The sequence below is a fragment of the Pecten maximus genome, chromosome 11 (genome assembly GCF_902652985.1).
Source record: "Pecten maximus chromosome 11, xPecMax1.1, whole genome shotgun sequence".
Lineage (NCBI taxonomy): Eukaryota > Metazoa > Mollusca > Bivalvia > Pectinida > Pectinidae > Pecten > Pecten maximus.
Window position 1 is genome coordinate 37,768,481 of NC_047025.1, and position 66,435 is coordinate 37,834,915.

The 66,435-nt window shown below is 40.9% G+C and overlaps 2 protein-coding genes across 4 annotated transcripts; both read left to right on the top strand.

Moving 5' to 3' along the window:
* Positions 1–441: 441 nt before the first annotated feature.
* LOC117337355 (hemocyte protein-glutamine gamma-glutamyltransferase-like) lies at positions 442–54,685 on the top strand. 3 transcript variants are annotated; one of them, XM_033898314.1, is made up of 18 exons: positions 442–546; positions 646–717; positions 836–956; positions 14,084–14,273; positions 16,783–16,995; positions 18,913–19,179; positions 20,475–20,593; positions 24,836–24,943; positions 27,196–27,370; positions 29,019–29,157; positions 29,543–29,649; positions 30,265–30,424; positions 33,617–33,738; positions 38,520–38,608; positions 47,954–48,188; positions 48,672–48,832; positions 50,110–50,240; positions 52,783–54,685. In XM_033898314.1, the coding sequence occupies exons 3-18, from the start codon at positions 951–953 to the stop codon at positions 52,946–52,948; spliced, it is 2,388 nt and encodes a 795-aa protein (XP_033754205.1). In that variant the 5' UTR covers positions 442–546; positions 646–717; positions 836–950; the 3' UTR covers positions 52,949–54,685. The 3 variants fall into 3 exon arrangements, with proteins under 3 accessions (XP_033754205.1, XP_033754203.1, XP_033754204.1); XM_033898312.1 differs by lacking the exons at positions 442–546; positions 646–717; positions 836–956 and adding an exon at positions 3,628–3,772; XM_033898313.1 differs by lacking the exons at positions 442–546; positions 646–717; positions 836–956 and adding an exon at positions 3,629–3,772 and having other exon boundaries at positions 47,954–48,152.
* A 9,955-nt stretch (positions 54,686–64,640) lies between these two features.
* Positions 64,641–65,963, top strand: LOC117337356. Its single transcript, XM_033898315.1, has 2 exons — positions 64,641–65,040; positions 65,686–65,963. Exons 1-2 carry the CDS (start codon positions 64,947–64,949, stop codon positions 65,946–65,948), a joined length of 357 nt encoding a protein of 118 aa, XP_033754206.1. The 5' UTR covers positions 64,641–64,946; the 3' UTR covers positions 65,949–65,963.
* The last annotated feature ends 472 nt before the right edge of the window (positions 65,964–66,435 follow it).

Consider the following 66,435-nt stretch of genomic DNA (forward strand, 5'->3'; position numbering starts at 1 on the left):
ATGTTTTGAGTAAACTTTGTATATAAGGGGAATGCACATGGAGACTGAAAATTTTGATATATTACAAATTAGTTTAAATTAAATATCGATCTCTGTAATACTGCCTGCAATCATCTCTGTAATATTGCCTGCAATGGCAAGCATTATAGTATCAACAGTAGGGAAGAAGCGGGCATAGAGGATACATAGCCAAGCTCCGATCGAGTATGATGCAAAGACCTAACATCACCTAGAGGAGTGGACACAAGCCACCAGAGAATTACGTCAGCCGGAGGGGGCACTTACAATAACAACAGCAGCATTGTAAGTGTTAAGTTTTACTTGTATACTTATGTGTGTTATTTAATCACTTGTTGATCTTTGTGGAATAATTTAGATTCTTAATTAACTCACAATAAAGAGGACAATAAGCCCCTGTTTAACTTTTTAGTGGTCATCAGAATACTACAGGTCAAGGTGATCTCATACCTTAACCTTTCAATGTAAGACTTAATTGGCAATTATCTGTAAAAGGAAATCTGCAGCTGTGCAGCCTGTGTTGTTAGGGTATGGAACCGGATACTTTACCTCTATAGACCTCAACAAATATATGCTTTGTGGTTTTCAAACATTGCCATTCAGGAGATCGTTTTTGTATTTAAATAGGTGGTAGGGCAATCCAAAGGAGCCTATAAATACAGACAGAACAGACCGCCAAACCTGTAGTTCGGGGTGGGGGTAAGTACAGAGTGGCAGTTTAACCTGTTTAACAAGTATTGAAGCATGCAATTGAATTACTGCATCATGTTGCATGCATTTCAATGGTTTTAACACAAGGTTACATGACTTTTTTCAGACTGCAGTACTGTTGTCTCAATCCTTAGTTTACCAGTCCAGAAGTTTCATCGAAGTAATTGACAAGTCTTGCCTACACTGATCATCGAAGAGAATAGAAGAGTGCAGTAGGAAAAATGGAGGTAATTATTTAAAAACCTTGTTAATCTATGATTAAGGGATTTGGTCAAATTTATTTATTTCTCGAAGATTGACTTATGAAAAGACTTAGTTTTGTTTTAACAATTACAAGTATGGGGTCCAATAAGGGAAAAGAAGTAAATTTCTTGACTGTTCAAAAAAAAGTATTGAGATAGAATTAATAAGTAGATTCATAGATTGCAGAGGGCTACATATATATAAAAGAAGGCTGTAAAGTCTATAGAACCTTATTTAAATGAACATATTGTGTTAGTAGAATCCTCAATAAAGGAGACTAGATGTTTTATTTTATAAAATACTCTACCAAATTTGCTTTGAACCGTCATTGCAATGTTATATATGACAGCAATTACAATGTTAATGGTTTTGTTACTATCTAGTTGATCTTATCAAATATAGACAACTTTTAGGGGTTATGGAGTTGCTATACAATTCTTCTTAATGAGAGAGAGGACAGGTACAGTTCTAGTTAATGAGAGAGAGGACAGGTACAGTTCTAGTTAATGAGAGAGAGGACAGGTACAGTTCTAGTTAATGAGAGAGAGGACAGGTACAGTTCTAGTTAATGAGAGAGAGGACAGGTACATATGTACAGTTCTAGTTAATGAGAGAGGGCATGCAGTATTTACCTGTACAGTTCTAGTTAATGAGAGAGAGGACAGGTACAGTTCTAGTTAATGAGAGGTAAGGGCATGCAGTATTTACCTGTACAGTTCTAGTTAATGAGAGAGAGGACACTGTACAGTTCTAGTTAATGAGAGAGAGGACAGGTACAGTTCTAGTTAATGAGAGAGAGGACAGGTACAGTTCTAGTTAATGAGAGAGAGGACAGGTACAGTTCTAGTTAATGAGAGAGAGGACACTGTACAGTTATAGTTAATGAGAGAGAGGACAGGTACAGTTCTAGTTAATGAGAGAGAGGACAGGTACAGTTCTAGTTAATGAGAGAGAGGACAGGTACAGTTCTAGTTAATGAGAGTGAGGGCATGCAGTATTTACCTGTACAGTTCTAGTTAATGAGAGTGAGGTCATGCAGTATTTACCTATACAGTTCTAGTTAATGAGAGGTAAGGGCATGCAGTATTTACCTGTACAGTTCTAGTTAATGGGAGTGAGGGCATGCAGTATTTACCTATACAGTTCTAGTTAATGAGAGAGGGCATGCAGTATTTACCTGTACAGTTCTAGTTAATGAGAGAGGACATGCAGTATTTACCTGTACAGTTCTAGTTAATGAGAGAGGACATGCAGTATTTACCTGTACAGTTCTAGTTAATGAGAGAGGGCATGCAGTATTTACCTGTACAGTTCTTGTTAATGAGAGAGGACATGCAGTATTTACCTGTACAGTTCTAGTTAATGAGAGTGAGGGCATGCAGTATTTACCTGTACAGTTCTAGTTAATGAGAGTGAGGGCATGCAGTATTTACCTGTACAGTTCTAGTTAATGAGAGAGGGCATGCAGTATTTACCTCTACAGTTCTAGTTAATGAGAGAGGGCATGCAGTATTTACCTCTACAGTTCTAGTTAATGAGAGAGAGTATTCAGTATTTACCTGTACAGTTCTAGTTAATGAGAGGGAGAGAGAGTATTCAGTATTTACCTGTACAGCTCTTGTACTATATAAATGTAGCTATTAATAATGAATACACCTGTAAGGGATCTGAAAAGATTTATGATCTTCAAATTAAGACAAAATTAATTTTGTTTATTTACTTTTAAACTTCAAGGATGAAAGTGTATTGCTGTAATTAGTTCCATCTGTCCGTTTGTTTTTTACACAATATTTATCAAGCTAAAACAAGTATCTCTAGAGTACCATATTATCTGCCAAGGTTAGAGTGTCAAAGGTCATATGTGACTTTGCACCTCTGATTATAAAAGCTTTAATAGAATATATATCATTAACTCCTTCATTATCTTATAACTTCGTTAAGTGCATATTTTACACCATAGTTTGAAAACATCGATAAAAATCTACACCTGATTAGATTTTGGTGGTCATAGACCAAGGTTAAAAGGTAAAGGTCAAACTTTACCAATTTTTAAATGAAAAGTTTGTGTTAACAAATCATCATGAACCCTGATTTATTGATCTGCTTGCTTTTATTTAAGAGGGCCCTGTATACCACTAGTAATACTAGTACTCCTGGGGACCTAGTTGAGGTAGTACAACACAGAACTTAGCTGGACATTGCTTTTCGGAGAATTTCACCAACTTGAGATTTTTCTTGCTTTGTTACCTGGGCAGTGCATTCTGACACTGTAAAATTCATAACATCAAGTTCTATAACTGATTATATTTTGATGGTCACTGATCAAGGTTAAAAGGTCACATTCTGGTTGAGTCAGGCATATACATTATGTGGCCTCTTTCTGACAAGTCTGTTTTAAACTGGATTTACAATTGGTTTTTGTAGTTTTTCACCTTTATGCATTGTTCATTTTCATTGAAGATATCTTTTAACCAGTTATTGTTTGAAAATTGATATTTTGCTGTTGTATTGCTCTATTTCATTGAGCTCCCCTGTATTCTAAAGAGATAAGTATATTGTGTAATGTTAAGCATTTATTTATGTATTTCCTTCCTTCCTTCCTGGAGTAATCAGCCATGCCATAAATGAGCCCAGAGAATATGCAGCACTTGAGATTAGGGTATAGTAGTCATAAATAACTGGCAGGTGGATATTGTAGTATTACACACTGATATCACACAGCTCTCCAGCCTTCCCTACCACAATGTCCTTTACCAGCCGGCTAGAATTCCGTGTTGGACACTATGGTAGCCATTCAGGGGTAAGTCTGTTATTAGGGTACATATAGGCCTAATGGGTCAGACAACTATACATTTCATTGATCCTCTTCAGATTCAAAAACCTAAAATATAATGAAATGCTGATACCTTTTGGATGCTTGGAGATTCGATACATAGATAGTTTATCAATTTGTGAATTTCAGTACTGCATTTTTTAGCAGGAAAGTTCTTATTAAAGTTCTTCTTAAGAAAGGGGTAAAGTTTTCAAAATGACAGTGACATTTTGGGTATATATTTTATTTATTGGTGTTGGGATATATTTGAACTTCCTCAACATATGACGATAATTTGATGATAAGAAAATGTAAACCACAGCCTAGCCATATTTATAGATTTGAATTTCCTGTCGTAGTTGTACCGAGATATATATATATATATATATAACTTAACACTGTCTATTCTTTATAATTTTGATGGCTTGAAATGTTTCAATGTGTATTTGCTGAATTGTGAATTTTCTAACCTGAGGTCCTCTCCACTGTGGAGGAGCTATGATTTACTATAGTAGGTCGATTCTCCATGGTTTGTTTCCGTATTCATTCCAGTCTAATTTAATTTAATTTACTAGCATTTTATAATTGTAACTTTATAATATGGAGATTTGGTAGAGCCTGTTTATATAGGTATTGTAATTTGTAACAGTTTACAGCAATATATATATATCTTGGTCAATTACCATTTGTATTTCAATTCACACAGCCTGCAGAATTTAATTTGTGCAATCTGGCTTTTTTATGATGTTTCTGTTCATGCATACATTAATTATTTCCTTGTCATGTGACAGGAGGTACAGCTATCACTACTCAGCTAACTTTCAAGGCCAGTGAGCCTTTTCTTTATGAAATACATTAGCAGCTACATTTGTACATGACCATTACGGAAAGCATAATGTGTCTAGAATATTTTAACTGACTTGTAGGAATGTATCCTATAACAACAGTGTACTGACTTGTAGGTCTGTATCCTATAACAACAGTGTACTGACTTGTAGGTCCTATAACAACAGTGTACTGACTTGTGGGTCCTATAACAACAGTGTACTGACTTGTGGGTCCTATAACAACAGTGTACTGACTTGTGGGTCCTATAACAACAGTGTACTGACTTGTGGGTCCTATAACAACAGTGTACTGACTTGTAGGTCCTATAACAACAGTGTACTGACTTGTGGGTCCTATAACAACAGTGTACTGACTTGTAGGTCTGTATCCTATAACAACAGTGTACTGACTTGTGGGTCCTATAACAACAGTGTACTGACTTGTAGGAATGTATCCTATAACAACAGTGTACTGACTTGTAGGTCTGTATCCTATAACAAAAGTGTACTGACTTGTAGGTCTGTATCCTATAACAACAGTGTACTGACTTGTAGGTCTGTATCCTATAACAACAGTGTACTGACTTGTAGGTCCTATAACAACAGTGTACTGACTTGTGGGTCCTATAACAACAGTGTACTGACTTGTGGGTCCTATAACAACAGTGTACTGACTTGTAGGAATGTATCCTATAACAACAGTGTACTGACTTGTAGGTCTGTATCCTATAACAAAAGTGTACTGACTTGTAGGTCTGTATCCTATAACAACAGTGTACTGACTTGTAGGTCTGTATCCTATAACAACAGTGTACTGACTTGTAGGTCCTATAACAACAGTGTACTGACTTGTAGGTCTGTATCCTATAACAACAGTGTACTGACTTGTGGGTCCTATAACAACAGTGTACTGACTTGTGGGTCTGTATCCTATAACAACAGTGTACTGACTTGTAGGTCTGTATCCTATAACAACAGTGTACTGACTTGTAGGTCTGTATCCTATAACAACAGTGTACTGACTTGTAGGTCCTATAACAACAGTGTACTGACTTGTAGGTCTGTATCCTATAACAACAGTATACTGACTTGTAGGTCTGTATCCTATAACAACAGTGTACTGACTTGTAGGTCTGTATCCTATAACAACAGTGTACTGACTTGTGGGTCCTATAACAACAGTGTACTGACTTGTGGGTCTGTATCCTATAACAACAGTGTACTGACTTGTAGGTCTGTATCCTATAACAACAGTGTACTGACTTGTAGGTCTGTATCCTATAACAACAGTGTACTGACTTGTGGGTCCTATAACAACAGTGTACTGACTTGTGGGTCCTATAACAACAGTGTACTGACTTGTAGGTCCTATAACAACAGTGTACTGACTTGTAGGTCTGTATCCTATAACAACAGTGTACTGACTTGTAGGTCCTATAACAACAGTGTACTGACTTGTAGGTCTGTATCCTATAACAACAGTGTACTGACTTGTGGGTCTGTATCCTATAACAACAGTGTACTGACTTGTAGGTCTGTTTCCTATAACAACAGTGTACTGACTTGTGGGTCCTATAACAACAGTGTACTGACTTGTAGGTCTGTATCCTATAACAACAGTGTACTGACTTGTAGGTCCTATAACAACAGTGTACTGACTTGTAGGTCTGTATCCTATAACAACAGTGTACTGACTTGTAGGAATGTATCCTATAACAACAGTGTACTGACTTGTGGGTCCTATAACAACAGTGTACTGACTTGTAGGTCCTATAACAACAGTGTACTGACTTGTAGGTCTGTATCCTATAACAACAGTGTACTGAATTGTAGGTCTGTATCCTATAACAACAGTGTACTGACTTGTGGGTCCTATAACAACAGTGTACTGACTTGTAGGTCTGTATCCTATAACAACAGTGTACTGACTTGTAGGTCTGTATCCTATAACAACAGTGTACTGACTTGTAGGTCTGTATCCTATAACAACAGTGTACTGACTTGTAGGTCCTATAACAACAGTGTACTGACTTGTAGGTCCTATAACAACAGTGTACTGACTTGTGGGTCCTATAACAACAGTGTACTGACTTGTAGGTCTGTATCCTATAACAACAGTGTACTGACTTGTAGGTCTGTATCCTATAACAACAGTGTACTGACTTGTGGGTCTGTATCTTATAACAACATTATACTGACTTGTAGTCTCACGAATTGTAGGTTCCCATAACAACAGTGTACTGATTTGGGTCCTATAACAACAGTGTACTGACTTGTAGGTCTGTATCCAAAACAACAGTGTAATGAAATTGTAGGTCTGGATCCTATAACAACAGTGTACTGACTTGTAGGTCTGTATCCTTATAACAACAGTGTTACTGATTGTAGGTCTGTATATCTATAACAACAGTGTACTGACTGGAGGGTCTGTATCCTATACAACAGGTACTGACTTGTAGGTCGGTTTCTATAACAACAGTTGTACTGACTGTAGGTCTGTATCGTATAACAACGATGATACTGACTTGTGGGTCCTCTAACAACAGGACTGACTTGTAGGTCTATAACACCCAGTGTACTGACTTGTGGTCGTATCTATAACCAACAGTGTATGACTTTGTAGGTCTGTATCCTATAACAACAGTGTACTGACTTGTAGGTCTGTATCCTATAACAACAGTGTACTGACTTGTAGGTCTGTATCCTATAACAACAGTGTACTGACTTGTGGGTCCTATAACAACAGTGTACTGACTTGTAGGTCCTATAACAACAGTGTACTGACTTGTAGGTCTGTATCCTATAACAACAGTGTACTGACTTGTAGGTCTGTATCCTATAACAACAGTGCACTGACTTGTAGGTCTGTATCCTATAACAACAGTGTACTGACTTGTAGGTCTGTATCCTATAACAACGGTGTACTGACTTGTGGGTCTGAATCCTATAACAACAGTGTACTGACTTGTAGGTCTGTATCCTATAACAACAGTGTACTGACTTGTAGGTCTGTATCCTATAACAACAGTGTACTGACTTGTAGGTCTGTATCCTATAACAACAGTGTACTGACTTGTAGGTCTGTATCCTATAACAACAGTGTACTGACTTGTAGGTCCTATAACAACAGTGTACTGACTTGTAGGTCTGTATCCTATAACAACAGTGTACTGACTTGTAGGTCTGTATCCTATAACAACAGTGTACTGACTTGTGGGTCCTATAACAACAGTGTACTGACTTGTGGGTCCTATAACAACAGTGTACTGACTTGTAGGTCTGTATCCTATAACAACAGTGTACTGACTTGTAGGTCCTATAACAACAGTGTACTGACTTGTGGGTCCTATAACAACAGTGTACTGACTTGTGGGTCTGTATCCTATAACAACAGTGACTACATTGCTGAACTTTTATTGGAAATTAGAAAGGTATGGGCAGAGGGAATTGAAAGGGATGTTAGGGTGGAAAAGGAATGGATTGGAATTTGGGGTGGGGTGGTGAGTAGAGTGAAGTGATAGTGGGATGGAGTGGTAGTTGGGTGGAGTAGATGTGGGGTTTGAGTGGAATTGGAAGTGGGGTGGAGTGGTAGTGGAGTAGAGTGGATTTTTAGTTGGATGGAGTGGAAGTATAGGGGTCGAGTAGAAGTTCGGTGGAATAGTAGGGGAGTGGAGTTGAAGTGAAAGTGGAGTGGAGAGGTGGTAATGGAGGAGAGGTTGGAGTGGAAGTGGAGTAGAGTGGATTTTTAATTGGGTTGAGTGGAAATGGGATGGAGTGGTAGTTGGGTGGAGTAGAAGTGAGGGTGGAGTAGTACATGTAGTGGGATGGAGTGGAGTTGGGTGGAGTAGTACATGTAGTGGGATGGAGTGGAGTTGGGTGGAGTAGTACATGTAGTGGGGTGGAGTAGTACATGTAGTGGGATGGAGTGGAGTTGGGTGGAGTAGAAGTGAGGGTGGAGTAGTACATGTAGTGGGATGGAGTGGAGTTGGGTGGAGTAGAAGTGAGGGTGGAGTAGTACATGTAGTGGGATGGAGTGGAGTTGGGTGGAGTAGAAGTGAGGGTGGAGTAGTACATGTAGTGGGATGGAGTGGAGTTGGGTGGAGTAGTACATGTAGTGGGATGGAGTAGTACATGTAGTGGGATGGAGTGGAGTTGGGTGGAGTAGAAGTGATGGTGGAGTAGTACATGTAGTGGGATGGAGTGGAGTTGGGTGGAGTAGAAGTGAGGGTGGAGTAGTACATGTAGTGGGATGGAGTGGAGTTGGGTGGAGTAGTACATGTAGTGGGGGTGGAGTAGTACATGTAGTGGGATGGAGTGGAGTTGGGTGGAGTAGTACATGTAGTGGGATGGAGTAGTACATGTAGTGGGATGGAGTGGAGTTGGGTGGAGTAGAAGTGATGGTGGAGTAGGATGGAGTGGAGTTGGGTGAAATAGATGGTGGAATCAGGTGGAGGGCAGTTGTACCTTATCTGTCTGAATGTTCATTCCATTGAACAGACTTTGATTATAACTTGACAAGTGTAATTTGTTTGGTAACTTAAGGTACATGTTGTATTGATTGCTAATTAGAATCATCTACACTCTTTTCAATACCATTGATTATTTTGTTTAACAGATCTTACTGATCGCTTTGTGTGACTAAACTTTTGGATGTAGAATTAGAATGTAACCTTATAAACCTTGTATGTCAGACAGCTAGTACTCCAGGTTGTCCACCAATACACCACTTCCTGTCAGGAAATTAACAAGTGGTCAACAATATTGCTGGATATGGATGGATTTCTCCAACTTAACTCTGTTACCATACCCGACTTTATTTACATACTCTGATATATGTCTTTATTTAATACTCTGATTGTCTGATAATTATTGTTAATTTTTTCTTAGAACATTAAATATTTTGTTAAATACGACAAAGGATGCCTCCTTACTTGAGGAAATAAACCACACGAAAATGAAGAAAAACTAACTGCTGTAAGCACCAGATTGTGTATACAACCTGTACTTCCTTTGATGGTCAATCCAAGATATCATGTACATTGGATTTCCGTCTAGTCATTATGCTGACTTGATTTTGTATTGAAGGTTTTGAGCATCATTTCTGAAAATTGTTTCCAGAAGTCATTGACTATTTTCTTGTGGTAGATTCTTAATTCACTTATCTGTGCTGGGAGTTGGAAAATATTTGACGACTACATTCCATCAGAAGTTGTGAGATTTCTTTGCTATTAGCTGTAAGACTTGAGAGAACATATTAGAATGAGCCACTATGATCCTAATACAGATACTTGGAGTAATGAGGAGCCAAAGAAGAAAATGGCTCCCATTGAGGAGAAGAAAGAACCTCCCCAACCTGTAGTACAGCAGAACAAACCACAACCAGTGAGTGTGAGAGGGTGTACGGATATACCTGTTTGTGTTCGAGTCAATGATATCATTTTGATCTTTTCAGCAGTTTGAGATAAAACATTGTTTGATTGCACTCAAATTGACCATTGAGATACTTATCCTGTTGGTTGTTTTGATAACAGGAAGTTTTTTTTTTTATTTCAGCTATAACCAAAACTAATTTGACATTGAGATACTTATCCTGTTGGTTGTTTTGATAACAGGAAGTTTTTTTTTTTATTTCAGCTATAACCAAAAGGCCCATTCTGGCTAGTTACATCTGTCTGTGAAGTCTCCCTAGGTTCTCGTTCTCCTTGTCTAAGGCTAGTTACATCTGTCTGTGGAGTCTCCCTAGGTTCTCGTTCTCCTTGTCTAAGGCTTGTTACATCTGTCTGTGAAGTCTCCCTCGGTTCTCGTTCTCCTTGTCTCAGGCTAGTTACATCTGTCTGTGAAGTCTCCCTAGGTTCTCGTTCTCCTTGTCTAAGGCTAGTTACATCTGTCTGTGAAGTCTCCCTAGGTTCTCGTTCTCCTTGTCTCAGGCTAGTTACATCTGTCTGTGAAGTCTCCCTAGGTTCTCGTTCTCCTTGTCTAAGGCTAGTTACATCTGTCTGTAAAGTCTCCCTAGGTTCTCGTTCTCCTTGTCTAAGGCTAGTTACATCTGTCTGTGAAGTCTCCCTAGGTTCTCGTTCTCCTTGTCTAAGGCTAGTTACATCTGTCTGTGGAGTCTCCCTAGGTTCTCGTTCTCCTTGTCTAAGACTAGTTACATCTGTCTGTGGAGTCTCCCTAGGTTCTCATTCTCCTTGTCTAAGTTCTAGTTACATCTGTCTGTGAAGTCTCCCTAGGTTCTCGTTCTCCTTGTCTAAGGCTAGTTACATCTGTCTGTGAAGTCTCCCTAGGTTCTCGTTCTCCTTGTCTAAGGCTAGTTACATCTGTCTGTGAAGTCTCCCTCGGTTCTCGTTCTCCTTGTCTAAGGCCTAGTTACCATTTGAGGTTCTCGGTTCTCGTTCCTTGTCTAAGGCTTGTTACATCTGTCTGTGAAGTCTCCCTAGGTTCTCGTTCTCCTTGTCTAAGGCTAGTTACATCTGTCTGTGGAGTCTCCCTAGGTTCTCGTTCTCCTTGTCTAAGACTAGTTACATCTGTCTGTGGAGTCTCCCTAGGTTTTCATTCTCCTTGTCTAAGACTAGTTACATCTGTCTGTGAAGTCTCCCTAGGTTCTCATTCTCCTTGTCTAAGGCTAGTTACATCTGTCTGTGAAGTCTCCCTAGGTTCTCGTTCTCCTTGTCTAAGGCTAGTTACATCTGTCTGTGAAGTCTCCCTCGGTCCTCGTTCTCCTTGTCTAAGGCTAGTTACATCTGTCTGTGAAGTCTCCCTCGGTTCTCATTCTCCTTGTCTAAGGCTAGTTACATGTCTGTGAAGTCTCCCTAGGTTCTCGTTCTCCTTGTCTAAGGCTAGTTACATCTGTCTGTGAAGTCTCCCTAGGTTCTCATTCTCCTTGTCTAAGACTAGTTACATCTGTCTGTGGAGTCTCCCTAGGTTCTCGTTCTCCTTGTCTAAGACTAGTTACATCTGTCTGTAAAGCCTCCCTAGGTTCTCGTTCTCCTTGTCTCAGGCTTGTTACATCTGTCTGTGAAGTCTCCCTCGGTTCTCGTTCTCCTTGTCTAAGGCTTGTTACATCTGTCTGTGAAGTCTCCCTCGGTTCTCGTTCTCCTTGTCTCAGGCTAGTTACATCTGTCTGTGAAGTCTCGCTAGGTTCTCGTTCTCCTTGTCTAAGGCTAGTTACATCTGTCTGTGGAGTCTCCCTAGGTTCTCGTTCTCCTTGTCTAAGGCTAGTTACATCTGTCTGTAAAGTCTCCCTAGGTTCTCGTTCTCCTTGTCTCAGGCTAGTTACATCTGTCTGTGGAGTCTCCCTAGGTTCTCGTTCTCCTTGTCTAAGGCTAGTTACATCTGTCTGTAAAGTCTCCCTCGGTTCACATTCTCCTTGTCTAAGGCTAGTTACATCTGTCTGTGGAGTCTCCCTAGGTTCTCGTTCTCCTTGTCTAAGGCTAGTTACATCTGTCTGTGGAGTCTCCCTAGGTTCTCATTCTCCTTGTCTAAGGCTAGTTACATCTGTCTGTGGAGTCTCCCTAGGTTCTCGTTCTCCTTGTCTAAGACTAGTTACATCTGTCTGTGAAGTCTCCCTAGGTTCTCGTTCTCCTTGTCTAAGGCTAGTTACATCTGTCTGTGGAGTCTCCCTAGGTTCTCGTTCTCCTTGTCTAAGGCTAGTTACATCTGTCTGTGAAGTCTCCCTCGGTTCTCATTCTCCTTGTCTAAGGCTAGTTACATCTGTCTGTGAAGTCTCCCTAGGTTCTCGTTCTCCTTGTCTAAGGCTAGTTACATCTGTCTGTGAAGTCTCCCTAGGTTCTCATTCTCCTTGTCTAAGACTAGTTACATCTGTCTGTGGAGTCTCCCTAGGTTCTCGTTCTCCTTGTCTAAGACTAGTTACATCTGTCTGTAAAGTCTCCCTAGGTTCTCGTTCTCCTTGTTTAAGGCTTGTTACATCTGTCTGTGGAGTCTCCCTAGGTTCTCGTTCTCCTTGTCTCAAGCTAGTTACATCTGTCTGTGAAGTCTCCCTAGGTTCTCGTTCTCCTTGTCTAAGGCTAGTTACATCTGTCTGTGGAGTCTCCCTAGGTTCTCGTTCTCCTTGTCTAAGGCTAGTTACATCTGTCTGTAAAGTCTCCCTAGGTTCTCGTTCTCCTTGTCTCAGGCTAGTTACATCTGTCTGTGGAGTCTCCCTAGGTTCTCGTTCTCCTTGTCTAAGGCTAGTTACATCTGTCTGTAAAGTCTCCCTCGGTTCACATTCTCCTTGTCTAAGGCTAGTTACATCTGTCTGTGGAGTCTCCCTAGGTTCTCGTTCTCCTTGTCTAAGGCTAGTTACATCTGTCTGTGGAGTCTCCCTAGGTTCCCATCTAATTCACTGTTGTCAGAGTATAATGACAAGTAGTCTATATTCAGTCCACAACTCGAATCTGCACCCTCCCATACCGCCACCTAAAGCTCTACAACGGATTTTCCTCATATATAATTCCCTCGTTAAGTTCGCCACCCTCGCATACTGCCACTGGCCATGTTTGTACAAACGTCCTAAATCGCTATATTTCCCTCGACAATATCGCCATTTTGTTCTGTTTTTGGTTATCAGGGAACTCTTTTTTGTTCTATTTATAGGCATAGGACATTTCCTTTTTTCACTTGCTAACTGTTCATGTGATTTTTAGCTTCATGCTTGGATGATTTTCTATCGCTGAGGTAGATCAATATTCGGATGTTTTTATTATGTCACATCCACCGACATTTATGGTTTAGTTTGGAATAAAAGTAGGACTGATTTGTACTCATGTTGTGTTCCTATTGTGTATGGTATAAAAGTTTGGTTTCACCAGTCTAGGTAGAAAAGCCACAGCCGAATACTTTCGCATGAATTGAAGTTTGACAGATAATAACAGTTGCATGCAATAAAAGTAGATCAATGACTATTTTCAGAAATTTGTGAATTAATATATAAAAAAATATATAGCCTATAGAATAATTGACTAATGAATCTACATTATGTACATGTATACTGTAAATCGTATAACGTTATTACGGCCAGATTATCTGGTAAACGTTGGTAATGCCATCTCTTAATTATACCATCTCATGGTTGAAATTTCAATAATTTGATACTATTGTTATACAGTTATAACTGGCATGGACGAAATGTGTCAATATAACAAGGGAAGACTGTGTAGTTGCCCTATATGACATTCATATGATGGTATATAGCATTCCATGTTGTTAGCTAGGACAGACTTGTATACTGTATACTGACCTGGATCGTGTCTATCATGGCTTTTTTTGTGAGTACCAAGGGTTACTGCTTAATTTCATGTTTTTAATTTATTACTAAATAATATGTTTCCAAGGTACTTTAATAATTACAATTTCAAATCTGGTGTGTCATGATTGCGGTTCAATTCTGATGCCTTTAAATCATTTCAGGACACACAATCTAGGGAGGTATTAACAAATGAAAAAAGGATTTACCTGGGTATTTCTTTCTTTACAGTCATTAAAACGCACAGGTAGGTACTGTGAACGTTCAAACAACAGGAGGAAAAGGCCGGGCAATGCCAGACGTAAACGTATTCCAAACTTTTTTGATGAAAGGTTGAAGACATGGCGTATGCTTGTGTACAGTGACAAAGATGACAAACCAGTGGACCCAGAATGTGATGATGGGGATTCCTCTGATGATGGTAACTATAAATAGGTCTGATGAAGTGTTTCCCTAGTTCGATACTCAGCCTCTCAGGTGTTTGAGCTGATGTATTTCAGACAAAAGACCTGTGTAACTATTGTGCTCTATCCATCATTACTTAAAACATTTTGATGATTTTTGTTGTCCTATCACAAACAGTGTTTGTGTAAATACCTTTAAAACAGGGGTACTCTACGCCGTTTCCTGATTCAAGTCAGTAGCGTGTGTATACCACCCCTGGCATCAGTCACTGCTCTTACTCTCCTTAACATTGACCCCGTCAAGGTGTTTTTGCTCAGTGAGGAATATTATTCCACTCCTGAATAAGGGCCTGCGCGAGTTGAGCGACGTTATATGGGTCGTTGACGTGCTTCCTAACCCTCCTGTCTATCACGTCCCACAAATGCTCAATTTTGGACATATCTGGACTGTATTGTGGCAAATCAAGAACTGGAACGTTGTTTTGAGCCAGAAAGTCATGACAAACCCTAGCAACATGGGGCCTGGCGTTGTGCTGCTGCAACGTAAGGTTACATTGATGGATAAGAGGAAGAACGTCTTGTATCAAGACCTGATCCCGATAGCTGCTGTATCTGAGATATTCCTGCTCATACCATAACAGACCCTCCCCCGAACCTGTCGCTTTCTGTCACCACAACCATCTGTCCTGTAAGCGTAAAGCAAGACTCGTCAGTGAACAACACATGTCTCCAATGGGCCAAACAAAACCGATTAGGTGCATGTTGCAAGCAGCCACTGCATTTGACATTGGCGTAAATGGCAGACCAACATAGGGACGTCATGGGTTTGAATAAAACTTTCGCAACCAATTTCTAACTGTTCTTGTACACACTGGCCGACCGTGAGTACCGACAACTTAACTTGTCGTGTCCGTCGCCATCTGGAATCGGTTACAGAGCTGCGAGAGACGTATATGCCTCCATCTCGACGGACATACACTCCTAGGACGGTCACCCAATCTCCCTGTGACTCTGAGATGCTCAACTAAACGGGATATTGTTTTCTCATGTACACCATATTGCTGGGTTACATGACATTGCGAATGCCCCTGCATTATCAGAGTAATGACCCTACTTCTATTGACTTGACTCAAACCAGAATTTCACTTTGCAATCGCTTCAAAAAGAAATGTTGTGTAACTGATCTGTACTGTTCTAATGTTCAATTTGTAAGGATTTATCAGCACATATGGTGCAAGAGTACCCCTGATGCACACTTTCTTTAAAAAAAATCTGCTGAAAGCAAGCAGCATCAAGCGGGGGGGGTCATGCATTAAATGGTCAACTGAATTTTAACTGAAAACATTTTCGCTGTGCACGGAGTTAGCTCAGCGTGAAATTTGACAACATTTCTAAAAGTTATATTAGAAAAACAGAACTTGTATTTCTTATTCCTGCTAGTATATAAATGAGGCTGGTGTAACCAGGTCAAAAAAAGGGGAACTTTGGTGAATTTTTGCTTTAAAACCCTACTCCTTCCTAATCCTTGTGTGGATTACATCAATGGGGGAGGCCAATCACATTCTATATAAATGAGACTGGTGTGACCCCTGGGGCCAGTTGGGTAGGGAACTTTGCTGAAATTTTTCTTTAAAAACTCTACTCCTCCTTAACCCGAGATTTGATTACTACCATGATTGGTTTGCATCATTATAGAGGGAGGGCGATCATATTTGATATAAATGAGGCTGTGGTCTCACCCCCTGTTTGACGACACCTCCAGGCACAGAATCATGGCCCTTGAAACACACATTTTCACCTCAACAAAAACTACTTTCAAATGATATATTCCTCAATAATCAAATTGATTTCTACCAATTTCCTTGAAACATGTCAAAGAGATGGAAATATATTTTTTTATGAAATACAGATTACTTTCGTTGCCTTTCATAAACATGCAAGTCACTGTGGAAACACAATTGTGACTTCATAGATACATGTAAATGACTTATCATGTCACACTAGAGTTCCTTTAGTGAAGTGTGTTTTCCGTCAAACATCTTTGAGAAATTTTAAAAATATATCTATAGCATTATTCCTCAAATTATATGATAAATAGAATCTTACTGAATTTATTTCCCTTGTTTATTAACTTCGTATAAACTCGTCGAAGGTTCATATCACATGGAAACTTGTCCTCTTGCATGATCCTCTATAATGGTTGAATTGTCAGACGACCGTTAAGGGCCATGGCCCTCTTGTTATAGTTTACCTACGTTTGTCGGCTTTGTACCAACAGTATGAATCGCATATATGAATTTTAACAAAAAGTCCCCAGTAAAAATGTTTGGATTTAGTTTATATATTGAATATAAAAAGTTATCTCATCTAAAACGCATTTCGTTGCTCCTTGATTTAGACTTAACCATTCTATGTATAGTCAAGTTTTTAATATATCTCATAATAATCATCACATTTTGAAAAAGAGCATAAAAAAATCGTGTATTATATCTGTACACACCCATGACTGTAGGATTTCTGTTACAGAGGTGGAAGAGGTGGTGCGGAAGCTCATCACTGTGAAGGCCGTCAGGTTTAACATCCAGGACAACACGAGAGCTCATCATACGGATGAGTATGACCTTACTGAGAATGGCGAAAGTCTAGTTGTTCGACGAGGTCAGCCATTCAGTATTGACATCGACTTTGATCGTGAATTTGATGAGAACAAAGAGGACTTGACACTGATATTTGCTATTGGTAAATCACTTTAATTTAATTTCCTTTGTTATTGGTTTTATAAATTAAGCAATATGTGTTTAGTCCATCAGTTCATCTATCACTGATTACTGTTGACAACAACTTCTAAAAATGTTAACACAGATCACCCAGTCTGAAGATCATACAGGTTACACACCAAGTCTGAAGGTCATACAGGTTACACACCAAGTCTGAAGGTCATACTGGTTATACATCTAGTCTGAAGGTCATACTGGTTATACATCTAGTCTGAAGGTCATACTGGTTACACACCAAGTCGGAAGGTCATACTGGTTATACATCTAGTCTGAAGGTCATACATGTTATACATCCAGTCTGAAGGTCATACAGGTTATACATCCAGTCTGGAGATCATACTGGTTACACACCAAGTCTGAAGGTCATACAGGTTATACATCCAGTCTGAAGGTCATACAGGTTATACATCTAGTCTGAAGGTCATACTGGTTATACACCAAGTCTGAAGGTCATACAGGTTATACATCCAGTCTGAAGGTCATACTGGTTATACATCCAGTCTGAAGGTCATACTGGTTATACACCAAGTCTGAAGGTCATACTGGTTATACATCCAGTCTGAAGGTCATACTGGTTATACATCCAGTCTGAAGGTCATACTGGTTATACATCCAGTCTGAAGGTCATACAGGTTATACACCAAGTCTGAAGGTCATACTGGTTATACATCCAGTCTGAAGGTCATACAGGTTATACATCCAGTCTGAAGGTCATACAGGTTATACATCCAGTCTGAAGGTCAAACAGGTTATACATCCAGTCTGAAGGTCATACTGGTTATACATCCAGTCTGAAGGTCATACTGGTTATACATCCAGTCTGAAGGTCATACAGGTTATACATCCAGTCTGAAGGTCATACTGGTTATACATCCAGTCTGAAGGTCATACAGGTTATACACCAAGTCTGAAGGTCATACTGGTTATACATCCAGTCTGAAGGTCATACAGGTTATACATCTAGTCTGAAGATCATACTGGTTATACATCCAGTCTGAAGGTCATACTGGTTATACATCCAGTCTGAAGGTCATACAGGTTATACATCCAGTCTGAAGGTCATACAGGTTACACACCAAGTCTGAAGGTCATACTGGTTATACATCTAGTCTGAAGATCATACTGGTTATACATCCAGTCTGGACATCATACTGGTTATAAAAAGTATCAACACAACATAATTAAGTGGGGTACTTTCTCATTTACAAAAAAATTGTCTGAATATCCTGCTATTAGCTTATACCATATGTTTCAGTGTCTGACCTGTGTCAACTTCTCCTTATGAATGCAACTAGTCATAAAAAAAACTGAATGGATTTTAACCAAATTTGGTTCCTTTGAGGAAGAGAAACAAATTTTGTATAAATCTGGTGGGCCCTAGGGCAAATGAAGTTTAATCCTTTAAATTGCTACTAGTCATGAGCAACTCAATGGATTTTGACCAAATCTTATCAGAAGCATCTTAGGGGATGTAATACACATTTTGTGATTCTGGTCCCCCTGGGGAAGGAGGAATCCCAATAGGGAAAGTAGAGATAAGTTCCTTAATGGCTACTAGTTTTTTCTGATGATCACTGACAAGGTCGACAAGGTAAGTAATGCAGGCCCCTTAAGGGCCTCTTGTTGGAATGCTGCAGTCAAGGAGCATCAACTTTTTCACACTTTTGCATTCCCAGCTCACCTTCAAGCTATAGAATGGGGAACAAAATACTTAGGGAATAACATAGTAATATTCTTTTATTCATCACGTTACAGTAAGCTCCAAAGGCACATCAAAATAAATTTGCTGCTAAATATACCATTTACAATGCCTACCCATGCAGCTGTGTGTCGATATCATCACATCAGTTTAATACTTTCTTACTGTAATATTCATCAGGTAAATTGCCATCAAGCACAAATGGAACCAAAGTGGAGATCATTCTCTCCAAGGAAGACTTGCCTGGTAAATGGGGTGCTGCCATAAAGGAGAAAAAAGGGAACACAGTCAATCTCAATATCTTCACTCCCCCCAACTGTTATGTAGGCAAATGGAGCTTTCAGGTGAGAGCCTTCAGCAAGTCGACCAACCGTGACAAGCCAGGGGTGTGCAAAGTTTACAGTCATTCACAGCTCATCTACATACTGTTCAACCCCTGGTGTAAAGGTGAGTGGTCACACTGTAGAGGGATATTTAAAGTGATTGACAGATGACCATATAAGGTGTTACATTAGACAGATGATCATAGAAGATGTTACATTGGACAGATGACCATATAAGGTGTTACATAGGACAGATGACCATATAAGGTGTTACATAGGACAGATGACCATTTAAGATGTTACATTTGACAGATGACCATATAAGGTGTTAAATAGGACAGATGACCACATAAGGTGTTACATAGGACAGATGACCATATAAGGTGTTACATAGGACAGATGACCATATAAGGTGTTACATTGGACAGATGACCATATAAGGTGGTAAATTAAACAGATAACATCAGATGTTATATTGAACAAATGACCATGTAAGGAGTTGCATTGGACAAATGACCATAAAAAGTGTTGCATTGAAGAGATGATGGTTTATAGTGTTTGTATACCCCCCGTAACAAAGTTAGGGACCATATACTGGAATCAGCCAGTCCGTCTGTCCGTCCGTGGTCCCATAATCTTATCCGGACAACTCCTACTAAAGTACTGTTCCGATTTCAACAAAACTTGGCATGTATAATCAGTACAACATGTAGTTGTGTATCCTGACTTTTTTTTTTACGCCCACGGGGGGTATAAGTTATCCCTTGGGATACAACTCTAGTTAGAAAATATTATATAGAGTGGGATTGTGTTAGGGCAAATGTGAAGGTCACTTACTAAAATAAGTATTTAGCACCATTTTCAGGGCCCCATATCAAAGAGTCAGGAAGCTTAGTTTATTAAGAATAACACCAGTATTCAACTGACCAATGTTCAAGGTCACATTTTACATCTTTTCATGTGACAATGTACATATAACTAGAATGGTCTTTGTCAGATGACCATTAAGGCCCATTGGCCTCTTGTTTGAACAAATGAGCAGTTATGGTGTTTTTTTTAACCAATTACCATATTAGGTGTTCTTTGAACAGATGACTAGTTAGCTGTGTGTTGTGTTTTTTTCGAACAGATGACCATATAAGAAGGTTTTTTGAACAGATGACCATATAAGGTGGTTTTTTGAACAGATGACCATATAAGGTGTTTTTTTTGCACAGAGGCCATATAAGGTGTTTTTTTTTAACAGATGACCATATAAGGTGGTTATTTTAACAGATGACCATATAAGGTGGTTTTTTGAACAGATGACCATATAAGGTATTTTTTTGAACAGATGACCATATAGGGTGGTTATTTTAACAGATGACCATATCAGGTGGTTTTTTGAACAGATGACCACATAAGGTGTTTTTTTAACAGATGACCAGGTGTACCATCATGACAATCAGTTGCTGGAAGAATATGTTTTAAATGAATCTGGCAAGATTTACTGTGGAAGTAAGAGATCTGTCCGTGGCAGAAGCTGGAATTTTGGCCAGGTGAGGAGACAAATCACAACAAAATTTCTCAACTGAAAACATTGCTTCTTCAATGTTACTTTATTAAGCAATATCATTAAAGTGTCAGTACCATATTGTTACTCTGTGAAAATATAACTCAACAACATTACACAATCTTAAAGTACATGTTAATCAAATGAGAAATAATTGTTGGAATGTTAAATTATTCTGATAATAGATAAATATCCTGACCTGTTCTGAGATGTCATTTCACAATTCATCCATGTTTTAGTCTTACATCAAGAGATACAGTGTAACTACAGTTACTGGACAACTATCTGTCTAGTGAAAACAATGTTCTAATCATAGTCTAGATCAAATGCAAACAAGACCAATTAATTAACAACTCACTCCTATTACCTATGCTAGTACGTAATTACTAGGTACCTGTGAGTTCATTCAAATAGAACAATTGGTATGCACAGCATTAAAAAGATGCATTGAAAAACTAAGTGAACTAGAAGAAAGATGACTGAAAGTTATTTTGATGGGTCATTTCAATATGATTCAAAATACCATGCTAATTAGCATGACTATATTAATAAGTTAAATATTAATGTTGTACAGCAGAAAACTCTACCACTGTACAGTACTCTACCACAGTACAATACTCTACCACTGTACAATACTCTACCACAGTACAGTACTCTACCACAATACAGTACTCTACCACTGTACAGTACTCTACCACTGTACAATACTCTACCACTGTACAATACTCTACCACAGTACTCACTCTACCACTGTACAGTAATCTCCCACTGTACAATACTCTACCACTGTACAGTAATCTACCACTGTACAGTACTCTACCACTGTACAGTACTCTACCACTGTACAGTACTCTACCACTGTACAATACTCTACCACTGTACAGTAATCTACCACTGTACAATACTCTACCACAGTACAGTACTCTACCACTGTACAGTACTCTACCACAATACAGTACTCTACCACTGTACAGTACTCTACCACAATACAATACTTTACCACTGTACAGTACCCTACCACAGTACTCACTCTACCACTGTACAGTAATCTACCACTGTACAATACTCTACCACTGTACAGTACTCTACCACTGTACAGTACTCTACCACAATACAGTACTCTATCACTGTACAGTACTCTACCACTGTACAATACTCTACCACTGTACAGTACTCTACCACTATACAGTACTCTACCACTGTACAGTACTCTACCACTATACAGTACTCTACCACTGTACAGTACTCTACCACTATACAATACTCTACCACTGTACAGTACTCTACCACTGTACAGTACTCTACCACAGTACAATACTCTACCACGTGCACTGTACAGTACTCTACCACTGTACAGTACTCTACCACAGTACTCACTCTACCACTGTACAGTACTCTACCACAGTACAATACTCTACCACTGTACAGTACTCTACCACAGTACAGTACTCTACCACTGTACAGTACTCTACCACGATACAGTACTCTACCACAGTACAATACTCTACCACTGTACAGTACTCTACCACAATACAGTACTCTACCACTGTACAGTACTCTACCAACAGTACAGTACTCTACCACAATACAGTACTCTACCACTGTACAGTACTCTACCACCGTACAGTACTCTACCACAAGTACAGTACTCTACCACTGTACAGTACTCTACCACTGTACAGTACTCTACCACAATACAGTACTCTACCACTGTACAGTACTCTACCACAGTACAGTACTCTACCACTGTACAGTAATCTACAACTGTACACTACTCTACCACTGTACAGTACTCTACCACTGTACAGTACTCTACCACTGTACAGTACTCTACCACTGTACAGTACTCTACCACAATACAGTACTCTACCACTGTACAGCACTCTACCAATTTACAGTACTCTACCACAGTACAGTACTCTACCACTGTACAATACTCTACCACAGTACAGTACTCTACCACTGTACAGTAATCTACCACTGTACAGTACTCTACCACAGTACTCTACCACAATACAGTACTCTACCACAGTACAGTACTCTACCACAATACAGTACTCTACCACTGTACAGTACTCTACCACTGTACAGTACTCTACCACTGTATAGTACTCTACCACTGTACAATACTCTACCACTGTACAGTACTCTACCACTGTACAATACTCTACCACAATACAGTGCTCTACCACAGTACAGTACTCTACCACTGTACAGTACTCTACCACAATACAGTACTCTACCTCAGTACTCTACCACTGTACAGTACTCTACCACTGTACAGTACTCTACAACTGTACAGTACTCTACCACTGTACAGTACTCTACCACAGTACTCTACCACAATACAGTACTCTACCACTGTACAGTACTCTACCACTGTACAATACTCTACCACTGTACAGCACTCTACCACAATACAATACTCTACCACTGTACAGTAATCTACCACTGTACATTACTCTACCACTGTACAGTACTCTACAACAGTACAGTACTCTACCACTGTACAGTACTCTACCAGTGTACAGTACTCTTTGGTTGTAAGACTTCAGTGTGATGATCATTTTTTGGTTGTAAGACTTCAGTGTGATGATCATCCTTTGTAAGACTTCAGTGTGACGATCATCCTTTGGTTGTAAGACTTCAGTGTGATGATCATTCTTTGTAAGATTTCAGTGTGATGATCATCCTTTGGTTGTAAGACTTCAGTGTGATGATCATCCTTTGGTTGTAAGACTTCAGTGTGATGATCATCCTTTGGTTGTAAGACTTCAGTGTGATGATCATTCTTTGTAAGATTTCAGTGTGATGATCATCCTTTGTAAGACTTCAGTGTGATGATCATCCTTTGGTTGTAAGACTTAGTGTGATGATCATCCTTTGGTTGTAAGACTTCAGTATGATGATCATCCTTTGGTTGTAAGACTTCAGTGTGATGACCATCCTTTGTAAGACTTCAGTGTGATGATCATCCTTTGGTTGTAAGACTTCAGTGTGATGACCATCCTTTGGTTGTAAGACTTCAGTGTGATGACCATCCTTTGTAAGACTTCAGTGTGATGATCATCCTTTGGTTGTAAGACTTCAGTGTGATGACCATCCTTTGTAAGACTTCAGTGTGATGATCATTCTTTGGTTGTAAGACTTCAGTGTGATGACCATCCTTTGGTTGTAAGACTTCAGTGTGATGATCATTCTTTGGTTGTAAGACTTCAGTGTGATGATCATTCTTTGGTTGTAAGACTTCAGTGTGATGACCATCCTTTGTAAGACTTCAGTGTGATGACCATCCTTTGTAAGACTTCAGTGTGATGACCATCCTTTGTAAGACTTCAGTGTGATGACCATCCTTTGTAAGACTTCAGTGTGATGACCATCCTTTGGTTGTAAGACTTAGTGTGATGATCATCCTTTGGTTTGTAAGACTTCAGTGTGATGATCATCCTTGGTTGTAAGACTTCAGTGTGATGACCATCCTTTGGTTGTAAGACTTCAGTGTGATGATCATCCTTTGGTTGTAAGACTTCAGTGTGGTGATCATCCTTTGGTTGTAAGACTTCAGTGTGATGATCATCCTTTGGTTGTAAGACTTCAGTGTGGTGATCCATCCTTTGGTTGTAAGACTTCAGTATGATGATCATCCTTTGGTTGTAAGACTTCAGTGTGGTGATCATCCTTTGGTTGTAAGACTTCAGTAATTACTATGATGATCATCCTTTGGTTGTAAGACTTCAGTGTGATGACCATCCTTTGTAAGACTTCAGTGTGATGACCATCCTTTGGTTGTAAGACTTCAGTGTGATGATCATCCTTTGTAAGACTTCAGTGTGATGATCATCCTTTGGTTTTAAGACTTCAGTGTGATGATCATCCTTTGGTTGTAAGACTTCAGTGTGATGATCATCCTTTGGTTGTAAGACTTCAGTGTGATGATCATCCTTTGTAAGACTTCAGTGTGATGATCATCCTTTGGTTGTAAGATTTCAGTGTGATGATCATCCTTTGTAAGACTTCAGTGTGATGATCATCCTTTGTAAGACTTCAGTGTGATGATCATCCTTTGGTTGTAAGACTTCAGTGTGATGACCATCCTTTGGTTATAAGACTTCAGTGTGATGACCATCCTTTGTAAGACTTCAGTGTGATGACCATCCTTTGGTTGTAAGACTTAGTGAGAAAAATACAGATTACATGTCACCTTAGACTAATTATAACTTTATTTTAGTTTGACAGCCCAGTACTGGACTGTGTGCTCAGCTTGTTAGACAGAAAGGGCATTGCTTTTAAAGATCGAGGCAACCCTGTGAAAATTGTTCGGAACCTGAGCTCTTTAGTAAGTATAAAAAATTAACATGACATACATCTGATTGACTTGTAAAAGGTCACACCGACGAGATTAATTAAAATATTACATTGTACCGTATGGATCCCTTATAGTGTCATCATCTTTATTATTGGGGTTTGAGTATCGTAATCTCTTTGTCTGATGTGTATGAGACAGTGAGTGGGTATATCAGATAAAAAGCTTGTGTACAAGCATGTTAACCTGGCTCCTCATCACATTTAGTTCATATTTAACCATTATAAGTATTATAGCTTCAGTTTCTAGATCTTATAATAATTAATCAGTAGGTCTGGGCAATATAGGGAAACATTCTAACGATGTAGAAAAGGTGTTTGAATAAAGGCTTTTCTGAAACTCTGATACTAATGTCTGTATCCCGACTGTGGTGGTAATGTCTGTATCCCGACTGTGGTGGTAATGTCTGTATCCTGACTGTGGTGGTAATGTCTGTATCCTGACTGTGGTGGTAATGTCTGTATCCTGACTGTGGTGGTAATGTCTGTATCCCGACTGTGGTGGTAATGTCTGTATCCCGACTGTGGTGGTAATGTCTGTATCCTGATTGTGGTGGTAATGTCTGTATCCCGACTGTGGTGGTAATGTCTGTATCCCGACTGTGGTGGTAATGTCTGTATCCCGACTGTGGTGGTAATGTCTGTATCCCGACTGAGGTGGTAATGTCTGTATCCTGACTGTGGTGGTCATGTCGGTATCCTGACTGTGGTGGTAATGTCTGTATCCTAACTGTGGTGGTAATGTCTGTATCCCGACTGTCGTGGTAATGTCTGTATCCAGACTGTGGTGGTAATGTCTGTATCCCGACTGTGGTGGTAATAATGTCTGTATCCTGACTGTGGTGGTAATGTCTGTATCCTGACTGTGGTGGTAATGTCTGTATCCCGACTGTGGTGGTAATATCTGTATCCTGACTGTGGTGGTAATAATGTCTGTATCCTGACTGTGGTGGTAATGTCTGTATCCCGACTGTGGTGGTAATGTCTGTATCCCGACTGTGGTGGTAATGTCTGTATCCCGACTGTGGTGGTAATGTCTGTATCCCGACTGTGGTGGTAATGTCTGTATCCCGACTGTCGTGGTAATGTCTGTATCCCGACTGTCGTGGTAATGTCTGTATCCCGACTGTCGTGGTAATGTCTGTATCCCGACTGTCGTGGTAATAATGTCTGTATCCTGATTGTGGTGGTAATGTCTGTATCCCGACTGTGGTGGTAATGTCTGTATCCTGACTGTGGTGGTAATGTCTGTATCCTGATTGTGGTGGTAATGTCTGTATCCCGACTGTGGTGGTAATGTCTGTATCCCGACTGTGGTGGTAATGTCTGTATCCTGATTGTGGTGGTAATGTCTGTATCCCGACTGTCGTGGTAATGTCTGTATCCTGACTGTGGTGGTAATGTCTGTATCCTGACTGTGGTGATAATGTCTGTATCCCGACTGTGGTGGTAATGTCTGTATCCCGACTGTGGTGGTAATGTCTGTATCCTGACTGTGGTGGTCATGTCTGTATCCTGACTGTGGTGGTAATGTCTGTATCCTGACTGTGGTGGTAATGTCTGTATCCCGACTGTGGTGGTAATGTCTGTATCCCGACTGTGGTGGTAATGTCTGTATCCTGACTGTGGTGGTCATGTCTGTATCCTGACTGTGGTGGTAATGTCTGTATCCTGACTGTGGTGGTATTATCTGTATCCTGACTGTGGTGGTTATGTCTGTATCCCGACTGTGGTGGTAATGTCTGTATCCCGACTGTGGTGGTAATGTCTGTATCCTGACTGTGGTGGTAATGTCTGTATCCTGACTGTGGTGGTCATGTCTGTATCCTGACTGTGGTGGTAATGTCTGTATCCCGACTGTGGTGGTAATGTCTGTATCCCGACTGTCGCGGTAATGTCTGTATCCTGACTGTGGTGGTCATGTCTGTATCCTGACTGTGGTGGTAATGTCTGTATCCCGACTGTGGTGGTAATGTCTGTATCCTGACTGTGGTGGTCTAGATGTGTTTTTTCACTGACTGAAATGCCACATTGACATCCTTACATAAGTTATTTCACAATTTGCAAATAACATCAATAAATTAATGCCATTTATTTACTTTGAAAAAAACACCTGGTTTGCCGTGATCTCTAACAGGGATTTCTTGTAGAGGTAAAGTGAGAATCTGGAATGTTTAAGATCACAGTACTGAACTATAACTAATGGTAGAACAATGGGATTTTCAGGTTAATTCCATTGATAACAATGGTATATTGACGGGGAACTGGTCGGGAGATTATGATGGTGGAACCAAACCCTACCAGTGGGCGGGGAGCGTGGCTATCCTGAAGGAGTACTACAATACGAAGGAGCCTGTGAATTTCGGCCAGTGCTGGGTATTCTCAGGCGTCATGACAACATGTATGTATTGTTCACAACCAGACAAGTGCTCAAATTATTTAAATTTTGCTTATTATGGTCTAACCAGAATAACTTGTCCAATTGACATTTTTGTAGAATATGCAAAAAAGGCAATCCCTGATTATTTTGCAGGTTAAAAAATGTACATGTATGTCAACCTGTTTATATTGACTTTTCGGTGCATCAAGTTCATAACTTAATGTATGCGAACACATTGTGGGTTTATGTATACATGTGAACGCATTGTGGGCATTCATTCATGACTCAAATTGTTGATTGGCTACAAAACAATACAAAATATAACAATACAATATTAGTTGTGAAGAACTTAATGGCAATTGTTATGTAACCTTAAAATGGCACTGACAATGTATTTGACCACCAGATATAACCTCAGCATTAAGTACACATGTACAAGGCTTTGCATGTAGATTTTTTTTGTATTTTAAAAGAGAGAAAGGTCCTGTGCAGTACAGACTTAAATACAGACTTTCAATTAAAGGGAGACAACCTACTCTGTTGAACATTATCTCATCCTTTACTCATTATCATCAACTGGTATAAACTATGGACAACTCATAGCTCTAAGCATTTCTTAACTGACCAATAAGAAAATAACAGATAACTCACAGAGACCAAGCTTCACAAACTGGAAGCTTATGAGTGTAACCTAAATAAACCAATGATCTGGTATACACAACATTCTCTGAGAGAGTGTAATAATCTGGCTGGTACCACACAGAGATGCCATGGCCCTCTGCTCACCCATATTTATAACTTTTTGTTCACTGAAACCAAAAGGCAACATCCTGTTTTATAACAATACAATGTGTGCTGTGATATTTAGATATGCAGCAAGGTGTTTACTGTACAGGTACTGAGGTACATACTCAATATACAGTACGATGTTTACTGTACAGGTACTGAGGTACATACTCAATATACAGTACAATGTTTACTGTACAGGTACTGAGGTACGTACTCAATATACAGTACAATGTTTACTGTACAGGTACTGAGGTACATACTCAATATACAGTACGATGCTAACTGTACAGGTACTGAGGTACATACTCAATATACAGTACGATGTTTACTGTACAGGTACTGAGGTACATACTCAATATACAGTACGATGTTTACTGTACAGGTACTGAGGTACGTACTCAATATACAGTACAATGTTTACTGTACAGGTACTGAGGTACATACTCAATATACAGTACAATGTTTACTGTACAGGTACTGAGGTACATACTCAATATACAGTACAATGTTTACTGTACAGGTACTGAGGTACATACTCAATATACAGTACAATGTTTACTGTACACTAGCCGGATGCTCTAGCCGGATGCTCTACCTATTGATGAGCTACCTAGTCGCAGGCATTCATCTCAGTCCAGTTCCGCTTCACTTGAAGGATATATCTTTTACCTGGTCCTTAGTTGTTCTCATTCAATTCTGAATTCTGATCCATGGCAGATGCAAGTTTTTTGTTGATATTTATCAGAAAGTTATTTTTAGATGAGGATAAAGTGGAAAAAGATGAGAAAAGATCAGTTTTCCATAGTACAATTAAAGATTCCTCCAAGACCTTTTGTTTTGTGATGTTAATTGAGTGTATGTATTAATATTTTCTGTATAGGCTGTCGTGCCCTTGGAATACCTGCCAGGAGTGTAACCAACTTTGCCTCAGCCCACGATACTGATGGCAGTATGACTATTGACACAGTCTATGATATGGATGGAGAAAGGGTAGAAGAACTCTGCTGCGATTCTGTTTGGTAAATACAAAGGAAATTTAGGAAATAAAATATCTATAGACTCAAATGCTCCATTTCTTAATTGATTTGATGCAATACTGATAGACAGTAAATTTAGAAAAGACAATTTGTTGCCTCTCTAAAGGAGCCGAAGTGAGGTTAAAGTGTTACTTAATTTCCATCAGGTTAATTCAAGGTCAATAAAACAGATAGAAGTTGCTTAAATTGAGTTCAGTTTCGAAAAAAGTGCAAATATTATTTTGGAACCTAATAAGGAGTACAAAGCTAGCAAGAACAGCATAAAAAACCGAAGATTTACCTGTAAATTACTGACATTGAAATACATTAAACCTCAGTTATACAAAATTGGTTTTTGTTTGTTAACTTGGATCTGTTTTATGTATAGGAACTTCCATGTGTGGAATGATGTGTGGATGTCAAGACCAGATATTCCAGACAAGGAATACGGAGGCTGGCAGGCCTGTGACGCCACTCCTCAGGAAGCTAGTGGTGGTAATTAGATATGTGTTTATGCCATGGCACGTCTGACAACTTTTCTTTAAGTCACATAATTATATCGCTGCTAAAAAGACTGAAAGGATTTGGAATCTTTATGAAGAAGGGGAAGATGTTTTGGGTAATGGTTTGTTCAAATGATTGACCTTTATTAATTGACTTACATTCAATGTAACATGGGGTCAAAAAGGCTAAAACCTTTAAACAACTTTACTTCTTTTCAATAACCAAGAGGCCCAGGGTGTTGATACATGTATTGGGTCTGTAGCATGCTGGGGTGAAGGGCTACAAAGTTTGTTCAAATGAATAATCTTGGCCTTGATTCAAGGTCGCAGCGGTCAAATAGGCTAATATCTTTAAACAACTTCTCAATAACCAAGAGGCCCAGGGACTTGATATTATGCCTTGACTTCTTCTCAATAACCAAGAGGCCCAGGGACTTGATATTATGCCTTGACTTCTTCTCAATAACCAAGAGGCCCAGGGACTTGATATTATGCCTTGACTTCTTCTCAATAACCAAGAGGCCCAGGGACTTGATATTATGCCTTGACATCTTCTCAATAACCAAGAGGCAGGTATTGATAATGTAATGTATTGTTGTTGTTTCAGATATCTATCGCTGTGGCCCCTGTCCTGTCCTTGCCATCAAGCGAGGTGAGGTACAGCTGCCATATGATGGCCAATTCATATTTGCTGAGGTGAATGGAGACAGAGTTAACTGGTATCAACAGAAAGATGGGTCAATGAAAAAAGTGATCCACGAAAATGAGTACGTAATTATAATGATCTGTAGCTGTTTTATCTGTTGTACAGTTGTGGGATCCCACAACACACCAAAAATGTTTGTGTGGATATTGTGTATACATCCACATATGTCCAATTGTATGGTATAATTGTGTGATTTTGTACGATCACATATGTCCAATTGTATGGTATAATTGTGTGATTTTGTACGATCACATATGTCCAATTGTATGGTATAATTGTGTGATTTTGTACGATCACATATGTCCAATTGTATGGTATGATTGTGTGATTTTGTACGATCACATATGTCCAATTGTATGGTATGATTGTGTGATTTTGTACGATCACACATGTCCAATTGTATGGTATGATTGTGTGATTTTGTACGATCACATATGTCCAATTGTATGGTATAATTGTGTGATTTTGTACGATCACATATGTCCAATTGTATGGTATAATTGTGTGATTTTGTACGATCACACATGTCCAATTGTATGGTATGATTGTGTGATTTTGTACGATCACACATGTCCAATTGTATGGTATGATTGTGTGATTTTGTACGATCACACATGTCCAATTGTATGGTATGATTGTGTGATTTTGTACGATCACACATGTCCAATTGTATGGTATGATTGTGTGATTTTGTACGATCACACATGTCCAATTGTATGGTATAATTGTGTGATTTTGTACGATCACACATGTCCAATTGTATGGTATAATTGTGTGATTTTGTACGATCACACATGTCCAATTGTATGGTATAATTGTGTGATTTTGTACGATCACACATGTCCAATTGTATGGTATAATTGTGTGATTTTGTACGATCACACATGTCCAATTGTATGGTATAATTGTGTGATTTTGTACGATCACACATGTCCAATTGTATGGTATAATTGTGTGATTTTGTACGATCACACATGTCCAATTGTATGGTATGATTGTGTGATTTTGTACGATCACACATGTCCAATTGTATGGTATGATTGTGTGATTTTGTACGATCACACATGTCCAATTGTATGGTATGATTGTGTGATTTTGTACGATCACACATGTCCAATTGTATGGTATAATTGTGTGATTTTGTACGATCAGGTGATCCATATTTCGAAAATATGGAATATTTTATATCATGAACTAATATGATTTATATTACAGTTACAACAATATAGATTGTGTAATCTAATCATGTCCACATTCATGTGAAATTAAAATAAAGCTTTGATTATCTGACATATACAAGGTGTTTAATACAAGTTATCATATATCTACTTTTTCTTAACAAATATGCTCAACTCTGTAGGCCTTATATATAAGTTTTGGAGAACAAAGCAAACTAATTATAGTTAGTTTCTTGCTTCCTCCAAAGGTAAATTCATCTGAAATAGACTGTAATCCTCATACAGCAGGTCAGTGATGGGCGATCGGTGTTGATTACAGAATCAACTAAATCAGTGTTAGGAACTTTGCATTATGTAATTTTGATTTGTGTTTTGACATTTTTATTTTGTTCATGCTTGAAACATACCTGTATAACCAAGGGGATATTCTGTATGGCTTCTCCAGGAGACATCTAACATTTCACAAGTGCATGATCAGATCTCCCATTTGATCACAAGCCGCTGCTAAGATTTTGTTGAAATAAAAGATCAAATTTTTGTTTATGTTTGAATAAAAAAAAAAGATAGATCAGCTTACTGTACTACTAGTTTCATGTAGGATATTATAGAAACAATGTTTATAATCATATTGTCTTAAACAATACATGGTCCATGCCTGTGTGCCTGTGATCGTGAGGAACATATCAACGTGATGTAAAATGGTGCAGGATATTGAAAGGCCAGTACTAATTTATCTGTGACCAGAAGCTTTCGTTTTTATGTGAATGAATACTTACCATGGTGCAGACGGAACTGCTAAAAAAGAAAATGCTCGCAATATTGTGTGCCATTTTATGTCACGGTAATATGTTCGTCACGATAATAGGCATAGACCCTGCAGCTCATAATAACTGTTACATGTTTGAGATTTTGATGCTAAATATTTGTCTTGCTATCTATAACTGCCATTTACTACATGTAGCTCAAATTTGTTCTAATTCACGGTAATATTTAATCTTTATAAATTCCTCCTAAAATAAGATCAGAATGTGTTTGATTATACCCCCGCAATGAAGTTAGAGGGGTATACTGGAATCAGGTTGTCCGTCTGTCCGGCTGTCCCTCCGTCCGTCTGTCTGTAGACATACATGTATTTTGTCCGGACAGCTCCTCCTAAACCGATTGGCCGATTCCAATGAAACTTCACACACATATTAATGATCATGTGTAGATGTGCATGCGATTTTCTTTTTCTCAAAATTATGGTTGCTATGGCAACTGGTCACTGTAAACAGGTTTTCCGATAAGAACCAAAACTTTAAGTTTGTCCGGACAACTCCTCCTAAACCGAAGGGCTGATTTCAATGAAACTTCACACAAATATAGAGGACAATGTGTAGATGTGCATGCCACTTTCTCTTACTCAAAATTATGGTTGCTATGGCAACTGGTCACTATAAACAGGTTTTCCGATAAGAACCATAACTTTAAGTTTGTCCAGACAGCTCCTCCTAAACCGAGGGGTCGATTTCAATGAAACTTCACACAAATAAAGAGGACCAAGTGGAGATGTACATCTCACTTTTTTATCCTCAAAATTAAGGTTGCTATGGCAACTGGTCACTATAAACATGTTTTCCGATAAGAACCATAACTTTAAGTTTGTGCGGACAACTCCTAAACTGAAGTGCCGATTTCAATGAAACTTCACACAAATATAGAGGACCATGTGTAGATGTGCATGCCACTTTCTTTTTCTCAAAATTATGGTTGCTATGGGAACTGGTCACTATATTACTGGGTTATCTTAGTTAGCCTCTAATTATCAGTTTTAATTCACCATTGACTTGTGCAGATTGCGAGGGTATTAGTCAGCTATCTTGGCAACAGTTCTAGTTTTTCCTGTTTTAGCTGTTTTTTAGTGGTTTGGATGAAATAGTGAATTGATAGCAAAGTATTATTATATTACGAGATGTGTTGTCAAAACTAGTCTATCATATCTATGTAATGTGGAAACTAAGAAAATGAAAACAAAATAATAACAATAAAACTAGATAGATATTTGATATCATGAGACAATTATTTTTCCTACACAGGGTGGGTTTCTTCATCAGTACTAACAGACCTGCATGTAAGCCTGAAGAGAAGCTGTCGTTTGGCAGTCCTTGTTACGACAGAGATTGGCAGGATATCACCTCTGAATACAAGTACACAGAAGGTCAGTCATACCTAGAAATAATCTAGTAAACGTATGCAATTTCTTTAATCACCTGAATTACTCAGGTTTTAAAACTGTTTTTTTCTTTCTTCTGACTAATAGCCATCATGTTTTGTCCATCATAGTACACCATCTGTTATCCTCTGTAAACTTTTCATGTTTTTGAACATTTTCTCAGTTCAACCATAGAGATTTACCTGTAATGTGCCTTGAGTGATCTTGAGAAGGTCCAGTGTTGTTATTTCCTGGTGATAAGTTGGCAGGGATAGGTTTGTACATACTAAACCAAACAACATTCTCCCTCTGTCAACTTCATTAATGATCCAATCGTCCTGAAACTTCATACACTTTCTCACAACCATTATTTCTCGCATGTGATTGTGTTTCAATCATCTGATGTCAAAATTGAGGTCACTGATTCTATAAATAGATTTTCAACATGTTCACTCAAACTATTTGACATCTCTTGTTCGAACTGGTATTTCAACCACCAAAAGTCAAAGTTGAGGTCACTGTTATTTCAAAAATATTTTTGATGTCTTTGTTGTACTGATTTCGCTGATTATCTAATTTTCCCATAATTTCATACATTAAATAATTTACTTACAACTATCACCTTTTGTGTGAAGTTGCATTTCAACCACTGGAGTAAAATTGAGGTCACTGCTACTATAAAAAAAGTTTTGAAGTCCATGCTCAGCAGAAGTTTAATACACTAAGAGCCATCATCTCTCGTATGAATTCAAGTTTCACCCAACTGGAGACAAACTTGAGGCCAATGTTACTATAAAGAGATTTTCAGTGTATTTGATCTGCATTAATTTTTCATAGTCTTGGAATTCTACATAACCATCATCTTTTGGGCAAATCTGGGTTTCAATCCCTGGGGTCAAAATTGAGGTCATTGCAAGCTACTAGTCTACTCTTGTTAAAAAAATGTGAATGTCGTCAATCTTATTACCAACTTCTTTAATTAAATTTGATTGTCCTAAAACTTCAATCACTTACTCACAACTATGTTCTCTTGAACGAATTTGCATTTCAATCTCTTATGATCTAAATTGAGGTCACTCTTTCTATAAATAGACAAGACTAACAAACCTTGTTAATCATGTCAAATAAGTACATGTATATCAATGTGGGGTTTTTATACATCCGCCGCGAAGGCATATATTGGCGTCACCCTGTCCGTCTGTTCGTCTGTTCTGTTCTTCTTTTTGTCTGTTCGTATGTCAACATTTACATTGTCTGGAGGTTTCCCGTCAAAGTACTCAGTGAATTTCAATGAAACTTCATACAGTTGTCCCTTGCAACAAGTTCTGGAGACAAGTCGAATTTCAAGGTCGTGGTTTGCGAATCATTCTTGAAGTTTACTACTCCCCACACAAAGCCATTTGGATACTCTTATACCTGCATGTTATAATCATGTACTTACCTTGTGCCACTAATATTCCTTTTTAACACCCAATTGTGCATGCTTATAGTTAATTCTTTCCTTCAAATAAACTGTGCGTCGATTTTCATGGCGGGCGTATTATGTACCGTTAGCGGTACTCTTGTTCCTTCTGTATTATTTCAATTACGGCAAAAACAATGTTTCACAATTATGCACAGTTTATTTCTAGGTCATTTAGAAATTGATTATTTGCTGCCCTCCTTAAAAACAAAGGGCCTGTTTCCAGTAATGTTAATTCTCCATAGGAGCCTGCCCCCGTATAATTTCTTATCTAGCTCAACTACAGTTTTTTTCTTTTCCGAAGAATAATTTTACACCTTTCCGGCACCCAGATTTCATAATGTCAGTGAAAATGTATTTTTATAAAGTTGTCATTTTGAGCATCAAAGACATAAGGTCTTAAATAAAAGAAGGTTATCTCGAAATCGTAATTCGCAACATAGTATAAATTTCTTTTGATAAATATTTCCAAAACATCGTGTTTATTCATAAAACATAAAACGAAAATTTTCTCGGATGAAAATGCACTTGCAGAGACACAATTATGAAGAAAAATGCCATAAAATTGCAATTTTCTCCCGTTATATAGTTTTGGATGCAAATTTCCATCACAAAATCGGATAGAGCTTTACTTGTTTCATATTTGTACCAAAAATCAGCTAATTCCATGTGGTGGAACGTTCTCATATCGCCGCCTGAATGTGGTTGTAAATTGAAAGAAAAGGGGAAATGAGTAACAACCTTGTCTGAAACCCTATTATATAGCTTATTATATACAAAATTTTATATTGAATATCAGAGCGGATATTTTCATGACAGTTTTATGATATCTAACGACTAAATAAACAGTATCGATATAAAGATTTACACTGAGGACACCCTGATACATGAATACTGTTCTATCTCAAGTTGTCCTCTTTTGAATTTTCTGATCGTGGGGCCTTGTACATTTATCCGTATCTTCTCGTCTTTGTCAATACGTTTACGGAATCATTGACTCGATGCTAGCTATTCTTGTCTCACTTTCCTTGTTTTATTGTCCCATCTCCAAAGCGTTGTGGCTCTGTCAGGGTTGGGACCCTGACTTGTCTCACTTTCTTTGTGCCTGCCGACCACGCAATCGTTCCATTGCGTTCAGGTTCAGTGTGCCAGATAGATCAGGGACAGAGCTAACTTTTCTCCATGCCATCTTATCAGAGAATATGTCAAGGTCATGACCTCGCTATGGGATAAAGAAAATGTTGAAAAAAAATTTCTCGATCTGAGAATTTTCTTCATCGTAAATAAAAGAGTATGATGCACTGAGACGGAATTTGAAAATTTTTTGATCATCGGATAAAAAAATGACGGAGATATGGCACTTTGAAAATTTCAAAGTTTTCCCCTCCAAAATTCAAAAATCGAGCAAAAATGCCTAAATTTTGTTCAGCTCCTTCATATAAACACATACAGACTTGATATTTGGCACAACCATAGGACGTAAGAGTGGCTACAAAAGAAGTTATTTTTCACTGACCTTGAACTTCATTCAAGGTCAAATAATCAAAAAAAAAAATTAAACAAAAATTCTTTTGAATCAGGTTCTTTGTTCGTTCGTTTTTTTCCTTAAACAATCAATGCATCTTGTAGTTCATTGGCGGGGCTCACTTTTCTCCGTGATATGTTATCAGAAAATATGTCAAGGTCAAGGTCTAAGCGCGAGGTCAAATCAAGGTCAAAAATTCAAAATTCAAAATGAGTTAATTTTTTGACTGCATTGCAAAGTGCATGATTAATGAAGTTTTATGGTCGTGCGATAAAAAACTACGTAGAAATGGCACTTTGAAAAATGTTTGTTTTCCCGCCAAAATTCAAATTTCCCCAAAAATGCACTTAATTACTCTCTGCTCCAAAATCTTTACAAACACAGATATTTCCAATGTTTCCAGGTCAAAACGTCAACTTTATCTCAGAAAAAATACATAGGAAAATATTTAACTGCCAAAATTAAATATTATCCTACAATTACACTTGAAATGTTTTTCCTCCAATACTCTGACACCAACAGACTTGATAATTGGCACATATAAAGCATTAATGACTGGCTACAAAAGGTATGCACATATTTGACCTTGACCTTCGACGTTCGGTTAAAGAAGGGAAGCGAAGAGAAAACGAAGAGAAATCGTAGGTAAAACGTACAAAAGCATTCGTCAGAACGAGAACATGTCTGCAATCATTTTCTAGTTGGAAATCCCGTGTTTTGATCTTGATCAAATCTAGTTTTGTTTGTTGTTCTGTCTATTTGTCAGCCAATGTCTTCAACCACGGGGACTTATGAAGTAGCCATCTTGGATTTTTTTTATGAAAAAAGTGTTTCTCTCACTTTTTTTTATATCTGTGTACATATTCTCAACATACCGAGCAAATACTCTCGTGTTTTTGTTAATTATCTAAAGAAAGTCGAAAATCGGTAATTCAACCATAGGCTAATTCAACCCAAGATTTGAAAATGTTCCACCACTTACATGTTGATGATTTTTCCTCTCATCAATAGCATGTTACGTACTGTTTAATAGGATAAAAATTGGTTTGCATCCAACGCCCATAAAAGGGTGTATTCTCTAAAAAACACAGTTTTTGTGTCTAAAATGTTATCATCGAAAATGGCATTTTTGAGATTGTTTCTTCCATAAAACAGCCAAATGGCGCGATGGAAACATGATTTTTTGTCACAATCATGCCATGAATGTATTCTTTACGGTGACCATCATTTGATTAGATTTTCATTAATATTTTACATAACATGCACATTTTATCAACACTTAGACAGCTTCTGAAAGGTACAACTTTGAGGAGCCATAAAAAACAAACCAAGTGACCTAAATCTTTATACTTTATAGATTTGTGACCACAACGGCATGGGCAATGCACCACCAACAGGAAATTTGAATCAGAGAAGGGGCCATTTTGGAAACAGGCCCTTTTGAACATTTTGAATTTCTCAAATGCATTCATCTGCAAACTTCACAGAAATGTTTATAAAAAGAAGCAGACAAAATGTTATTTTTTCATCTGATTCAAAGTTGAATCAGGATGCTGTGGTGGCCATTTTGTAATAAGATGAACATCATGGCTGCCATCTTGAAAATACCTTTTAAACTTCAGTCTTCTATAGTTCCACTGAAGGGATTTATTTCAAACTATCAGAAATGTTTTTTTGGACAACATACAAAATGACACATTTGTTCTCTGCGCCACCATACTGCTGCTTTATGTATATAGTTCTTGGCTCTTCATATAGTCATATGACCATTAAGGCCAATGGGCCTTTTGTTTTTTATAGATCCTGCAGCAGAGAGAGCAGCTGTGTTGAGGGCAAACCTGGAAAGCAGTAGACGGGACATCTATGATGAACCGGAGGAGGGATGTGAGGTATAGTGGAGGGATGTGAGGTACAGTGGAGGGATGTCAGGTACAGTGGAGGGATGTCAGGTACAGTGGAGGGATGTCAGGTATAGTGGAGGGATGTCAGGTACAGTGGAGGGATGTCAGGTACAGTGGAGGGATGTCAGGTACAGTGGAGGGATGTCAGGTACAGTGGAGGGATGTCAGGTACAGTGGAGTGATGTCAGGTACAGTGGAGGGATGTCAGGTACAGTGGAGGGATGTCAGGTACAGTGGAGGGATGTCAGGTACAGTGGAGGGATGTCAGGTACAGTGGAGGGATGTCAGGTACAGTGGAGGGATGTCAGGTACAGTGGAGGGATGTCAGGTACAGTTGAGGGATGTCAGGTACAGAGGAGGAATGTCAGGTACAGTGGAGGGATGTCAGGTACAGTGGAGGGATGTCAGGTACAGTGGAGGGATGTCAGGTACAGTGGAGGGATGTCAGGTACAGTTGAGGGATGTCAGGTACAGTGGAGGGATGTCAGGTACAGTGGAGGGATGTCAGGTACAGTTGAGGGATGTCAGGTACAGAGGAGGGATGTCAGGTACAGTGGAGGGATGTCAGGTACAGTGGAGTGATGTCAGGTACAGTGGAGGGATGTCAGGTACAGTGGAGGGATGTCAGGTACAGTTGAGGGATGTCAGGTACAGTGGAGGGATGTCAGGTACAGTGGAGGGATGTCAGATACAGTGGAGGGATGTCAGGTACAGTGGAGGGATGTCAGGTACAGTGGAGGGATGTCAGGTACAATGGAGGGATGTCAGGTACAGTGGAGGGATGTCAGGTACAGTGGAGGGATGTCAGGTACAGTGGAGGGATGTCAGGTACAGTGGAGGGATGTCAGGTACAGTGGAGGGATGTCAGATACAGTGGAGGGATGTCAGATACAGTGGAGGGATGTCAGGTACAGTGGAGGGATGTCAGGTACAGTGGAGGGATGTCAGGTACAGTGGAGGGATGTCAGGTACAGTGGAGGGATGTCAGGTACAGTGGAGTGATGTGAGGTATAGTGGAGGGATGTCAGGTACAGTGGAGGGATGTCAGGTATAGTGGAGGGATGTGAGGTACAGTGGAGGGATGTCAGGTACAGTGGAGGGATGTCAGGTACAGTGGAGTGATGTCAGGTACAGTGGAGGGATGTCAGGTACAGTGGAGGGATGTCAGGTACAGTGGAGGGATGTCAGGTACAGTTGAGGGATGTCAGGTACAGTGGAGGGATGTCAGGTACAGTGGAGGGATGTCAGGTACAGTGGAGGGATGTCAGGTACAGTGGAGGGATGTCAGATACAGTGGAGGGATGTCAGATACAGTGGAGGGATGTCAGGTACAGTGGAGGGATGTCAGGTACAGTGGAGGGATGTCAGGTACAGTGGAGTGATGTGAGGTATAGTGGAGGGATGTCAGGTACAGTGGAGGGATGTCAGGTATAGTGGAGGGATGTCAGGTATAGTGGAGTGATGTCAGGTACAGTGGAGGGATGTCAGGTACAGTGGAGGAATTTGAGGTATAGTGGAGGGATGTCAGGTACAGTGGAGGGATGTCAGGTACAGTGGAGGGATGTCAGGTACAGTGGAGGGATGTCAGGTACAGTGGAGGGATGTCAGGTACAGTGGAGGGATGTCAGGTATAGTGGAGGGATGTCAGGTATAGTGGAGGGATGTCAGGTATAGTGGAGTGATGTCAGGTACAGTGGAGGGATGTCAGGTACAGTGGAGTGATGTCAGGTACAGTGGAGGGATGTCAGGTACAGTGGAGGGGTGTCAGGTACAGTGGAGGGGTGTCAGGTACAGTGGAGGGGTGTCAGGTATAGTGGAGGGATGTCAGGTATAGTGGAGTGATGTCAGGTACAGTGGAGGGATGTCAGGTACAGTGGAGGGATGTCAGGTACAGTGGAGGGATGTCAGGTACAGTGGAGGGGTGTCAGGTACAGTGGAGGGGTGTCAGGTACAATGGAGTGATGTCAGGTACAGTGGAGGGATGTCAGGTACAGTGGAGGGATGTCAGGTATAGTGGAGGGATGTGAGGTACAGTGGAGGGATGTCAGGTACAGTGGAGGGATGTCAGGTATAGTGGAGGGATGTCAGGTACAGTGGAGGGATGTCAGGTACAGTGGAGTGATGTCAGGTACAGTGGAGGGATGTCAGGTACAGTGGAGGGATGTCAGATACAGTGGAGGGATGTCAGATACAGTGGAGTGATGTGAGGTATAGTGGAGGGATGTCAGGTATAGTGGAGGGATGTGAGTTACTGTGGAGGGATGTCAGGTACAGTGGAGGGATGTCAGGTACAGTGGAGGGATGTCAGGTACAGTGGAGGGATGTCAGGTACAGTGGAGGGATGTCAGATACAGTGGAGGGATGTCAGGTATAGTGGAGGGATGTCAGGTATAGTGGAGGGATGTGAGTTACTGTGGAGGGATGTCAGGTACAGTGGAGGGATGTCAGGTACAGTGGAGGGATGTCAGGTACAGTGGAGGGATGTCAGATACAGTGGAGGGATGTCAGGTATAGTGGAGGGATGTCAGGTATAGTGGAGGGATGTGAGTTACTGTGGAGGGATGTCAGGTACAGTGGAGGGATGTCAGGTACAGTGGAGTGATGTCAGGTACAGTGGAGCGATGTCAGGTACAGTGGAGGGATGTGAGTTACTGTGGAGGGATGTGAGGTATAGTGGAGTGATGTCAGGTACAGTGGAGGGATGTGAGGTACAGTGGAGTGATGTCAGGTACAGTGGAGGGATGTCAGGTACAGTGGAGGGATGTGAGGTATAGTGGAGGGATGTCAGGTACAGTGGAGGGATGTCAGGTACAGTGGAGGGATGTCAGGTACAGTGGAGGGATGTCAGGTACAGTGGAGGGATGTCAGGTATAGTGGAGGGATGTCAGGTATAGTGGAGGGATGTCAGGTACAGTGGAGGGATGTCAGGTATAGTGGAGTGATGTGAGGTACAGTGGAGGGATGTCAGATACAGTGGAGGGATGTCAGGTACAGTGGAGGGATGTCAGGTACAGTGGAGTGATGTGAGGTATAGTGGAGGGATGTCAGATACAGTGGAGGGATGTCAGGTACAGTGGAGGGATGTCAGATACAGTGGAGGGATGTCAGGTACAGTGGAGGGATGTCAGGTACAGTGGAGGGATGTCAGATACAGTGGAGTGATGTGAGGTATAGTGGAGGGATGTCAGGTACAGTGGAGGGATGTCAGATACAGTGGAGTGATGTGAGGTACAGTGGAGGGATGTCAGATACAGTGGAGGGATGTCAGGTACAGTGGAGGGATGTGAGGTACAGTGGAGGGATGTCAGATACAGTGGAGGGATGTCAGGTACAGTGGAGGGATGTCAGGTACAGTGGAGGGATGTCAGGTACAGTGGAGGGATGTCAGATACAGTTGGTAGTGGAGGGATGTCAGGTACAGTGGAGGGATGTCAGGTACAGTGGAGGGATGTCAGGTACAGTGGAGGGATGTCAGGTACAGTGGAGGGATGTCAGGTACAGTGGAGGGATGTCAGGTACAGTGGAGGGATGTCAGGTACAGTGGAGGGATGTCAGGTACAGTGGAGGGATGTCAGGTACAGTGGAGGGATGTCAGGTACAGTGGAGGGATGTCAGGTACAGTGGAGGGATGTCAGGTACAGTGGAGGGATGTAGGTACAGTGGAGGGATGTCAGGTACAGTGGAGGGATGTCAGGTACAGTGGAGGGATGTCAGGTACAGTGGAGGGATGTCAGGTACAGTGGAGGGATGTCAGGTACAGTGGAGGGATGTCAGGTATCAGTGGAGGGATGTCAGGTACAGTGGAGGGATGTCAGGTACAGTGGAGGGATGTCAGGTACAGTGGAGGGATGTCAGGTACAGTGGAGGGATGTCAGGTACAGTGGAGGGATGTCAGGTACAGTGGAGGGATGTCAGGTACAGTGGAGGGATGTCAGGTACAGTGGAGGGGATGTCAGGTATAGTGGAGGGATGTCAGGTTACAGTGGAGGGATGTCAGGTACAGTGGAGGGATGTCAGGTACAGTGGAGTGATGTCAGGTACAGTGGAGGGATGTCAGGTACAGTGGAGGGATGTCAGGTACAGTGGAGTGATGTCAGGTACAGTGGAGGGATGTCAGGTACAGTGGAGGGATGTCAGGTACAGTGGAGGGATGTCAGGTACAGTGGAGGGATGTCAGGTACAGTGGAGGGATGTCGGGTACAGTGGAGGGATGTCGGGTACAGTGGAGGGATGTCAGGTACAGTGGAGGGATGTCGGGTACAGTGGAGGGATGTCGGGTACAGTGGAGGGATGTCGGGTACAGTGGAGGGATGTCAGGGTACAGTGGAGGGATGTCAGGTACAGTGGAGGGATGTCAGGTACAGTGGAGGGATGTCAGGTACAGTGGAGGGATGTCAGGTACAGTGGAGGGATGTCAGGTACAGTGGAGGGATGTCAGGTACAGTGGAGGGATGTCAGGTACAGTGGAGGGATGTCAGGTACAGTGGAGGGATGTCAGGTACAGTGGAGGGATGTCAGGTACAGTGGAGGGATGTCAGGTACAGTGGAGGGATGTCAGGGTACAGTGGAGGGATGTCAGGTACAGTGGAGGGATGTCAGATACAGTGGAGGGATGTCAGGTACAGTGGAGGGATGTCAGGTACAGTGGAGGGATGTCAGGTACAGTGAAGGGATGTCAGGTACAGTGGAGGGATGTCAGGTACAGTGGAGGGATGTCAGGTACAGTGGAGGGATGTCAGGTACAATGGAGTGATGTCAGGTACAGTGGAGTGATGTCAGGTACAGTGGAGGGATGTCAGGTACAGTGGAGGGATGTCAGGTACAGTGGAGGGATGTCAGGTACAGTGGAGTGATGTCAGGTACAGTGGAGGGATGTCAGGTACAGTGGAGTGATGTCAGGTACAGTGGAGGGATGTCAGGTACAGTGGAGGGATGTCAGGTACAGTGGAGTGATGTCAGGTACAGTGGAGTGATGTCAGGTACAGTGGAGGGATGTCAGGTACAGTGGAGGGATGTCAGGTACAGTGGAGGGATGTCAGGTACAGTGGAGTGATGTCAGGTACAGTGGAGGGATGTCAGGTACAGTGGAGGGATGTCAGGTACAGTAGAGGGATGTCAGGTACAGTGGAGGGATGTCAGATACAGTGGAGGGATGTCAGATACAGTGGAGGGATGTCAGGTATAGTGGAGGGCAGTTTCATAATTAGGGCTTTTGTCTTCTGCATTTCATTTTGTCACTACGTTTACGCCAAATTGGTTTAAGTTAGCCAAATTTTGATTGAAGAATGTTTAATGGTTAGGTCTGAATATGGTCATCTCACAAAATTAAGTAGGTCAGAAGATTCAAAATGGCCACCATGAGGCCATACTTAAAATGTTTAAAATCAACATAACTCAAAAAGTATTTAAGATACAAGAGTAATGTTATGATATTATTGTACAATAAATCTGGGGGCAACTTTTATAAAATTACAAGTTAAAGGTCAGAGGTCAAATAAAAAAGCTCGCCTGAGGGTCAAATTTGTCTATTTTTAGAAAACTTTCATTTTATCAATCTTTTTCCAAAAAAAATCTTAGTATGATGTAGAATGTCATTCTGATGAATTTGACGATTTCAGTTTTTCTGTGACACATACGGTTTCTGTTGTACGCCATTTTGAATTTCCACTATATATTCTATATTAAAAATAGTTTTACATTTTAAACTTCTTCTCAAGTTCCACCAGTGGCATTCAGCTCAATCTTAGCTGAAATAATCCTTGGATTGTCCTGGCCAAGTTATGTTATTTTTTAAGTTGATTTGAAATCCAAGATGGCCGCCATGACGTCATGTATTAAAAAGCTTAAAATGCCCATAATTAAAAAAGTATTCATTTTACAGGGGTCAGGTAATTATGTTATTTGTAGTTAAAGCCTGGCTCTAGCTTTTACTCACTAAAAGTTTTAGGGTCAGAGGTCAAATAAAAGCGTTCGCTATGGGGTCAATTAAGTCTATTTTTAGAAAATCTTCATTTTTTAATCTTTTTCCAAAAAAAGAAATTTAAGTATGATTCAAAATGTTATTCTGATGATTTTCATGTTTTTTGGTGCTTCGGTAACGTTTACCATTAACGCGGAACGCCATTTTGAATTAATTTGGCATCTGATATATAACGGCATCTGAGATATAACGTTAGTTGGACGAGGGCTGTACGAGTTATTTCCCTTCGTCCACTCCTTTGTTGAAATGTAATATCTCAGATGCCAGATTAATCAAAACTAGAATGTGAATGACCTATCAAGTGTTCTTAAATAGTTTTTTCTTACCTTTTGGAAATACCAAGCCTTTAGGTCATTTATGCTAAGAAGGTGAAAAGCCCGTCAAATTGTTAACCGAAACAATTTCTAGTTATTATTTTTCTTCTTCTTCTGCACTTGATTTTGTGACAGCAAATCAGCAAATATGGTATAAGTTATGTTGAAAGAGATGTAAGTATGTTTAATGAGAAGGTCTGAAGATGTTCATGTAACAAAATTAAGTAGGTCAGAAAATTCAAAATGGCCGCCATGAGGCCATACTTAAAATGTTTAAAATCAATATAACTCAAAAAGTATTTAAGATACAAGAGTCATGTTATGATATTATTGAACAATACATATGGGGCCAACTTCTATATTATTACAAGTTAAAGGTCAGAGGTCAAACAAAAAAGCTCGCCTGGGGGTCAAGTTAGTCTATTTTTAGAAAATTTTCGTTTTTTTAATCTTTTTCCAAAAAAAAACTTAGTATGATGTAGAATGTCATTCTGATGAATTTGACGTTTTCAGTTTTTCTGTGACACATACGGTTTCTGTTGTACGCCATTTTGAATTTCCCCCTATATATTCTATATTAAAAATAGTTTTACATTTTAAACTTCTTCTCAAGTTCCACAAGTGGCATTTAGCTCAATCTTAGCTGAAATAATCCTTGGATTGTCCTCGCCAAGTTATGTTATTTTTTAAGTTGATTTGAAATCCAAGATGGCCGCCATGACGTCATGTATTAAAAAGCTTAAAATGCCCATAATTAAAAAAGTATTCATTTTACAGGGGTCGGGTAATTATGTTATTTGTAGTTAATGCCTGGCTCTAGCTTTTACTCACTAAAAGTTTTAAGGGTCAGCCAGGTCAAATAAAAGCGTACGCTATGGGATCAAATAAGTCTATATTTAGAAAATCTTCATTTTTCAATCTTTTTCCAAACAAAATTCTTAGTATGATGTAGAATGTCATTCTGATGAATTTGACGTTTACAGTTTTTATGTGACACATACGGTTTCTGTTGTACGCCATTTTGAATTTCCCCCTATATAATCTATATTAAAAATTGTTTTACATTTTAAACTTCTTCTCAAGTTCCACAAGTGGCATTTAGCTCAATCTTAGCTAAAATAATCCTTGGATTGTCCTCGCCAAGTTATGTTATTTTTTAAGTTGATTTGAAATCCAAGATGGCCGCCATGACATCATGTATTAAAAAGCTTAAAATGCCCATAATTAAAAAAGTATTCATTTTACAGGGGTCGGGTTATTATGTTATTTGTAGTTAATGCCTGGCTCTAGCTTTTACTCACTAAAAGTTTTAGGATCAGCCAGGTCAAATAAAGCGTTCGCTATGGGGTCAAATAAGTCTATTTTTAGAAAATCTTCATTTTTCAATCTTTTTCCAAAAAAAATTCTTAGTATGATGTAGTATGTCATTCTGATAAATTTGACGTTTTCAGTTTTTCTGTGACACATACGGTTTCCGGTATACGCCATTTTGAATTTCCACTATATATTCTATATTAAAAATAGTTTTACATTTTAAACTTCTTCTCAAGTTCCACAAGTGGCATTCAGCTCAATCTTAGCTGAAATAATCCTTGGAATGTCCTGGCCAAGTTATGTTATTTTTTAAGTTGATTTGAAATCCAAGATGGCCGCCATGACGTCATCTATTAAAAAGCTTAAAATGCCCATAATTAAAAAAGTATTCATTTTACAGGGGTCAAGTAATTATGTTATTTGTAGTTAAAGGCTGGCTCTAGCTTTTACTCACTAAAAGTTTTAGGGTCAGAGGTCAAATAAAAGCGTTCGCCATGGGGTCAAATAAGTCTATTTTTAGAAAATCTTCATTTTTTAATCTTTTTCCAAAAAAAGAAATTTAAGTATGATTCAAAATGTTATTCTGATGATTTTCATGTTTTTTGGTGTTTCGGTAACGTTTACCATTAACGCGGAACGCCATTTTGAATTAATTTGGCATCTGATATATAACGGCATCTGAGATATAACGTTAGTTGGACGAGGGGAGATAACTCGTACAAGGCTGTACGAGTTATTTCCCTTCGTCCACTCCTTTGTTGAAATGTAATATCTCGGATGCCAGATTAATCAAAACTAGAATGTGGATGACCTATCAAGTGTTCTAAAATAGTTTTTTATGTTTGGAAATACCAAGCCTTTAGGTCATTTATGCTAAATAGTGAAAAGCCCGTCAAATTGTTCCGAAACAATTTCTAGTTAATTATAAGCATTGATGTCAATATTTGTTTAGTTTCAAAAAAAAAATTAGTTTGCAATCTTTTATAAGAATCAGCTACAGGAATTCATTCAGTTTGCAAACAATTTTTTTGGCATACCCCTATGTAACTAAAAAATATTGGTATCAATGTTTAAACATACATTTTTGTATATACAAAAAAAAATTATAATAATGTTTGGAAACACACATTATCTATTTGCAATTTTCACATTATTATTACGAAATAAGTAATCAAGGTCTACATAAATAGCTGTTATTGGGGAATGTTCTATGTGTTTGGTTCAAAATGCAAAGACAAAAACTGTACCCAGAACTACTCTAAATAACTATATATAGAGTTAATAAAATATTCTCATTTATATGATACGTATCAATAGATGTCATATTGTCAATACATTACTACCCTGGGTATTTCAAAATAAATAAACACCTGAAATTGACATTAAAATAGGCGAGGCTGAGTTATCCCCCTTATGTTCCGAACAGATTCAGTTCATATTCACACCATAGCATCATACTACATTGTACACCTTATTAGATTTAGGTACTAGTAATCATTGGTCAAGGTTTAAAGTCAAAGGTCAAGATATCACCTGGACCCTTGAATTAGTCTTATTGTTGGGATAGTTGGGATTCCAACCCAGGACCCTCCAAATGAGCTACCCGGTCGTCAGCGATCGACCCAGTCCAGTTTCACTACATATCGGTGTGAGCCCTTGTTCACATTGCAAATATTACTGTATATGAGATGTAGTAACATGTGCCGGGTTGGTATTATCTTACAGGACGTCCTCTTCAAGACCATCCAGAAGGAGAAGATCTCTTACGGTGAACCAATCGAATGGGAATACACTATTGAAAACAAATCCAAGGAATGCCGTACAGTGGAAGGCCGTATCAGCCTGAGGAGTGTCTACTATACAGGAGTCAGCTGTCCTGCTATTAGTGTCGTACCTGTCAAGGAGGTCGTGTCCCCAGGCAAAGGTAAACCTCCATCAAAGGTCGTGTCCCCAGGCAAAGGTAAACCTTCATCAAAGGTCATATCCCCAGGCAAAGGTAAACCTTCATCAGAGGTCATGCTTATTACTTGAAACCAATCTGGCTATGCAGTTTTTCCATTTTCCTGATATAGCATGGTTTCTTTTGTAAAACTGACTTATATCATCTAATTTATTTTGACAACATACCATCATTTAATTCTGAACCACCATTTTAAATTCAAAGTGAACAATCTTTATTTAAGACCCTTGGGAAGCCCAGGCACTCTCAGTTGGCAATTTTGCCATGAAAGGTAACATGTAAGGTGTGTAAGGCAAAGTAGTTGTGGAAAGACCTGCATGCTCATGCATATAGACCAGTTTGACTGTTAACATTTCAGAGCAAGTGTATAATGAGTACTATAATAAGATCCAGTGTCTTATGGTTTTGTTAGTAATTTGAAGGTCAATCACAGCCCATTAGAAACTTTGTATAATATTGACAGACTGGTTCCTGATTTTACAGTGATCAACCTGAAGCTGACCGTACCTTTTGATGAGTACTTTGGCAGTGTTAAGGAAGGGTGTCAGTTCAGTGTTCACTTCATTGCCACTGTGATGGAGACAAATCAAATTCAGAGTGAAAACGAAACTATTGTCCTGGATAAACCAGAAATGACAATTAAGGTAAATACAATTAAGGTAGATACAATTAAGGTAGTAGATACAATTAAGGTAATAGTTACCAATTAAGGTAGTAGATACCAATTAAGGTAGTAGATACAATTAAGGTAGTAGATACAATTAAGGTAGTAGATACAATTAAGGTAGTAGATACAATTAAGGTAGATACACTTAAGGTAATAGATACAGTTAAGGTAGTAGATACAATTAAGGTAGTAGATACAATTAAGGTAAATATAATTAAGGTAGATACAATTAAGGTAGTAGATACAATTAAGGTAGTAGTTACCAATTAAGGTAGTAGATACAATTAAGGTAAATACAATTAAGGTAGATACAATTAAGGTAGTAGTTACCAATTAAGGTAGTAGATACAATTAAGGTAATAGTTACCAATTAAGGTAGTAGATACCAATTAAGGTAGTAGATACAATTAAGGTAGTAGATACAATTAAGGTAGTAGATACAATTAAGGTAGTAGATACAATTAAGGTAGATACACTTAAGGTAATAGATACAGTTAAGGTAGTAGATACAATTAAGGTAGTAGATACAATTAAGGTAGTAGATATATATATTAAGGTAGTAGATACAATGAAGGTTGTAGATATAATTAAGGTAGTAGATATAATTAAGGTTGTAGATATAATTAAGGTTGTAGATACAATTAAGGTAGTAGATACAATTACATTTGTACTGAAGTTGTTCCATTGTCACATGTTTCTAGCCTGAGCTATTTGTTTTCTCTAAAGAACACCAACTGAAAGGATGACATAATGACATAAATGATCACATCAAAGATTAGACATTTATTTCAAGGTGTCATATTTATCAACTAGAATCATTCAAATTATAATGTACACCAATATGTATACAAATTATAAACCAAAATAACCATACAGAACAGATGGTCATTCAACACCAAGTTTAGCAACAGAACAATAACTGTTTTGGTGTTGTGTATATAGAAAAGATTTTTGATCGGAAAGGTTTACAAGCCATGATACTTTGGTATGTAAAACAGTAGACTGTAAATTGTTATAAAATAGTGAGGTAAAGCCAGAGGTCTACTTTAAGTGTCAGTTGGGGTCAAAGGTTAGCATGGGCTATTGGATACAGAGCTTTAAAATGTCTATTCTCCTGCTATTTGGTCAGTCTGTTACAAGTAACAGAGTGCTCTTGGCTGTCCTCATTTTAATGACCTTGACCTATTTAATTCTAATTTACTTTATCATTTTAAGTTTGCTTTATTTCAATTTACCTTATAAACGTTTCTTCAGGCTCCTGCTGTTGCGACTGTTGGTAAGAAGTTCCAGGCCGATGTCTCCTTCACTAACCCCCTACCTACCAGCTTAACAGGAACTGAGCTGACTGTCTGTGGAGTGGGACAGGAGACAAAATTCAAACCAGGGTATGTACAGACGCTAGAAGTTTGGGTAGACCTGAAGTTTTTGTAGAGCTGAAGTTTGTGTAGAGCTGAAGTTTGTGTAGAGCTGAAGTTTGAGAAGAGCTGAAGTTTGGGTAGAGCTGAAGTTTGGTTATAGAGCTGAAGTTTGTATAGAGCTGAAGTTTGTGTAGAGCTGAAGTTTGTGTAGAGCTGAAGTTTTTGTAGAGCTGAAGTTTGGTTATAGAGCTGAAGTTTGTATAGAGCTGAAGTTTGTGTAGAGCTGAAGTTTGGGTAAAGCTGAAGTTTGGGTAGAGCTGAAGTTTGGGTAGAGCTGAAGTTTGGGTAGAGCTGAAGTTTGGGTAGAGCTGAAGAGCTGAAGCTTTTAATTGATAATTTTCTGATAGTGAATTGCACAGTGGGTTGCGCAGCAGCAGTCTTTCTGAAATCCTATATTTATCCGTTACATAGAAATAACATGTCAAACTTTATCTAAACTGTACACAGTTAAATCACATAGTGGACATCTCAAGACAGCCTTCAGTTACAAAAACCATGTTGTGGACATGCATCTCAACACAGCCGTAATTCACTTACAAAAAACATGTTGGGACATCTCATAAGGCATTATTGATTACATGAATCTTAATTTTTTTGCTGTATTTTTGATGTTAAACCCTTATAGTCTTTATTGCTCTCCAATTGGTTTACATGTTAGTTTATAGCCAGATTCTATAATAATAGATCAGATGTATTTTCCTCTCTCTTTTTAAAATGGTGACTTTTGGGGTAAAAACGACATGTTTTTGTGAATTTTGAGATCTAGTGATTTTACTTAATTTAAAACTTACTATATTGACAAAGCGAACAAGAGAGACATAAAGGTACAAGTAACTCTTCAATTACCATATCATACCAATTACATAAATGCTTAGTAGTTGTCACCGTACAAGTTAGAATGACGTTTGTAGTTGTCACCGTACAAGTTAGAATGACGTTTGTAGTTGTCACCGTACAAGTTAGAATGACATTTGTAGTTGTCACCATTCAAGTTAGAATGACGTTTGTAGTTGTCACCATTCAAGTTAGAATGACGTTTGTAGTTGTCACCATACAAGTTAGAATGACATTTGTAGTTGTAACCATACAAGTTAGGATGATGTTTGTAGTTGTCACCATTCAAGTTAGAATGACGTTTGTAGTTGTCACAATTCAAGTTAGAATGACGTTTGTAGTTGTCACCATACAAGTTAGAATGACATTTGTAGTTGTCACCATACAAGTTAGAATGACGTTTGTAGTTGTCACAATGCAAGTTAGAATGAAGTTTGTAGTTGTCACCATACAAGTTAGAATGAAGTTTGTAGTTGTCACCATTCAAGTTAGAATGACATTTGTAGTTGTCACCATACAAGTTAGAATGACGTTTGTAGTTGTCATCATGCAAGTTAGAATGAAGTTTGTAGTTGTCACCATACAAGTTAGAATGAAGTTTGTAGTTGTCACCATTCAAGTTAGAATGACGTTTGTAGTTGTCACCATACAAGTTAGAATGACGTTTGTAGTTGTCATCATGCAAGTTAGAATGACGTTTGTAGTTGTCACAATGCAAGTTAGAATGAAGTTTGTAGTTGTCACCATACAAGTTAGAATGACGTTTGTAGTTGTCACAATGCAAGTTAGAATGACATTTGTAGTTGTCACCATACAAGTTAGAATGACATTTGTAGTTGTCACCATACAAGTTAGAATGACATTTGTAGTTGTCACCATACAAGTTAGAATGACGTTTGTAGTTGTCACCATTCAAGTTAGAATGACGTTTGTAGTTGTCACCGTACAAGTTAGAATGCCATTTGTAGTTGTCACCATACAAGTTAGAATGAAGTTTGTAGTTGTCATCATTCAAGTTAGATTGACATTTGTAGTTGTCACCATACAAGTTAGAATGAAGTTTGTAGTTGTCATCATTCAAGTTAGAATGACGTTTGTAGTTGTCACAATACAAGTTATAATGACGTTTGTAGTTGTCACAATTCAAGTTAGAATGACGTTTGTAGTTGTCATGGTAAAAGTTAGCATGACATTTGTAGTTGGTACAGTGCAAGTTAACATGACGTTTTTAGTTGATACAGTACAAGTTAGCATGACATTTGTAGTTGGTACGGCGCAAGCTAGCATGACATTTGTAGTTGTCATGGTAAAAGCTAGCATGACATTTGTAGTTGGTACAGTGCAAGTTAACATGACGTTTTTAGTTGATACAATATAAGTTACAAGAAGCATGATGTTTGTAGTTGCCATGTTACAAGTTAGCATGACATTTGCAGTTGCCACGTTACAAGTTAGCATGACATTTGTAGTTGCCACGTTACAAGTTAGCATGACATTTGTAGTTGCCACCGTACAAGTTAGTATGATGTTCACTCTATAAATACTGGTTATGGTCAGTTTCATTATATTAGGTAAAGTATCTGTTTACATGTTTTTTTATTAAGTAGCTAGGCATACACTTCAACCTTATTTTAGCCAGTGTTGACTTAAGTAACACTGTTCACTTTTTTGACAGATTGGTGGAGAAAAGTCAGACATTCATGTACCAAGTGGACATAATTCCCAAGAAGCGTGGAAAGAGGAAGTATACCATCCTCTTTAACTCAAAGGAGCTTGGCGACCTGACCGGCGTGTGTGAGGTGGAGGTCAAGGCATCTAAATCCTCAGTCAAGTACAAATAGGCTAATGAATGCCATCACCACATCAGCAGCTCTGTACAATATGCTGCTGACCTGCCTCTAGGAACTCTTTTGAAACAAAGTTCATTTCTACATGGCACTTCAAGTGTTCAGCTTACATTAGGAAAAAGTGTGTGCCAATATTGATCTAGCTAGTGTTGTAAGGCATGCTAAATAGAAAATTCCAGGGAATGTAATAGACAATGTTGATCTAGCTAGTGTTGTAAGACAAATTAGAAAATTCCAGGGAATGTAATAGACAATGTTGATCTAGCTCGTGTTGTAAGGCAAATTAGAAAATTCCAGGGAATGAAATAGACAATGTTGTTTATTTTATTTTAACCCATTTCTTTGATAGCTGCTTTATCTGCTTGTTTGTCAACTTACGTTATTGTTTTCTATTTTATGCTTTACAAAAAGTTCTAAGATAGATTTTGTCAATTCTGAACAACTTCTTAGCAAGAACCTACAAAATGTACATGTACCTATGACAATCAATTATCCTTAAATCATTTTGGCTATTGGTTCTTAATAATGTTTTTCAAAATGGTGTGAACTTCTTTTAAGACCTCCAAATAAAATGAAACAAAAACAAACAAAAAAAAAAACAAAAAAACCCACAAAAATACAATAGAAACCTACAAAAAACAAACAAAATTACAGTGAGCAACTTTTTGAAGTAGATCTTGACTGAATTGTCTGTAACCAGCTAGCCCTCCACTGAGGTAACAATGTCCCTTTAAAGTTTATTAGATCTGGACTGGATTGTCAGTAACCAGCTAGCTCTCCAGACTACAATGTCCCTTTAAAGTTTATTAGATCTGGACTGGATTGTCAGTAACCAGCTAGCTCTCCAGGGTACAATGTCCCTTTAAAGTGTATCAGATCTGGACTGGATTGTCAGTAACCAGCTAGCTGTCCAGGCTACAATGTCCCTTTAAAGTCTATCAGATCTGGACTGGATTGTCAGTAACCAGCTAGCTCTCCTATAAAATGTATCAGATCTGGACTGGATTGTCAGTAACCAGCTAGCTGTCCAGGCTACAATGTCCCTTTAAAGTCTATCAGACCGGGACTGTATTGTCAGTAACCAGCTAGCTGTCCAGACTACAATGTCCCTTTAAAGTCTATCAGATCTGGACTGGATTGTCAGTAACCAGCTAGCTGTCCAGGCTACAATGTCCCTTTAAAGTCTATCAGATCTGGACTGGATTGTCAGTAACCAGCTAGCTGTCCAGACTACAATGTCCCTTTAAAGTCTATCAGATCTGGACTGGATTGTCAGTAACCAGCTAGCTGTCCAGGCTACAATGTCCCTTTAAAGTCTATCAGATCTGGACTGGATTGTCAGTAACCAGCTAGCTCTCCAGACTACAATGTCCCTTTAAAGTCTATCAGATCTGGACTGGATTGTCAGTAACCAGCTAGCTGTCCAGACTACAATGTCCCCTTTACCTGGCTGCTGTATTGTTACCTGTTGTAGTAAGTGATACTGGAAACAAACTTAGATAGCCTTATTAGTACTTAATCAAGATCTACTGTGTGTTAAATGTGCTGTAAACATACAAATTTTAGTGGTGTTTTTATTTTAGAGTGTCTTATGCTGTGTACCATTTTTTACTCTGTATTGTTTTCCTAGTTAAGTAGCCTACATGCTGTATAATCTATTTCAATCTTGCATATATACTCAGTGCTATTGTTTGCCATTAGCTACCAGACTTAATAAAGCTTTGATTTGAATTACAAGTCTTTTTTTGTTTATTTAGTTTATATTCAGTCAGATCTGTCTATAAAGATCCTGAAGGCAGCAAAGAAAAATGGAAAAAGAAGGTGGTCTTCATAAAGAGGATATCATACAATGATTGTTGTAGTATTGGGAACTAACGTGACCTTTAAAGCAAGGTGTTTGTTACAATATAAACAGGTGGTCTCTATAGACAGCTGTTTGTTACAGTGTAAACAGGTGGTCTCTATAGACAGCTGTTTGTTACAGTATAAACAGGTGGTCTCTATAGACAGCTGTTTGTTACAGTATAAACAGGTGGTCTCTATAGACAGTTGTTTGTTACAGTATAAACAGGTGGTCTCTATAGACAGCTGTTTGCTACAGTATAAACAGGTGGTCTCTATAGACAGCTGTTTGTTACAGTATAAACAGGTGGTCTCTATAGACAGCTGTTTGTTACAGTATAAACAGGTGGTCTCTATAGACAGTTGTTTGTTACAGTATAAACAGGTGTCCTCTATAGACAGCTGTTTGTTACAGTATAAACAGGTGTCCTCTATAGACAGCTGTTTGTTACAGTATAAACAGGTGGTCCTCTATAGACAGCTGTTTGTTACAGTATAAACAGGTGGTCTCTATAGACAGCTGTTTGTTACAGTATAAACAGGTGGTCCTCTATAGACAGCTGTTTGTTACAGTATAAACAGGTGTCCTCTATAGACAGCTGTTTGTTACAGTATAAACAGGTGGTCTCTATAGACAGTTGTTTGTTACAGTGTAAACAGGTGTCCTCTATAGACAGCTGTTTGTTTTGTTACAGTGTAAACAGGTGGTCTCTATAGACAGCTGTTTGTTACAGTATAAACAGGTGGGCTCTATAGACAGTTGTTTGTTACAGTATCAACAGGGGGTCTATAGACAGCTGTTTGTTATAGTATAAACAGGTGGTCTATAGACAGCTGTTTGTTACAGTGTAAACAGGTGTCCTCTATAGACAGCTGTTTGTTACAGTAGAAACAGATGGTCTCTATAGACAGTTGTTTGTTACAGTGTAAACAGGTGTCCTCTATAGACAGCTGTTTGTTTTGTTACAGTGTAAACAGGTGGTCTCTATAGACAGCTGTTTGTTACAGTAGAAACAGGTGGGCTCTATAGACAGTTGTTTGTTACAGTATCAACAGGGGGTCTCTATAGACAGCTGTTTGTTAAGTATAAACAGGTGGTCTATAGACAGTGTTTGTTACAGTATAAACAGGTGGTCTCTATAGACAGCGTTTGTTACAGTATAAACAGGTGGTCTCTATAGACAGCTGTTTGTTACAGTATAAACAGGTGGTCTCTATAGACAGCTGTTTGTTACAGTATAAACAGGTGGTCTCTATAGACAGCTGTTTGTTACAGTATAAACAGGTGGTCTCTATAGACAGCTGTTTGTTACAGTATAAACAGGTGGTCTCTATAGACAGCTGTTTGTTACAGTATAAACAGGTGGTCTCTATAGACAGCTGTTTGTTACAGTATAAACAGGTGGTCTCTATAGACAGCTGTTTGTTACAGTATAAACAGGTGGTCTCTATAGACAGCTGTTTGTTACAGTATAAACAGGTGGTCTCTATAGACAGCTGTTTGTTACAGTATAAACAGGTGGTCTCTATAGACAGCTGTTTGTTACAGTATAAACAGGTGGTCTCTATAGACAGCTGTTTGTTACAGTATAACAGGTGGTCTCTATAGACAGCTGTTTGTTACAGTATAAACAGGTGGTCTCTATAGACAGCTGTTTGTTACAGTGTAAACAGGTGTCCTCTATAGACAGCTGTTTGTTACAGTGTAAACAGGTGTCCTCTATAGATAGCTGTTTGTTACAGTATAAACAGGTGGTCTCTATAGACAGTTGTTTGTTACAGTATAAACAGGTGGGCTCTATAGACAGTTGTTTGTTACAGTATAAACAGGTGGTCTCTATAGACAGTTGTTTGTTACAGTATAAACAGGTGGTCTCTATAGACAGTTGTTTGTTACAGTATAAACAGGTGGTCTCTATAGACAGCTGTTTGTTACAGTATAAACAGGTGGTCTCTATAGACAGCTGTTTGTTACAGTGTAAGCAGGTGTCCTCTATAGACAGCTGTTTGTTACAGTATAAACAGGTGGTCTCTATAGACAGCTGTTTGTTACAGTATAAACAGGTGGTCTCTATAGACAGCTGTTTGTTACAGTATAAACAGGTGGTCTCTATAGACAGTTGTTTGTTACAGTATAAACAGGTGGTCTCTACAGACAGCTGTTTGTTACAGTATAAACAGGTGGTCTCTATAGACAGCTGTTTGTTACAGTATAAACAGGTGGTCTTTATAGACAGCTGTTTGTTACAGTATAAACAGGTGTCCTCTATAGACAGCTGTTTGTTACAGTTTAAACAGGTGGCCTCTATAGCAAGGTATTTGTTACAGTATAAAAAGGTGTCCTTTACAGACAGCTGTTTGTAATATATGCTCTTGGCCTTTTGTACCGTTTCCATTTGAAGTTTAAATAAAAGAATCAGTAATGCTTCTGATGCACCCAAAGGCTTAGGGGAGTTGCTAACTCAACCCTAGACTGAGGGGAGGTACTGACTCGCCCCTGGAATGAGGGAAAGTTCTGACTTATCCCGAGGTTGTGGGGAGGTACTGACTCGCCCCTGGGTTGAGGGAAAGTTCTGACTTATCCTGAGGTTGAGGAGAGGTGCTGACCGCCCCTAGGCTGAGGAGAGAGTCTAACATATATCTCAAGAATGAGGAGGTGCTGACTCACCCCTTGGTTAAGAAAAGGTGCTGAATCGCACAATGTTGAAGAGAGGTGCTGACTCACCCTTAGGCTGAAGAGAGGTTCTGACTGGCCCGCAGGCTGAAGGGAGGTGCTGACTCACCCTTCGGCTGAAGGGAGGTTCTGACTGGCCCGCAGGCTGAAGGGGGGTTCTGACTGGCCCGCAAGCTGAGGAGAGGTGCTGTCTCAACCACAGGCTGAGAGGAGTTAATAACTCTCCCTTGAGCTGAGGAGAGGTAGTACTGACTCTTCCCTGGGCTTAGGAGAGGTACTGACTCTTCCCTGGGCTTAGGAGAGGTACTGACTCTTCCCTGGGCTTAGGAGAGGTACTGACTCTTCCCTAGGCTGAGGGGAGGTACTGACTCTTCCCTGGGCTGAGGGGAGGTACTGACTCTTCCCTAGGCTGAGGGGAGGTATTGACTCTCGCCTGGGCTTAGGAGAGGTACTGACTCTTCCCTGGGCTTAGGAGAGGTACTGACTCTTCCCTAGGCTGAGGGGAGGTACTGACTCTCGCCTGGGCTTAGGAGAGGTACTGACTCTCCCCTGGGCTTAGGAGAGGTACTGACTCTCCCCTGGGCTGAGGGGAGGTACTGACTCTTCCCTGGGCTGAGGGGAGGTACTGATCTCTCGCCTGGGCTTAGGAGAGGTACTGACTCTTCCCTAGGCTGAGGGGAGGTACTGACTCTTCCCTAGGCTGAGGGGAGGTACTGACTCTCGCCTGGGCTTAGGAGAGGTACTGACTCTCGCCTGGGCTTAGGAGAGGTACTGACTCTCGCCTGGGCTTAGGAGAGGTACTGACTCTCCCCTGGGCTTAGGAGAGGTACTGACTCTCCCCTGGGCTTAGGAGAGGTACTGACTCTCGCTTGAGCTGAGGGGAGGTACTGACTCTTCCCTGGGCTTAGGAGAGGTACTGACTCTTCCCTAGGCTTAGGAGAGGTACTGACTCTCGCCTGGGCTGAGGGGAGGCGCTGACTCTTCCCTGGGCTTAGGAGAGGTACTGACTCTTCCCTGGGCTGAGGAGAGGTACTGACTCTTCCCTAGGCTGAGGGGAGGTACTGACTCTCGCCTGGGCTTAGGAGAGGTACTGACTCTCCCCTGGGCTTAGGAGAGGTACTGACTCTCCCCTGGGCTTAGGAGAGGTACTGACTCTCCCCTGGGCTGAGGGGAGGTACTGACTCTCCCCTGGGCTGAGGGGAGGTACTGACTCTTCCCTGGGCTGAGGGGAGGTACTGATCTCTCGCCTGGGCTTAGGAGAGGTACTGACTCTTCCCTAGGCTGAGGGGAGGTACTGACTCTTCCCTAGGCTGAGGGGAGGTACTGACTCTCGCCTGGGCTTAGGAGAGGTACTGACTCTCCCCTGGGCTTAGGAGAGGTACTGACTCTTCCCTGGGCTTAGGAGAGGTACTGACTATTCCCTGGGCTGATGGGAGGTACTGACTCTCGCCTGGGCTTAGGAGAGGTACTGACTCTTCCCTGGGCTTAGGAGAGGTACTGACTCTCCCCTGGGCTTAGGAGAGGTACTGACTCTCCCCTGGGCTTAGGAGAGGTACTGACTCTCGCTTGAGCTGAGGGGAGGTACTGACTCTTCCCTGGGCTTAGGAGAGGTACTGACTCTTCCCTAGGCTTATGAGAGGTACTGACTCTCGCCTGGGCTGAGGGGAGGCGCTGACTCTTCCCTGGGCTTAGGAGAGGTACTGACTCTTCCCTGGGCTGAGGGGAGGTACTGACTCTTCCCTAGGCTTAGGAGAGGTACTGACCCTTCCCTGGGCTTATGAGAGGTACTGACTCTTCCCTGGGCTGAGGGGAGGTATTGACTCTCGCCTGGGCTGAGGGGAGGTATTGACTCTCGCCTGGGCTTAGGAGAGGTACTGACTCTTCCCTGGGCTTAGGAGAGGTACTGACTCTTCCCTAGGCTGAGGGGAGGTACTGACTCTCGCCTGGGCTTAGGAGAGGTACTGACTCTCCCCTGGGCTTAGGAGAGGTACTGACTCTCCCCTGGGCTTAGGAGAGGTACTGACTCTCCCCTGGGCTGAGGGGAGGTACTGACTCTCGCCTGGGCTTTGGAGAGGTACTGACTCTTCCCTGGGCTTAGGAGAGGTACTGACTCTTCCCTAGGCTGAGGGGTGGTACTGACTCTTCCCTAGGCTGAGGGGAGGTACTGACTCTCGCCTGGGCTTAGGAGAGGTACTGACTCTCGCCTGGGCTTAGGAGAGGTACTGACTCTTCCCTGGGCTTAGGAGAGGTACTGACTATTCCCTGGGCTGAGGGGAGGTACTGACTCTCGCCTGGGCTTAGGAGAGGTACTGACTCTCCCCTGGGCTTAGGAGAGGTACTGACTCTCCCCTGGGCTGAGGGGAGGTACTGACTCTTCCCTGGGCTGAGGGGAGGTACTGACTCTCGCCTGGGCTTTGGAGAGGTACTGACTCTTCCCTGGGCTTAGGAGAGGTACTGACTCTTACCTAGGCTGAGGGGTGGTACTGACTCTTCCCTAGGCTGAGGGGAGGTACTGACTCTCGCCTGGGCTTAGGAGAGGTACTGACTCTCCCCTGGGCTTAGGAGAGGTACTGACTCTTCCCTGGGCTTAGGAGAGGTACTGACTATTCCCTGGGCTGAGGGGAGGTACTGACTCTCGCCTGGGCTTAGGAGAGGTACTGACTCTTCCCTGGGCTTAGGAGAGGTACTGACTCTTCCCTAGGCTTAGGAGAGGTACTGACTCTCGCCTGGGCTGAGGGGAGGCGCTGACTCTTCCCTGGGCTTAGGAGAGGTACTGACTCTTCCCTAGGCTTAGGAGAGGTACTGACCCTTCCCTGGGCTTAGGAGAGGTACTGACTCTTCCCTAGGCTGAGGGGAGGTACTGACTCTTCCCTGGGCTGAGGGGAGGTATTGACTCTCGCCTGGGCTTAGGAGAGGTACTGACTCTTCCCTGGGCTTAGGAGAGGTACTGACTCTTCCCTAGGCTGAGGGGAGGTACTGACTCTCGCCTGGGCTTAGGAGAGGTACTGACTCTCCCCTGGGCTTAGGAGAGGTACTGACTCTCCCCTGGGCTTAGGAGAGGTACTGACTCTCTCCTGGGCTGAGGGGAGGTACTGACTCTTCCCTGGGCTGAGGGGAGGTACTGACTCTCGCCTGGGCTTTGGAGAGGTACTGACTCTTCCCTGGGCTTAGGAGAGGTACTGACTCTTCCCTAGGCTGAGGGGTGGTACTGACTCTTCCCTAGGCTGAGGGGAGGTACTGACTCTCGCCTGGGCTTAGGAGAGGTACTGACTCTCCCCTGGGCTTAGGAGAGGTACTGACTCTTCCCTGGGCTTAGGAGAGGTACTGACTATTCCCTGGGCTGAGGGGAGGTACTGACTCTCGCCTGGGCTTAGGAGAGGTACTGACTCTTCCCTGGGCTTAGGAGAGGTACTGACTCTCCCCTGGGCTTAGGAGAGGTACTGACTCTCCCCTGGGCTTAGGAGAGGTACTGACTCGCTTGAGCTGAGGGGAGGTACTGACTCTTCCCTGGGCTTAGGAGAGGTACTGACTCTTCCCTAGGCTTAGGAGAGGTACTGACTCTCGCCTGGGCTGAGGGGAGGCGCTGACTCTTCCCTGGGCTTAGGAGAGGTACTGACTCTCGCCTGGGCTGAGGGGAGGTACTGACTCTTCCCCAGGCTTAGGAGAGGTACTGACTCTTCCCTGGGCTTAGGGGAGGTACTGACTCTCCCCTGGGCTTAGGAGAGGTACTGACTATTCCCTGGGCTGAGGGGAGGTACTGACTCTTCCCTGGGCTTAGGAGAGGTACTGACTCTCGCCTGGGCTGAGGGGAGGTACTGACTCTTCCCTAGGCTTAGGAGAGGTACTGACTCTTCCCTGGGCTTAGGGGAGGTACTGACTCTCCCCTGGGCTTAGGAGAGGTACTGACCCTTCCCTGGGCTGAGGGGAGGCGCTGACTCTTCCCTGGGCTTAGGAGAGGTACTGACTCTCGCCTGGGCTGAGGGGAGGTACTGACTCTTCCCTGGGCTTAGGAGAGGTACTGACTCTCGCCTGGGCTGAGGAGAGGTACTGACTCTTCCCTGGGCTGAGGGGAGGTACTGACTCTTCCCTGGGCTTAGGAGAGGTACTGACTCTCGCTTGAGCTGAGGAGAGGTACTGACTCTCGCCTGGGCTTAGGAGAGGTACTGACTCTTCCCTGGGCTTAGGAGAGGTACTGACTCTTCCCTGGGCTTAGGAGAGGTACTGACTCTTCCCTGGGCTTAGGGGAGGTACTGACTCTCCCCTGGGCTGAGGGGAGGTACTGACTCTTCCCTAGGCTGAGGGGAGGTACTGACTCTCGCCTGGGCTTAGGAGAGGTACTGACTCTCGCCTGGGCTTAGGAGAGGTACTGACTCTCGCCTGGGCTGAGGAGAGGTACTGACTCTTCCCTGGGCTGAGGGGAGGTACTGACTCTTCCCTGGGCTTAGGAGAGGTACTGACTCTCGCTTGAGCTGAGGAGAGGTACTGACTCTCGCCTGGGCTTAGGAGAGGTACTGACTCTTCCCTGGGCTTAGGAGAGGTACTGACTCTTCCCTGGGCTTAGGAGAGGTACTGACTCTTCCCTGGGCTTAGGGGAGGTACTGACTCTCCCCTGGGCTGAGGGGAGGTACTGACTCTTCCCTAGGCTGAGGGGAGGTACTGACTCTCGCCTGGGCTTAGGAGAGGTACTGACTCTCGCCTGGGCTTAGGAGAGGTACTGACTCTTCCCTGGGCTTAGGAGAGGTACTGACTCTTCCCTGGGCTTAGGGGAGGTACTGACTCTCCCCTGGGCTTAGGAGAGGTACTGACTCTTCCCTGGGCTTAGGGGAGGTACTGACTCTTCCCTAGGCTTAGGAGAGGTACTGACTATTCCCTGGGCTTAGGAGAGGTACTGACTCTTCCTTAGGCTTAGGAGAGGCGCTGACTCTTCCCTGGGCTTAGGAGAGGTACTGACTCTTCCCTGGGCTTAGGGGAGGTACTGACTCTCCCCTGGGCTTAGGAGAGGTACTGACTCTTCCCTGGGCTGAGGGGAGGTACTGACTCTTCCCTGGGCTGAGGGGAGGCGCTGACTCTTCCCTGGGCTGAGGGGAGGTACTGACTCTTCCCTGGGCTTAGGAGAGGTACTGACTCTTCCCTAGGCTTAGGAGAGGTACTGACTCTTCCCTGGGCTTAGGAGAGGTACTGACTCTCGCCTGGGCTGAGGGGAGGCGCTGACTCTCCCTTGGGCTGAGGGGAGGTACTGACTCTCGCCTGGGCTGAGGGGAGGTACTGACTCTTCCCTGGGCTTAGGAGAGGTACTGACTCTTCCCTAGGCTTAGGAGAGGTACTGACTCTCGCTTGAGTTGAGGAGAGGTACTGACTCTCGCCTGGTCTTAGGAGAGGTACTGACTCTTCCCTGGGCTTAGGAGAGGTACTGACTCTCGCCTGGGCTGAGGGGAAGCGCTGACTCTTCCCTAGGTTTAGGAAAGGTACTGACGCTCGCCTGGGCTGAGGGGAGGCTCTGACTCTTCCCTAGGCTTAGGAGAGGTACTGACTCTTCCCTAGGCTTAGGAGAGGCGCTGACTCTTCCCTAGGCTTAGGAGAGGTACTGACTCTTCCCTGGGCTGAGGGGAGGCGCTGACTCTTCCCTGGGCTTAGGAAAGGTACTGACTCTCGCCTGGGCTGAGGGGAGGCGCTGACTCTTCCCTGGGCTTAGGAAAGGTACTGACTCTCGCCTGGGCTGAGGGGAGGCGCTGACTCTTCCCTAGGCTTAGGAGAGGTACTGACTCTTCCCTGGACTTAGGAGAGGTACTGACTCTCGCCTGGGCTGAGGGGAGGCGCTGACTCTTCCCTAGGCTTAGGAAAGGTACTGACTATTCCCTGAGCTGAAGGGAGGCACTGACTCTTCCCTGGGCTTAGGAGAGGTACTGACTCTTCCCTAGGCTTAGGAAAGGTACTGACTATTCCCTGAGCTGAAGGGAGGCACTGACTCTTCCCTGGGCTTAGGAGAGGTACTGACTCTTCCCTAGGCTTAGGAGAGGTATTGACTCTCGCCTGGGCTGAGGGGAGGCGCTGACTCTTCCCTGGGCTTAGGAAAGGTACTGACTCTCGCCTGGGCTGAGGGGAGGTGCTGAATCACCAATAGGTTAAGGTGTGGTGCTGACTATTCCCTGGGCTTAGGAGAGGTACTGACTCTTCCCTGGGATTAGGAGAGGTACTGACTCTCGCCTGGGCTGAGGGGAGGTACTGACTCTCCCCTGGGCTGAGGGGAGGTACTGACTCTTCCCTAGGCTTAGGAGAGGTACTGACTATTCCCTGAGCTGAGGGGAGGTGCTGAATCACCAATAGGTTAAGGTGTGGTGCTGACTCATCGCCAAGATGAGGAGAGGTGCTGAATCGCCCCTAAACTGGGGAGAGATGCTGACACTTTCTCGGCTAAGGAGTGGTGCTGACTCTCCCTAGGATGAGGAGAGGTGCTGACTCTTCCTAGGATGAGGAGAGGTGATGACTCTTCCATTGACTGAATAGGTGCTGACTCACCCCCAGGCTGTTAGGAGGGACCAAAGGGTGCAAACATTCTAACATTTATTCAACATTATACTAACCCAGCTTCGCTAGAATAAGTAAAAAGAAATCTGAATCTTGATTGTTTCACAACAGTCCATGCGTTTCCTGAGATATTGAATGAGGTTATACTGCATCACTCCCTGGCAGTATATGTGAGTTAAGAATGTTGCAAACCATTGACAGCACAAGATAGCACCCGTTTGATAAATCCTACTTTACAATGGTTAGTCAAATGAACTTCAGTCCAGTAATGTCAGATCCAGCTTACACATCTTCAGCCCGGATACATTGAACCAACCTACAGAAAATTGAATGTTTGCTATACTGCCATCACTGAACACCAAGAGTGGAGAGAAATCTATGTCTCTATGGTGATTTCCTAAAGTCTTATACAGGACATTTTGACCTCTTTATTTAACTGTAGAAAAAGATTAAAGACTTAATGTCACTATGAACATGTATCTGTAGGCTTTCTTACAGTTAAAGGTCTCGGGTACACAGGACTTAGTGTTGTGTCAGGTAAATGATATGACCACAAAACACAAGTATGGTATAGCTATATGTAATATAAGTTATGCAACATTTATTCAATTTATGATCTGATGTATGCAGTGATGCATGTTAAAGATTGTATCGTGGTGTACTTTGAAGTACAGCTGTTGGTAAATATTGCACAGCTAAACAGAGTATAGTAGCCTGGCCTTGGTGATCACTAGACTGTAGAAACCTTTGGTTAAATAAAGTCCCCATAGTCGACGACAAAAGAAGATTTTCAGTTTATATAAAGCATTGGGTGTATTGTGATTTAAAAGTTGCCGTCAGCAAATCGATCCACCCAGAAAAGCCGACACATACTGTGGAAGTATATATAATTTATATCCAACAGTTTATGTGATACAACCGTGAAACACAGGCTCACACAGTTAGCTGAAAATGGGTGGTGTTTTCTCTTATTTTCAACCATCAGAGGAAGTATCTACAGAAGGGCGATTCACCAAGCCCCAAAGACAACCCCTGGAGGAGACAGGTATGACATCATTATATTTACCTTTCAGGAGATACACCCGTGTAAATTCATCAGTTTCAGACCCTACAGAAGATGCACCCGTGTAAATTCATCAGTTTCTGACCCTACACAAGATACACCTGTGTAATTACATTTATGCAAATTGCTCAGTTTCAGACCCTCCAGAATATACACCTGTGTAATTACACCTATGTAAACTGCTCAGTTTCAGACCCTCCAGAAGATGCACCTGTGTAATTACATTTATGCAAATTGCTCAGTTTCAGATCCTCCAGAAAATACATCAGTGTAATTATACCTATGTAAATTGCTCAGTTTCAGACCCTCCACAAGATACACCTGTGTAATTACATTTATGCAAATTGCTCAGTTTCAGACCCTCCAGAATATACACCTGTTTAATTACACCTATGTAAATTGCTCAGTTTCAGATCCTCCAGAAAATACACCTGTGTAATTACACCTATGTAAATTATTCAGTTTCAGACCCTCCAGAACATACACCTGTGTAATTACATTTATGCAAATTGCTCAGTTTCAGACCCTACACAAGATACACCTGTGTAATTGCATTTATGCAAATTGCTCAGTTTCAGACCCTCCAGAAAATACACCTGTGTAATTACACCTATGTAAATTGCTCAGTTTCAGACCCTCCAGAAGAGGATGAAAAAGAGCTTTTACAGGTGACAGGAGTCAACTTTAATTTTGATGATGTCTGCAAGGCTCATCATACCAGCAAATTTAACAGCTTTACTGAAGAGGAACCTGACAAGGACCAGTTCATGGTGGTTCGCAGAGGTCAGCCATTCCAGATAACCTTGACCTGTGACCAAGGTTATAACCAACAACAACATGAACTGAAGCTGATATTTGAGACAGGTATAAGGACTTTACTAACAAACTGAATTTTTTTGTAAATCTTAGTTATGTATTTGTGCATTGTTATATATTCTTAACAAAGCTACAATGAATTGTTTGTGATTTGAAACCTTGCACATATTGCACGTGTTTCACTATTACCACGTAGTGAAGCCATGTCATTGGATATTTATTGTATATGTTGTTATCATCGACTAAGGTAAATGGATATGAGGTTGTTATAGTGATATTGAATATTTTATCATAGTTTGAATTTTTGTCACATAATTAGGAGTAAAAATTATGTGATGTTGAATAAACTTGACTCATCCTCAGACTAGTTTCCTATACTTATGGGATAGACACCCTAAACAAACAAAATATCATGACCCAATTTCTTCTCACTAACTATAAATGGGCTATGGTGTTAAATAATGTTGCTTTTCTGGAAGCAATGCTGATGCCTGCAACAGCAACATTTCACTTTAAACTTTACGTTTAGATCCAGTGCTGAAAAAAATCTTAAAACCAAAA

Excerpts from the sequence above, each read along its gene's own strand:
- LOC117337355 (XM_033898312.1), top strand. The coding sequence starts at position 3,716 with ATGTCCTTTACCAGCCGGCTAGAATTCCGTGTTGGACACTATGGTAGC. Across the intron at positions 29,158-29,542 it reads CTCTGCTGCGATTCTGTTTG|GAACTTCCATGTGTGGAATG; the intron begins GTAAATACAAAG and ends TTTTATGTATAG. Across the intron at positions 29,650-30,264 it reads TCCTCAGGAAGCTAGTGGTG|ATATCTATCGCTGTGGCCCC; the intron begins GTAATTAGATAT and ends TTGTTGTTTCAG.
- LOC117337356 (XM_033898315.1), top strand. The coding sequence starts at position 64,947 with ATGGGTGGTGTTTTCTCTTATTTTCAACCATCAGAGGAAGTATCTACA. Across the intron at positions 65,041-65,685 it reads ACAACCCCTGGAGGAGACAG|TTTCAGACCCTCCAGAAGAG; the intron begins GTATGACATCAT and ends TAAATTGCTCAG.